Source organism: Punica granatum, chromosome 1 (assembly GCF_007655135.1).
Source record: "Punica granatum isolate Tunisia-2019 chromosome 1, ASM765513v2, whole genome shotgun sequence".
NCBI classification, from domain to species: Eukaryota; Viridiplantae; Streptophyta; class Magnoliopsida; order Myrtales; family Lythraceae; genus Punica; species Punica granatum.
This window is the reverse complement of record NC_045127.1, coordinates 46,106,530-46,175,556: the sequence shown is the minus strand read 5'-3', so window position 1 is coordinate 46,175,556 and position 69,027 is coordinate 46,106,530. Positions and strand designations below refer to the sequence as shown.

At 39.0% G+C, this 69,027-nt stretch overlaps 9 protein-coding genes and 1 pseudogene across 11 annotated transcripts; 7 read left to right on the top strand and 3 right to left on the bottom strand.

Annotated features, from left to right (window-relative positions):
* Window positions 1-4,482: 4,482 nt before the first annotated feature.
* Window positions 4,483-6,541, top strand: LOC116193017 (phospholipase A1-Ibeta2, chloroplastic). The gene has a single exon (XM_031521741.1). It carries the CDS (start codon window positions 4,705-4,707, stop codon window positions 6,307-6,309), a length of 1,605 nt encoding a protein of 534 aa, XP_031377601.1. The 5' UTR covers window positions 4,483-4,704; the 3' UTR covers window positions 6,310-6,541.
* A 14,472-nt stretch (window positions 6,542-21,013) lies between these two features.
* LOC116198077 lies at window positions 21,014-23,518 on the bottom strand (annotated as a pseudogene).
* A 3,032-nt stretch (window positions 23,519-26,550) lies between these two features.
* LOC116201348 (RGG repeats nuclear RNA binding protein A-like) lies at window positions 26,551-29,579 on the top strand. The gene is made up of 7 exons (XM_031532565.1): window positions 26,551-26,998; window positions 27,623-27,941; window positions 28,057-28,122; window positions 28,214-28,343; window positions 28,704-28,865; window positions 28,968-29,024; window positions 29,125-29,579. The coding sequence occupies exons 1-7, from the start codon at window positions 26,815-26,817 to the stop codon at window positions 29,305-29,307; spliced, it is 1,101 nt and encodes a 366-aa protein (XP_031388425.1). The 5' UTR covers window positions 26,551-26,814; the 3' UTR covers window positions 29,308-29,579.
* A 508-nt stretch (window positions 29,580-30,087) lies between these two features.
* LOC116201357 (ras-related protein RABD2c) lies at window positions 30,088-33,115 on the bottom strand. Its single transcript, XM_031532579.1, has 8 exons — window positions 32,904-33,115; window positions 32,112-32,184; window positions 31,735-31,782; window positions 31,595-31,642; window positions 31,187-31,258; window positions 30,930-31,085; window positions 30,734-30,837; window positions 30,088-30,444 (listed from the first exon to the last, which is right to left on the bottom strand). Exons 1-8 carry the CDS (start codon window positions 32,915-32,917, stop codon window positions 30,351-30,353), a joined length of 609 nt encoding a protein of 202 aa, XP_031388439.1. The 5' UTR covers window positions 32,918-33,115; the 3' UTR covers window positions 30,088-30,350.
* A 1,149-nt stretch (window positions 33,116-34,264) lies between these two features.
* On the bottom strand, window positions 34,265-36,851 carry LOC116210436 (monooxygenase 3). Of its 2 annotated transcripts, none has more exons than XM_031544338.1 (6): window positions 36,527-36,851; window positions 36,177-36,323; window positions 35,877-35,942; window positions 35,586-35,748; window positions 35,275-35,503; window positions 34,265-34,969 (listed from the first exon to the last, which is right to left on the bottom strand). In XM_031544338.1, the coding sequence occupies exons 1-6, from the start codon at window positions 36,724-36,726 to the stop codon at window positions 34,452-34,454; spliced, it is 1,323 nt and encodes a 440-aa protein (XP_031400198.1). In that variant the 5' UTR covers window positions 36,727-36,851; the 3' UTR covers window positions 34,265-34,451. The 2 variants fall into 2 exon arrangements, with proteins under 2 accessions (XP_031400198.1, XP_031400266.1); XM_031544406.1 differs by having other exon boundaries at window positions 35,877-35,950; window positions 36,527-36,845.
* Window positions 36,852-45,985: 9,134 nt separating this feature from the next.
* LOC116209267 (stemmadenine O-acetyltransferase) lies at window positions 45,986-48,003 on the top strand. Its single transcript, XM_031542866.1, has 3 exons — window positions 45,986-46,478; window positions 46,829-47,455; window positions 47,866-48,003. Exons 1-2 carry the CDS (start codon window positions 45,990-45,992, stop codon window positions 47,438-47,440), a joined length of 1,101 nt encoding a protein of 366 aa, XP_031398726.1. The 5' UTR covers window positions 45,986-45,989; the 3' UTR covers window positions 47,441-47,455; window positions 47,866-48,003.
* On the top strand, window positions 47,894-51,120 carry LOC116209277 (putative lysozyme-like protein). Of its 2 annotated transcripts, none has more exons than XM_031542874.1 (7): window positions 47,894-48,259; window positions 48,540-48,628; window positions 48,733-48,808; window positions 49,195-49,244; window positions 49,335-49,673; window positions 49,890-49,928; window positions 50,436-51,113. In XM_031542874.1, exons 1-7 carry the CDS (start codon window positions 48,043-48,045, stop codon window positions 50,610-50,612), a joined length of 987 nt encoding a protein of 328 aa, XP_031398734.1. In that variant the 5' UTR covers window positions 47,894-48,042; the 3' UTR covers window positions 50,613-51,113. The 2 variants fall into 2 exon arrangements, with proteins under 2 accessions (XP_031398734.1, XP_031398739.1); XM_031542879.1 differs by lacking the exon at window positions 47,894-48,259 and adding an exon at window positions 48,291-48,390 and having other exon boundaries at window positions 50,436-51,120.
* A 2,103-nt stretch (window positions 51,121-53,223) lies between these two features.
* LOC116209291 (glycine-rich protein 23-like) lies at window positions 53,224-54,095 on the top strand. Its single transcript, XM_031542890.1, has one exon. It carries the CDS (start codon window positions 53,632-53,634, stop codon window positions 53,959-53,961), a length of 330 nt encoding a protein of 109 aa, XP_031398750.1. The 5' UTR covers window positions 53,224-53,631; the 3' UTR covers window positions 53,962-54,095.
* A 1,249-nt stretch (window positions 54,096-55,344) lies between these two features.
* On the top strand, window positions 55,345-57,817 carry LOC116192977 (50S ribosomal protein L19-2, chloroplastic). Its single transcript, XM_031521691.1, has 5 exons — window positions 55,345-55,508; window positions 55,590-55,949; window positions 56,129-56,215; window positions 56,373-56,506; window positions 57,461-57,817. The coding sequence occupies exons 1-5, from the start codon at window positions 55,485-55,487 to the stop codon at window positions 57,567-57,569; spliced, it is 714 nt and encodes a 237-aa protein (XP_031377551.1). The 5' UTR covers window positions 55,345-55,484; the 3' UTR covers window positions 57,570-57,817.
* Window positions 57,818-58,819: 1,002 nt separating this feature from the next.
* On the top strand, window positions 58,820-62,036 carry LOC116192944 (vesicle-associated protein 2-1). Its single transcript, XM_031521654.1, has 7 exons — window positions 58,820-59,333; window positions 59,830-59,900; window positions 60,018-60,099; window positions 60,203-60,318; window positions 60,429-60,551; window positions 61,287-61,361; window positions 61,640-62,036. Exons 1-7 carry the CDS (start codon window positions 59,276-59,278, stop codon window positions 61,772-61,774), a joined length of 660 nt encoding a protein of 219 aa, XP_031377514.1. The 5' UTR covers window positions 58,820-59,275; the 3' UTR covers window positions 61,775-62,036.
* Window positions 62,037-69,027: the final 6,991 nt, after the last annotated feature.

Below are 69,027 nucleotides of genomic sequence, written 5' to 3'. Positions count from 1 at the left end.
CTGCTCCCATGCGGGCCGAATGAGTGTTGATAGAAATGGGTGTGCATGGGCAGTTACATCGAGCTGCTAGCTTAACTTACCTAAATCGCGATAAATATGACTGATCTCAACATGCCAATGCCATTCTAGAATAATTAGATGCGGGGCACAAGAACCATATGACAAGGCACCTAATTAATATAAGCCCGAGTGAACTTCCAAATGGTGCATCTAAAACCCGAGATTCCATGCTTGTTCTAAACCTGCAAGGACCCCCCATATTTCGGTAATGACTGCCAAGGCAACCCGGATATTCTGATCGAATCAAGTGCTACGCTTACAGCTATCGTTTCCAATTAGACCTCTTGGCCCATGCAATTCTAGGATTTCATATGCAAGATTGTCTATTTGTGTTCAATAAAATCTAGTCCTCCAACTCAAACTCTGTAGCTTTTCTCTCTGAGTACATGTTTGGTAAAATTTCATTAGTCTTCACCAACATTTTCTCCCGATAAAGTAAATCGAAGCTCGACACTCCAATAAAATTATTAATAAATGAATGAAGGCCAATTGCCAGGACCCAATTCAGCTCCTCATGACAATGATTTGGGAATATCAACCTTATCTTAGCAATGATTTGCCGCCATATAAAATTGGTAGGTCCAATATTCATAATTAGCAGGATATACAGTCAATATATCAAAGGAAATACACTTAAAGTAAGTTAGTGCCGATCCCCACTCGACAATTCATCATTGAGTAACAGAAAACTCTTGATAATCTTTACTCTTTCGACCTTATTGAAGATGATGAGATTTGTGATCAAGTGGAATGGGAGGCAGGAGAGTTCAAAGATTATATAAATAAAATTTGGATAAATCACATTACCCTCTTTTGAGATTTTTTAAAAATGATTTTTAGTCTCATTATGAGGAAAAATTGACATTTCCATCCTTGAGATTTTCTCAAACGACACTTAGCCCCATTTTTAGGAAAAAAATAACACTCCCTCTTTGACTATAGTGACTAGTACCATTAAAATATTCCATTAACTTATATAATTATTTCAAAATTATATAAAAAAAAAATAATGATGATGATGATGGTTACGATAATAAACAGATAAGACAAAGAAGTTGTGAACCTCACCCAAAGAGATGGTGGTCACCTGGTGAGCTCCCATTAACCACTCACAACCTTGCCTTGGGGGTTACGGCTACCGTGACTTCTTTATCTTTATTTATGCATTATTCTTGTTTTCATTGTTGATTCTATTTCAAATATTTGAAATTATTAAAAAAAGTTAACAAGAATATTTCACAGCATATCTAAGAGTGTTATACATTCTTGATCAAGGGTTGGCGCTAGTGACCTCATCACCTGCCTTAATTCATCCTATTTCATCAGATCCAAGATGTGATATGATTTCGAAGCATGACCTGGATATGGACAGTTTTGACAACCGTCCCCTCATAGTCATGATCGATATGCCTTCTCTATTTTTTATTTTTTATTTATTATTTTTATTCATTAAATTCTTGAAATTACTAAAAAACTAACTAGAATATTTTGAGATTGAGAATATTCTAACTCTGGCCAGTGGTCACAGAGGGCTTGGCGACGGCCACCGGCCTGCTTGCCAAAGCCCGCAGCTTTTCTATTTTTATTTATTTATTATTATTACTAATTTGATTTTTAAAAATAAAATAATCATAAAATCTAACCAAAATATTCTAACGGCTTTACTCAACATTTTTAAATTGGGGAGTACCAATTTTTCTAAGAATAGGTTTAAGTGTCACTTAAGAAAACCTCAAGGGACTAACATTGGTTAATTCAAATGATTCGACACTTATTCCCCTTAAACAAGATTCCAAGTTCGAATCTTGAATGTAAAAATCCATACTGTGAGATTTTTACTCTCTTAGTGGGCCAACCCGCTCGAACCGGATTAGTTAGAGCCTTTGGACTTCTGAATACTTAAGTGCACACCAAAAAAAAAAAAACCTCAAGGGAGAGGGGTATCAAATTTTTCTAAGAATAGGGATAAGTGTCATTTGAGGAAATCTAGGAAGTGTAATTTTTTTCGGTAGGCAAGGGAAGTGTAATTTACTCTTAAAAATTCTATAAATGACATGGCGGCCACGTGGATTTCTTTTCGTCTTTTTTTCTTCTCTTGTGATCACACAATCTTTTTAGTCTATTAATCTCGATATTCAAAGTATTTCCTCTAACCCTGCGAAAAAAACTCTCTCACTAGCATAAAGACGGTATAGCGCAATAACGTACAATCTCGCCTGGTAATCTAAAAGTTAAAGGTTCGATACTCAGTCGAACTACCCATATCCCTTTATTAAATATTAGGATTTCTATTTCATTTTACTCAGTGACGGAGCCATGAATTTTGGTCAGCGGGGGCGACATATCTATGTACATATATCACACTACCTATATATATACTACTTAATAAAATTAGATATCATTCGTAAATATTCCAATAAATTAAAAATTTATCCTTTTTTTTGGGTAAAGAAAATTTTATCTTTTTATATTTACTAGAATCTTGAATATTTTTCAAATCAACTTTCATATTATTTTTTCCCAAATTCTACAGTAGATAATTTTGATTTTTCCACACAGTATAAAACCAATATGAGCCCTTAAATACCCCTTATTTAATATGGACTGTCTATTTTATATATATATTTTTAAGTATTTTCATTCTTTATTTTCCTATTTTTATCTCATAAACCATTAATAGTGTTATAATTACAAATTAGTTCTCACGCATGGACCAATGAGGAAGTGTCACGTTATTGACCATAAACCACTCGTCGAATTGGCTGCATTAATTGAATCGTACCTCTAAATGAACCAGTTCACAAATTTGATTTAACTAAATTTTAATGAAGCCAGTAATTTTATGCCCTCTCAAAGTCTCTATCCAAAGTTGATTTTCTTTATTGCAACTTTCTCCCCCAAGTGCACATCATATGTTGAGCAAAAAACTCCGCAGTTCCCTTTGCCAATGACCTCCTCAATATATGCAATGGCTCCCTTGACCGTATTCAGTGAAGAAATCAATAACTATCGATGACTTCATGAACATCTAACCGTGAAGAAGCAGCCTTGTGGTTTGTTTCTGGACACAAATAAACGGCTTCCATTAGATCCCTTGCACGTGAGGCTTCCTCCTCAATGTAACACCATGCTTCTTTTCATGGCACGTGCGTCGGCCTTGTACTGCTTTCATTAGTCAGTTCTGAATAACCCAATTGCCTCCTCACCCAAAAAAAAAAGACTTTTTTTTTATACTATGAGGAGTATTTTTCTTTTAATTGTTGGAGATACTTTTACAATGAGAAAAAATAACATAATTATGACCGGATTTCACAATACCACACTTTCAACATGTATCTAGCCATAAATGATGTGTAAAATTTAGCTTGCGAGGAGGTGGTGATAAATAAACTCTCTTTTATGACTTTTTATCGTCATTGGTGAAGAATTTACACATGACCGTATCATACATATGGAACCTCTTAACTCGTATATATCAATGCAAGAATATATGATCCTGCCTAATATCTAAGAGATTTCGGATTCAATATTTGTGGTGGGACTATCTGTGTCATTTTATTAGATGTTAAGAATTTCTATTCATTATATTATATTCATGAAACACTAAAGAAAAAAAAAAAAGAAAGAATATATGATCCTGAGAATTCCTTTATTTGTTGTTATATTATTAGTAAGAAAATGTATTGCATATATTTCGTTTAGTATATGTTAGTCTTTATGTAACAATATAAGTAACATACTATTCATTAATTATCCTACAAAGTGCGGTAAATGGAAAGATACATTGCACGACCACTTCGTAATCTGTCAATAGTTATACATTGTAGAGCTTAAACCAAAGAACTTTGTAATTTTTTTATTTTTTATTTTTTTGCAATTCGTAAGAGTATCTTATAAAGATAGAACTGCCATTATCCCTTCTTCTCTTTTGGGTGTGGTATGGGGTCGGAGTGCGAATTTAAGTTAAATTGTGAAAGACAAAAATGTGAAACACGAAGATGAGACAGGAGATTCCCATAACATCTCCAAATAACAAAGGATTAAGAAAATATTGATTTATTTTAATTATTTTTTGTGATGGTTCAAAATTAAGTGCATTTATCAGAGATTAATTGTATAAAAACATTTCCTTTAGCCACCGGAAAACATTTCCTTTAATTATTGGGGTACGTCTATTCACTTTATGAATAACTCCAACATCATTGTTGGTACGTAGTGGCAACACACACACCAAACGATTTTGTCTGGACGTACGGCGGTTCGCGGAACCGTAGGAGGACGATTCCGTTTCTACGCTGTATGCACGCGCAGACTTGTCCCAGTCTGACGTGGGAAGCCGTGGCTAAATTCCAAGCTTCAAGCTTCAAAAGGCGGACCCCCCCCGCAACAGTCAAACCTTTAGCCTCCTCTCTCTCTCTTCCTAATCTTTGCCCCTCCCCTTGGCTCCCAATTTCAATTTTGACTTTTCCCTGAAACCTCTGGTCAAATTCCGTAATTTCGAGCACAGTCAAGGGCCAATGTTGACAGTACAAACTATATATATGGTGTCTGATTGAGTCAGCCTACTTGATTTTCCAGTTTTCTTCATCTCCAACTGCTCTCTTCTCTTATTGTTAAATCTCTCCCTTTTCTCAGAGTTTAACCATGGCGATGCGAACGGTTCTTCCGGGTAACAGTCTTTCGATGTTCCAGGCTCGGTCTGCTAGCTTCAAGTGCCGGAACATGTCCCCGCTGAACCCTTCAACCGCAAAATCTGCAGTGAAACCGATCACTGCCACGACCATTTCAACTAGGAAACATCTCTCCAACCTCGAGAAGCTCCTCCGGAACCAGCCCCTGCTGGCTGCTCAGGAGCCGCAGCCCGCCAATGATGAGGGCTCATCTGATGGTCTGGATGCAGCCCGGGCTGGAGGGATCCTGCACGGCTTGAACTTGGGTCGGATATGGCCTGAGATGAAGGCAGCCGAAGAGATGTCCCCTAGGAACTTTAACCGGCTCCAGCGGCTCCTTTCTATGACTCCCCAGTATTCCCCAAGGAACGACCTTGGAAGCCGGTGGCGGGAGTATCACGGGAGCCGGGACTGGGCCGGACTGTTGGACCCGCTCGATGAGAACCTTCGGCGGGAGGTGGTGAGGTACGGGGAGCTCATACAGGCAGCCTACCACGCGTTCCACTCAAACCCCGAGATGCCGACTGATTCTGCTCCGGGACCGCAGCATGTGGCGGTCCCGGATAAGTGCTATAAAGTGACTAAGAGCCTGTATGCAACATCATCCATCGGCCTGCCCAAATTGGTCAACGACGTGGCTCCGGGATGGATGACTCAGAAGTCTAGCTGGATAGGATACGTGGCAGTATGTGACGACAAGAGGGAGATCCAGCGGATGGGACGCAGGGACATCGTGATCGCCCTCCGCGGAACAGCTACGTGCCTTGAGTGGGCCGAGAACATGCGCGCCCAGCTCGTTCAAATCCCAGGAATTGATGATGAGAACAATCTTAAAACTAGTGACAATAGATCACAGCCTAAGGTGGAATGCGGGTTCCTGAGCTTACACAAGACCCAGGGGACCAACGTGCCGAGCCTGGCTGAGTCCGTGATAGAGGAGGTGCGGCGGCTGGTTGAAATGTATAAAGGGGAATCCCTCAGCATCACCGTCACAGGCCACAGCCTCGGTGCGGCATTGTCCGTGCTAGTTGCAGATGACCTAAGCGTGCGCATTCCCGATGCCCCGCCAATCGCGGTGTTCTCTTTCGGGGGCCCACGCGTTGGCAACAGGGATTTCGCAGACCGAGTCACCGCAAGGAACGTCAAGGTCATGAGGATCGTGAACGATCAAGACCTCATCACCCGAGTTCCGGGGGTATTCCTAGGCGAGGATCTGGAGCAGAAGCTCAAGGACACTGGGGTGATGAATGGCATCTTCGGGGACTACTGCCATGTCGGGACAGAGCTACGTGTGGACACAAGGATGTCCCCGTACCTGAAGCCAAGCGCCGACATGGCGTGCTGCCACGACTTGGAGGCGTACTTGCACCTGGTCGATGGCTTCTCAGCATCGAACTGTCCATTCAGGGCAAACGCAAAGAGGAGTCTGGTGAAACTGCTGAATGAACAGAGGTCCAACATGAAGAAACTCTATACGAGCAAGGCAAAGGCCTTGAGACCCTTGACTCTGAATCTCGAGACGGCGGAAGGACATTATCGACAGTACCCATTGCCTAGTTGTTTGCCTAGTCCATCTTAATAATAAGTATTCTCTGATGAATTTCAGTGAATATTGTCAATGATCATGTTCGCGCTGGTGTGACACTCAGCTTTTTATGTGGCTCATCGATGGAACTTTGTGTATAGCTTTCATATGGACAAAATCTATCACTATGGCATAACCTATCTTCTCCAAAGCGCAACTGACAATTTGTAAATGTGTTCCGGTATCAAGCACTAAACACGCAATGGAAAACAGATCAACCGTCCAATAATATGTAAATTTAGGCGGTTCAAAGGATATGAAATATTTATATACACCAGTTATTGAATCATATGGCCACTGACAAATCTGGTAATGTTATTCGTAGGTTATATAAATACCATCTATCCTAGTTCCGTAAGTTCGGTCAAATCATACGTTCATGGGAAGACAAATCGCCTAATGAAAGCTCCCATATAATATGTTGATTTCACATGACGAGGCAAAGCTGATTTTGTTTTGTTTTAAGATCATAATCTTAATATTAAATTCTCTAACATATATTTTTCTAATAATTTTTATAATTAATTTTCTAATAATAAATCACTCATATACTTTTATGCATATCAATTTTTAATAATAAATTTTTTATCTATTTTTAAATATATATATTTTTACACATCATATATTTATCGCCACTTACTATTATTGCATAAAGTAAAGTTTCAAATTGAAAACCAAACACAAGCTAATAGACAGAGAGGAAGCCCCATCCAAAGGTAGGACCTTAAACTAAAGTCACCGACACCTAAGGAGGGACAGCGTAGACTTTGTCCATATTCTTAACTAAACTCCTTTATAGGCTGCATGGAGACGAATTCAAGGGTACGGTGTTCGTAATTTTGACTTGACCTTCCATTTCCCGATTTTACACTGGGCACTCTCTTCTTGAAAAAATATATAAATAAATAAATACAAAGTCAAAGCTCTTTTTCCTTGAAAATTTAATCAACATAAATGGTGAAATATAGTGTGAGAAAAAAGTGTCACAATAATTTTTTTTATAAAACATTTGATGTTGAGAGTTATTGTCTCGCATCGAAATGTATATTGAAAATTCATGAATTTATAATAAATTAATCTATCAGTTCAATTATCAAAATTTTAAAGTGAGTGATTAAATAATGAAAAGAGTAAATTCCATGCACTCCCTATAATATTTTGAAATGCTATTAATACCCTTTCTTTTGAAACGAAACACGTAACATTCCTTGTTTTATTTTGACAATTCACTCAACAAAATGTGAACCCTTAACTACTGCCGCATTATCACTGTTCTAATCAAGGTTGTCGAAAACCTTGCAGGCCTTTGACGACCTTGTCTGGGATATGGTGGCCGGCAGGGAGCCCCAACAGGACCCACTGCCCCACTCTCCCTTATAAGGCCCGAGAGCTCTCTAGCCACCTAGATTTGAAGAGTGAGAAGGCGAAGGCGGCCTGAGGGGAGCCCCTAGCTGGATTTGCTGGCCCCACTCTCTCTCTTCCTCCGACCACCACCCCCCTTCTCTCTCCACCCAAACAAGGCTGCCAGAGACTTCTCAGGCTTCCGATGACCTTATCTAGCAGAGGGGGAGGGTGCTGTGGTGGTCAATAGCTGGCAATTACCCCACCAATCTTTCCCCCTTCGTTCCAATTCTTTTTATATTTTTTCAATTTTTCAAAGGAGTTTATGTAATTATTTTTACTTTAAAAGAAATGATCATATTAAAATCCATGTTAGTTGAAGGGTTCACATTGTACTAGATCTGCAATGTCAGCAAAAAAGGACTGCTAAGTGGTCCTATATATTTCAAGAAGAGGAGTTGTGGCTGGCATTTCGCGAAATTACATTAATTATGCGTACAATTTATTATAATAAAAAGTATTGTTCAGCAATACTTATTATGATATATCAATGTCATTTTTAATATCTCAAATTAAGAGAGAGAAAAGAAAGGAAAATTTCACAGAGGGCGACTTCCATCCTATCAAATTGACAAACCATAAAAGGTGAGGACTAACCCCCAGTTTGGTAGGATATTAATGGTAGTAGAAAAAGTCTTCGATATGATTAATATATCTCAATTCCATACAGATGAAATGGGACCCTATATAGCCACAATAATTAATCTCAAAAGTCAAAGGTTACCAAAGAAAACTAGTAATCCGATTGATATTGCAGGTGACTTGTCGCGGTGACCCTGCTGATATACGTATGTCAAATGCAACAATAAAGTCGACCATCAAGGGCCGGCGACCTAGTTGTAACGACTTAGGTTGATTGATCAAGCGTCTTATGTATATGTCAAGTCTCATCTCTGTACCTTCAAATTCTTCCAAAACCAGAAAATAATTCATGTGCATTGCCGGCTATGATTGTAAGACTACTCTGCTATGTCCTAATACATAATTTTATTATATTGGACAAAAAAATCTAAAATATAGCGAGACAATGTTAAGGTTACAAATATAGGTAGTAATAAAAATTGACGACCAATGAAATGGTTATGATATTTTTTTGATGTGTACTATAATATTCTAAAATTCAAGAGCCTCAACTGATAGATGGTTACAATATTTAAATATAACAAAACTTCTTTCGACTTTTTGAATATAAAAGACACTGAAGGATGACAATAGGGTTAAATTAGAGATTTAATATGATTTGATAAAAATGACTTTTCATTACTTGCGTATTTAATGTTGGTATTACGCGTTACGTTTACCTTAGTTTTTTATTCATTTTTTCATAATGTATGCTTACATAATATTTTGAAAAAGAAAACTAGTTTCAAAATTTGATATATTGAAATTATTATTATAAATAAAATAGAATAGATGAATACTGAAAAAAGGGGAGAGGGGAGATAAACCATGCTGGCAACGTCATTTATGAACTTCTATTGTATTGTATGTTACTCGAAAATAGATAAAATCGGACAAAGTCGGCCACGTCGGCCCAAACCCATCAGCAATCTCCCCCAGGGCGGCGGGCCCTGCATCGAGTCCCCACAACTCCAATAGAAAAGTTGATAAGGTAACGAATCAAATGTATAGTTTTTTCGTTAAAAAAAATGACATTTCTTCATTTGCATATTTGCACTCGATTGCTATTTTAGCAAACATTATTTTATTGGAAAAATTAATTTGGTGATACAAAACTTTTTAAGTTGTAATACAGACGGTACAAAATCTTTTTTTGTAACAATTTGATATAAAACGTATCAAGTTGTTTTCAAGTCCAATCCGTCAATTTCCGCCGACGCCATAAAAATTTTCTAACGCGGTACGTGACGTGGTAAGTCGTATCGTACGTGGCTGAAAACTTAAAAAAACACGTTCCTAAGGCGGGAAATAATCGAGGGGCTGAAAAAAAATCAAAGACAAAAAGCAAAACTTGAGAGAGAAGACAAGACAAAGGGTTGAGGGAAGACGATTACAATGATCGTTTTTCAGTTTTTCTCACATTCTACTTGTGATCAAACTAGGGTTTCGTTGCAAGCAGTGAGAGGAGTTAGAGCACATGCAAGGTTTTGGTTTGTCTACAATGCCTCACGATCTAAGCTCTTTGGACCATGCTCCTGTGTATGGTAAGTAATCTATTAGCTCACCGAGTTGATGATGTATGTGGTTTAGATTTTAGGTTTTGGGTGAAGTCGAAAGATGTGTAAGCTTGGATTATTTGGTGTTGCTGGTGATAAATTATTGTTGGTGACCATTGAGCTGGCCAACCGCAGTAGTGTTGAGTGAGTCTTTACTATGAGAGCCAAATTGCTGTCTTTGTGGCATATGGCATTTTCAAAATCTTCGAGAGAAAATGGCGACAAATGCAGCAGCCTGCTAAAAGAAGAACAAAAATCCCAAACCATTAAAAGATCCCCAACACAGTTCGAGGAAGCTTTGAAGTCCGTAGATGGACAAGGATGAGCGGTGAATGCTAGATCATTTGCTCTGGGCTTTACTAAGAGGTCCTCAATGGGATACTTAATGACCTCCACATCATCTTCTGCAAAACCAAAGAAAGCAAGTACAAGAAAAAAAAAAGTTTAGTAAATGACAGTTAGTTTTCAACCACTGGCACTTAAGACATTGAAGCAAAACAAGAACTATTCAAGATACCTCTATAATTCTTCCCCTCATTTCCTAGGTCCTCAAGTTTCTCCCCCACTACTTTCTTTTTCCTTTTATATACATGACATACTTCTTGCTTTTCCTATATTTTATTATCATGACCCATATTGTTAGCGCTCCACCACAAAGTAAACTTCTCTGGTCTATATTGAGTGGGATTGAGTGGTTAACTAGGATCACAATTGTTATATTTAGAAAGTCTAAGACTTTTTGCTTTTTTAGCCCTTGTTAAACATTAGTGATGATTGAGTTTTGGTTTTTGTCCATAGAGGAGGTTGTGGGAGATGCAAACAGAGATGTGCCTTCAGTTGATGTCCAAGAGGACTTTGAGTATGTAAACTTGCATTTGGATGATATGGGGTTTATGGAAGTTTTAGAGAGATAGAAGAGAGTACTCATGCTCCTGTTGTGGGAGCTCAATCAACATATGTGGAAGATATGCTAGTTGAAGATGCAAATGAGGATAAGGGTTCTGAATTGAATGATACTGATAATGACATGATAGATAATGTGGTTCTAGTGGATGTGAATGTTACATTGCAAGAAGGCATTCGACATAGGAAGAGAAGTTGCCACCCTTCTGAAACCAGAGAAGAACCACATGTCAATGTTACCAGTAAAGAAGGTGATTGGGAGCCAGGAGCTGGAGGTGATGAGTCTGATGGCTTTCAGAGCATAGACTCTGGCGATAAAGGTGGGAAAGCAAGTAGGTTGCCAAAATTCAAGCGAGAAAGAGGCTTGCAAGATCCAAAGTTTATAATTGGTGTGTTGTTTGGAACAACGAAGGAGTTAAAGGATGTTGGAAGTAATATGGTATCATGAACAAAGTCAACGTGGCATAGTGAGGAATGAAAAGGACAGAGTCAATGTAAAGTATAAGAATTGCGATGGATAAATGTTAAGGTCAGCATGGAATAAAATGAATAATGCATTGCAAATTAAGAAGTATAAAGACAAGCACACATGTGGGAAAGAGGTTCATGACAGATATATCTTATAAGTGGTTAGATGAGACTTATAAAGCTCATTTCCGGGCTGACCCAAACTGGTCTTCCAAGTCTTTTGCACATCAGCTTGACCATGACTTCAAGGCCAAATGCAACAGGATAAAGTTATGGAGGGTAAGAAATTATGCTATTACCTTATTAAGGAGTCCATACAAGACACAATATGCAAAATTATGAGACTATTTTGAAGAATTAAGAAAGACCAACTCGGTTCTTCTGTTTTAATAGGGACTGACCATCACATCTTCAAGATATATGTATGTATGTTTTGATGCCTGTAAGAGAGGTTTCCTAGCTGACTGCGGGCTATTAATTGGATTGGATGGGTGTTGGCTTAAGGGAAAATATAGTGGACAGCTCCTCGCAGCAGTGAGAATAAATGCAAACGAAGCTAGTTTCACGGGGCCTACATAAAGGTAGAAGGAGGAGAAATTCAAAATTTCATACCCGTGAAATTAGATTCCAAGACCTACTAATAGAATGGGAGTAGATAGAGTGTACCTGGATAATATCAATTCTCCAAGACCTACTAATAGAATGGGAGTAGATAGAGTGTACCTGGATAATATCAATTCATCGATCGAGCGCTCCACGCGTGACGCCTCTACCAGTATCCACACCGACTTCGTCGACGAGTGTTCGAGATCGACGGTGCTAGTAACCAACGCTTGACGAAAACACCGGTATAACACCTAGAATTATTAGACTAATCGAACCTAACGAGTTGAACAATTCAACTCGAATTCTCCAAAGCATACACGCACATACGTACATACACATATATGCATATATATCTCCTGAAAAGCTCAACATTTGAGCTCTTTATATATAAGCATATATGGGGCTTTTCTTTATCAATGGCCGGTGTGGGATTGCTTCAATTAAGCTTCCCAAATTGCCATTTTTCAGCTGATTTCATGGATGTAATGTGGCCATCAAATGGCCTTGCACGTGGCCATGCATGCTTGCCATTATATGGCCGGTCATGCAAAAGGCAAATGCTTTATTTCGTGCCGCCTTGTGTCTCTATTACGTGTACAAACCAAGTCCAATTAATTTAGTAAATCGGGTCTAATTAATCGGTAAGTTTAATCTTATTAAATATATGATTAATCGATTGCACCTTAACTCGTCTAATCTTCATTAGACAGTTTCGTTGTTTCAAAATTATACCGTCAATTTAGTAGTAGTGTGTGACCCTGTAAGTTCCCAATTACGTTGACAGTAATATCGAAATCTCTATTTCAATATTACAAATAGTGAGCGGGATCTAGCAATGCATCACTGCTACTCAAGTAATCAGAAAGTCAATTTCTCGACGAACCTTGTGACCTATGTTACCGTGCAGTATGATCCATTTGTCCTCTATATCTCAATTGAGCCCAATGAATGGTCGTTGTCATCCTTGTATGGCTCAATCTCTCTTTCTTGGTTTACCGAGTAAGTATATAAAAACAAATGAGCTCGATATCCCTATATCGACTCATTTGGGTATGCATACCCTTTTAGATTCTACCCACCAAGCGGCCGTGAGATATCGTTCCCATTACGTAGAAGGGACAAATCCTATCTTGGTCACTCACATTCCTCTCCATGCTCTGTAGCATACCCAATAACTGTCTTTATAACTAGCCTATTACGGTGGCATTTGACAGTATCAAAATATATGATATTACATGTAGAAAACCATCAAGTCAAAGGACCACTGTACCATAGTCACTATGAGACTTGCTAATGATAGTCACGTAATGACCCATGTAACAATCTCATGGCGGGTCAGTCCAGTACACATTACTCCTAATGTATACTTGCGGTGTGACTCGATGTCTTCACATTCATGACCTGTGAGACTTGGTCATCAATCAATACCCACACTAGTCTAACCGCATTATCATCGTCCTAATTAACAATAATACTTTGACTATGGAAATTTAGGAATAGTATTCAATAATTATATGATCTCACAATCAAGTCATACTTGATGCCTATTGAGCCTCCTATTCCAAGGACGTTATTGTGTAAAATTAATATTTAGCTCAACCCACGCAATAACAGAAATGCCTCATCTTATAATAAAATATATGTCACATTATAGAATTAATGACAGATTATCTCTAGGGTATACATCAATTCCCAACAAATGATTGCATCTTTCTTATAGCATTTGGGGTGGTGGAGAAAATCTCGTAAGAGACTTGAATATTGATGATTCTTCCCTCGAACTTTTATGGGAGATAAGGAAACGATATGGTGTTATTGAAAACCGATTAAGTTTACTTACATATTTGTGTTAATTTATTGGAATATACTTAAATGTCTATTTAATTGTGGGACTTGCTGACTGTGTTTTTTTTTATTGTGTTCTGTTATCAAGGGGTTAGTTCAATCCATTGATGAATTGTTTCCTCTTGCAGAGAAAATAATTTGCATTCGACATCTATGGAAAAACCTTTGCAGAGTAGACATTATCAAGAAGATGAAAGATTTAAAGACTTGTAATGGGCTGCTGCCAAAGCCATTTACCCAGTAGAATTTAGGAAGCACATGGAGTAAACCCCCATCATAGTGGTCAAAGTCCCATTTTAGGGAATATCCCAAGTCTGATATTCTGTTAACCAACCACTGTGAATGCTTCAGTAGGTACTCCACATACTTAGTAAGTACATTACTTCGAATTGAAAATTAATAATAATGTGTAATCTTTTTTATTGTGCTGATGGATTTTGGAAGAAATGGATAAGCTTATTATTACATTGTTTTAGAGTATTATAATGAAAAGGATGTCCGTGAAAAGGAAACTTACAGACAAGTATAATGGGAGGTTTTGTCCTAAGATTCTGAAGAAGCTTGAGAAGTACAATGAGTGGGCCTCAGGGTGGCAACTCTCAGGATCCCTTATCACCATGCAATTGCATGTGTACGACTAGAAAGGAGGAAGCCGAAAGATTTTATCCATCCTATCTATAGTTTCGCAAGCTTTAAAGCTTGCTATGAACCAGTCATCTATCCATTACGAGATCTAAATAATTATGGCTCAACTGGTTTGGAACCAGTAAAACCTCCTCCCTTGAAGCCAAAAAAGGTTAGGCCCCAAACTGTTAGGAGAAAGGGTCTTAATGAGCAAACTGTACGAGTTGTTAAAGATGGCACCGAGATTATTGGAAACAAATGCTACATGAAAATGAAATGCTCAATATGCAAAGAAGCTTATCATAATAAAAAGACATGTAAAAAGAGAGGAATGAGTGCTTCAGCAGGTCTTTCAAACACAGAGCAAGATCTGCCAAGTAGAAGTTCCAGCCAACAAAACATTGTGAGTTACTGCCAGACAAATATATATTCCTTATATTCATTCATTTCAACGATCTAATTCCTTGGTTTTCAAGCTAGTTATAGGAAAAGAGGAGAAGAACACATGACAATGGTCTCGAGCCCCCATATGCTGGTCCACATCTTTATAGATCGAAGTTCATCCAAAGCAATATTACCTAGGTATACATATCAAGCGCGCGCACATTTTCATGAAAATGTGAAACTTTTACAGTTATTGGTTGTTTGGATCCTCAGGCTTCTCCCCAGCCACATGCCTTACCTACTCATGCTCAATTTGAGTCTCAATTTATTAGGACGTCACAGCCACCACCAAATCCACCTACTACATATATATGCTTCAAGATCTTCGAGCCAAAGGAAAAATAAGAGAGGAATATGGCATTCTGTGTCTCTTAAAAGGAGAGGTAAGGGAAGCAAAAACACATGTGATGGATCTGCTCCAAATTCTCTCAGCTAAGAGCCACCAACAACATGGAGGAAGGCAAAGACATCAGGTTCTTTGCGCCAACCACCACATGTTGGCAATTAAGATTTAGAATGTCGTTTTTATGTTCATCTTTATGTGAGATTACAAATGCTGCACTTTTGATGCTCATGTTGAACTGATTAGGTATAACTGTTGGCCTTGTATTGTCCATTTTTATACTAGTAGAAAGAACATTGTCGACCTTTTTTGATGTTTTAGTGGTGGAAAGAGTACGGTCTCTCTTGTTATAGGTTTAAAGAGCAATATTTTTTTTTTATGTTCATCTTGTTGAGATTTGGAAAGAACAATATGCTCTTTTATTATTGCTATTGGTAACTCTTTGCCATTTAGTTATGAGAGTTCTTTACTAAATATGGTGAGAGACAAATATGGTATTTCATATTATGTTGTTGCTGAGTTTACATTGGTTGTTGCTGCTTTGAAAGGCAAAGCAATCCATATTGTGCTGCCAAAGTTGCTTTAAAGCAGGTTAACTTGCTTTGACATTGTCTCATTTGTTCCACTATTTGTATCAATTTGTTATATCATGCTAAAAGTTTTGTACCATTTCGTTATACCTTGACAAAAATTTTGTACCAATTTGTTACATATTAATAAAGTTTTGTACCTATTTGTTACATCATACTAAAAGTTTTGAACTTACGTTCAATACGACTTGTCCCGGCACGTACCACGTCAGAAAGTCTTCACGGCGTCGGCGAAAATTGACGAATTAGACTTGATTGAAACAATTTGATGCGTTTTGTACCAAATTGTTACAAAAAAAAGAGTAAATTATACTGATGGTCCAAAAAGTTTTATAAATGTTACAGGTTAGTCCAAAATATTTTTTTGATAACTTGTTGGTACATTAAGTTTTAAAACCGTTTCAATGTAATACATTCTGTCATCGCCGTTAGTTCGACGCTGACGTGACTCACTACGTGTCAGCACATTTCTAACGTGGCCGAAACAATAAACAGAAGGGCGCCAAAATGTTTTGCACAAGTTACCTGATGGTGCAAACTCTTTTGAAATTATAACTTAATAGTACAAAGTATTTTATAAAAGTTACATAATGGTACAAAAGTTACAAAATGTTTTCTCTTCCGTCCTACTCTCCCCCTCATTCTCTTATGCGTGCATTCTCATAACCTTCACGCCTTTCTTTCCCCCACGGCCGACCATGTATGTCAAAGCTCGGAGCGGTGCACCATAATGTAACTTCTATAAAACATTTTGTCACCCTTCTGTTTATTGTTTCGGCCACGTTAAAAAGGTGCTGACACGTAGTGAACCACATCAGCGTTGAACTAACGGCGTCAAGCACGAGATGACGGAATGTATTATATTGAAACAGTTCTGAAACTTAATGTACCAACAAATTAGCAAAAAAAAAGATTTTGGACAAACCTGTAACATTTATGAAACTTTTTGGACCACAAGTGCAATTAATCCAAAAAAAAGATTTTATATCGTTCATGTTACAATTTAAAAAGTTTTGTATTATCCAAGTAATTTTCCCTAATTTTGTTAAGTAATAACATAACTTTTATAGTAGATAATTCACTAAAAAAAAGTTTTTAGTAATAGCTTATACTAGTATTGGTGGCCTGTACATGCGCGGGCGGTGTTATTATTTATACACGTTATAGTACTCGCATATTTGCATGTTATTATATTTAGATTACACCGTTTTTCGGTGGAAACTCTAGTATTCGAAAGCCTAATTAGACCCCGACTAATCCAGTCGAACTGGATCAGCCTATTAAGGGGTAAAGTTTTCTCAGCATGGATTTTTTGCATTCACAATGACTCGAACCCGAGACCTTGCTTAAGTGGAATAAATGTCAAACCGCTTGAACTAACTCATGTTGGTAGATTACATCGTTTAATACAATGTATTAAGTACAATTTAACATGAAGAACTTATTCCAGAGGGACCCAAATGGCCAGCGGTTTGCTCTAGCATTTGATGAAATATGGCCTATGCGTAAGAGATAATATATTGCTTTATACGAACTGAGCCATATATATATATATATATATATATATATATTAATTTTTAACTGATACTTGGCCCGTAAATTGCTACTTGTAATAATTTATACCTCTTCAAACTTACATTTTGTGTTTAATTCAGTAATTGTGCTTGACTGAAAAAACACATGCTCTAATTATTTATTTTTTGTTAAATCACATTTTTATTGTATAATTAATTAGTTTGATCTAATAACCCAAAATTAATATTAGATGTAAAAAAAAAATTTCTTTAAAGATCAGAAAGTAATATATGTAAAAAGTAGTGATTATGTCCCAATAAATGACTCGTCGGAAAACTTTTTACGAAAATATTACCTTTTTTATGTATTAAATTTGAATAAGATATAATAATAATAATAATAATAATAATAATAATAATATCTTTTTTAATTCATGCCTAGTAAGACAAAGAGCAATAAGGGTAAAGTTTATTTTCATTCATAAAAAATATAATACGATATAATATAATAAAGTAAATCCACAAAAGAAAATAAAAAAATGTGCTAGAGTAACAATATATAACGTACTCTCTCTATATATGCTCAAAACTTTATAAGTTTACTGTTATTACATAGATATATAGTCAACAAATCTCCATGGTTCATGCTCTAGAATCTAAATCTACTTCTTCAATAATAGCATAAAATCCAAAATTTATGTTTTCTTGGATTCGATCAAATCTTCAAAAATTAAGTTAGAACTTTCATCTTGACTTAATGATTCGTTTCTACTAGCAACAACGTGGGACTGTCATACCTATTTTTTTACCAATCGAACTGTCTTACATAAAAGAGTTTTTTTTTGTTATCGCAAATTTAGGAACACTCCAAAGTTTGAGGGTGAAAACCATTTTTAGTCCTCAACCTTAAACTACTTTTTTCACTTTCATCATAAATATTTATTTTAGTTCAACTTCTTGTTCACTTTAGTCTACTATCTACTTTTCTATCAAAAAGGAATTTTCCATCCAAAAATATTATAAAAATAAATTTTACTAAAAAAATTTGGAAACAAAAAAAAAGTGTCTAGTAAATCAACAGAAAGAGGGAGGAGGCAAGGGAAATCTCACTGGCAATCACCCTTCTCCCTCTCAATCTAGGCTAGGATCCATCGATTTTACGGGAGCTAGGTGGCCTCGTCGGTGGCCATCCCTCCCCCTCCGAGGATGTTGGTGACCCCACAAGGTGCTGGCAACCTAGGAGGGGAAGGGCCCTCTCTAGCGGCCATCCCTTCCTCTCCCTTTCTTTCTCTGATTCTTTTCTTTTAGTTTTTGAAGTATTTTAAGTAAAATTAATTTTTAAAATTATTTTGGGCGGAAAACTCATATTTTGATGGAAATGTACATGGTAGGACTGAAAGTGAACAAAACGTGCAAGGTTAAGAATGAAGTTGAATAAAAGCATAGAGTTTAGGACAAAAGTGAAAAAATATATATATTGAAAGGTTGAGAACTAAAGATGACTTTTTCCCCAAATCTAGAGATATTATCATGGTATGATATTAATTAAATTTTTAAAAGGGGGAAAAAGAAAGTTGCTGGACCTGGGCTTCAATCCTCATTGGAACTTTGCGCCCTTTGAAGTTTGAACAAATCAATTAGAACTTTTTAAAACAAATGTCATCACATACCAAAAATACTATTCTCAATTCTCGGCGTGCAAAGAAAGAAACCCGATTATGAAAATTTGATTTGTTCACTATTTGTATATCAAATTTTCTGATAGTTTGTCATATAATTTAGTTTAGGATAAAGTGTACTAATCTCCCTTGAAATTTGGAGAAATGACACTTAACCTCATTTATTGAAAGAATAAGTACTTAGTCGCATTTGACTTACTTGACCAAGCTATTATTTTAGGAAAAATATCAATTGGGTTCATAACTTATTAATTTTTCTTTTGAAGACCATGCATTTAATTTTTCCTCAATATTTTTATAAGGCTTTTTTTTTTAGTTTTAGAAGTAAAAAATAAACTAGTCGAAGAGGGAGGAAAAAAGCCTAAAGTCATGTTTCCTGCGGCAGTGGTCATTAAATGAAACAAATTCAAATGACATTGAGTGTAATACTTGCCAAAACGGAAACTAACTTCAGATATAAATTCAAAGCCATGTAAAACAAATTTAGATATTTAGAAATCTTAAATTTATTTCGAAATTTAAAATTGGTTAGGATAAGCCCCTATGAGATTTTTTTAGAAACTCTAGGATAGAATTAAGGTATGAAATCATTTGAAATTGAACTTGGGCATTAATTTTTCGGATCAGATCGGGTCGAGTCTTGGTTTTCGCCTCTTCTTTCATCCCTAGTGCCCGACGATAGGCCAACTCCCTTCCCTCTTTTTATTTATCCTCTCTGATCGAAGCTTTTTTCAATTATTTTTATTTTTTACTTCTTAAGCAAAAATAAAATATAAAAATGATAAAGATCGTGTATGGAGATTTTATATAATGTGAACCTTATTTAGTAAAAAAATAAATGTATGGACTAAAAAAGAAAAAAATTAAGACGGGTACTGGGTATACCCGGAACCGGTCGGAAACTACCCGTTAGGGTAGGGTCCGAGTAACTCATATTGAAAATAGGGTAGATTCCGGGTATTAAAATCAGGAACCGGTGAAAATCGATTCCGGTTCCGGTTCCTACTTATAGGGTACCAGGAACCGGTTATTTATTTTTTAAAAAAAGATGAAATAGTAAAGTTACTGTCTCTTTTAATTAATCAAAGCAAAGGCACTTTGTTGTGGGGATCGTATTATGTATGTTTAATTTTGTCAATAGATTGATGAGACATATTATTTTTTGTTGTTGTTGATTAATCTAAATCTTTGTTGATATTCTATTTGGCGTGATTACTGATTATGTATGTGACATTTTTTATTTTATTTAGGCAGAGAAAAAAATTTATAGGTTCCAATAGGACACCCGGAATCTGTGGTATAATACATTTTTCGGGTAGGTTCCGATTCCAGGATTTAATAAGGTAGGGTCCGATTCCAAAATCTTGAAACATGTCCCTTACAAGGTAGGGTCCAAATATCGTAAAAAATACAGGATATTCGGAACCGATCATCCCTAGTTAAGACCCTAATAATTTGGATTAAAACCGTGATTTCAAAAACTCTCATCAAACACTAAATTTACTTGCAATTATAAGGAAAAATGATTATGGAACCTCTCACATCACTTTCAAACGAACTCTTAGTCCCATTTGACTTATTTGACCAAACTATTATTTTAGGAAAAAAATATCAATTGAGTTCATAACTTATTAATTTTTCTTTTCAAGACCATATATTTACTTTTTCCTGAATAAAGCCGGCACATTACGTAAAATATTTTTATAAGGTTTTTTAAATATATATTTTAATTCTAGAAATAAAATTTTTTTAAAAGTAAAAATAAAATAAAAATAAACTGGTCAAAGAGGGAGGAAAACGACTTCAATAATGTTTCACTACAAGAAAAACATCAATTTGAGAGGGAATAATCCCTTTTGATTTCCTCTCAAAATCATTTTTTCATTCGGATTTGAAAGGGATTTGCAAGGGATGACATCCATCGTGAAATTGTTGGTCGCACTTATTTTTGTTTTTTTTATTTGCGAGAGATTTGCGAGTCTATTTTTAGTTTTTTACGAGGGATTTGGGTCGGCATTTATCCCTAGCAATTTGCGAGGGATTTGTGGGGAAAAGATTCCCTTGCAAATTTAATTAAAAATTAAAATTCATTTCTCAAGCGAAATTTCATTAAAAACCTGAATTGCAATTCAACCAACATTCAACTACGAAAATAGTTACCAACATTCAACAATTGCGAAAATAGTTAACATTGTCTAGGTATCTTAAGCCTACTATTAGTAATATTATAGATAATAAAGATAAAAAAACATAAAGGTTCAAAGCATTAAGGTTGAAAAGCATGATAACGAGACACTAATATCACCTAATAACCGCCAATCGAATAGCCGTAGTCCTCGCCCTGTCCTTCCGGATATTCCTCGTCACCACCCTCTTCATGTTCTCCATGATGGTGTTCCTGCAGCTGACTGAATTGGGGCCGATACACATCTTCGGCCTGAACGAGCAATCAAAGTATACCTTCCAAGAGGAACCACGCAGGACCCTGTATCGTTCGGCAACTTTCTTCTGAAACTTGACTTGCTCGTGCCTCTCACCTCCATAGGCCCCTCTCTCTGCAGCTTTCTGAGAATGAATGTTTTCCAAATGACTACTCAGTTCCTTCATTATGCATTTTGAGGCAAAATTTAGAATAACATGTTGTTGGAGTCCCAAAGAAGAGACGAAGCATAAACAACCTCAGGTGCAATGTCAAGGTAAAGAACAAGATCCGGTGCCAACAGTCCAATCTCAGGTGCCTGGAAGAGTCATCATAATATAATCATAAGGATCGCAAATGGGGATCAGAGAATGTTTAAGTAAAAGAAAGTACTTTCTAGCTCCTATTTACCTTACACCATTCGATATTGAGTCCTTTAGCAGAAGAGAAAGCAACTCTCAAGTATAAATATTGATAAACAACAAGGGTGGTCCCACCTTTCAACTTTGCTTCCATCAGTGATCTGCAAATGTAATAAAATATAACAAGCGACAATGGACAGTGGTGAAAATGAAAGTTACACATGAGAATTATCACAGGGGAAAGGAAGAAAAGAGCTAAGTCCGAAATTTCTCTCAGCAGCAAAATTTCTGTAGGAAACCTTAGAGGTTACAGATAAGCATGGAATGGAATTGTTAAGTTATTTACAGTTCTAGCGAGCAGTATAACCGACACGAAAAATCTTAGAAGAACGTGGCGCTTAACTCTCGTAATTCTTGTTTTTCGTGAACAGTAACTTTACAATGTATTTGGAAGCAAACAAGGGTGAAATCAACATGGGACTTCGCCATCAAAATTCAGCTGCCAACATATCAATGTAGCTGGGCCTACTGCCATCCGCACATAAATGTAACGATTACTTAAACAGTGTGAACAGCTAACTTGCCACCAGAAAACAAAGAAACTAGTGATTAACTTAACATGTAAAAGCACAAACTAATGATGCAGTGTTCAAAATTCCCGGTTCGTTCACAAAGACCACCTATCTGGATCCGCAAAATCGAACAATGAAGCACAACTTAAGGGGGAAAATAAATGATCGGCTCGTCTAAGGATCAATCTTAACTAAGCTAAGGCTAGCAAAAGGGCACAAGCAATATCAAACTCAAACTTGTAACTCGAACCAAAAAACAAAAATTCTATAGCAAATTAAAAATAATGCATGAGTGGATATATGAGACCCACCTCTTCTCCCAATGATTCGGCAGAAGAGGAGATGCACTGTCCTGTCATCCAACTCCGACTTATTAGCCAGGTACAAGGATATCATTTGCCCGACACTCGTAGTTCTGTCGGGAACCTCCATAGCTCCGCGGAATGCCCCAAACCCTCCAAGCACGAAACCAGTCTGCTTGATTGCAAACTTTTCCGGTCCAATCCTTCCAAAACAATAAGAGCCCCTCTAGACTCGCCGCTAACACCGTCGAAGTAGCTATTTTGACACTTCCTCATTCTAATCTCTCTAACACAATACTCGCGGGGAAACTTCAACAAGAACTTCCTTGTGGTTGCAGGATCAAATGCACTACAAGAAGGCAAAAGCAACTATCAACAATATCACAAGGAACAATCTTTTCCCACTTTTCCTGTTCTTGACAAACAAAAAATGGCATTTTTGTCCAATAAGCTTCTCTAACTACGAGAGAAACAGAGGAACAACAACACAGACAGAGCACTGCAGCACATGAAAGAATCCATTTCAGCTGAAAAGAGACGGGGGAAGCATACATACGAGGAGCTTCGAATCTGTGAACCAATGGAAAGCATAGATCACGTCCTTGAAAACCCACAAGCTGGAAATCTCGGGAAGCACTTTTCACATTTGAATTTGACAGACATCTCTGCTTATGAACACCTTTCCCATGCTTTGAGCAGAGAGGAGAGAGAGAGAGAGAACCAGCCTGCTGTCACGTCACATTGGTGTAACCTCCCTAAGTGAGGCTGCTGGAATGCACCAAACAGGGCAGCAACACGAGCTGGAGGCCGGCGATCTGGGGGGCACTGAGAGAGGGCATCGACTTGAGAAGTTCCGAAGCTCGATTGGGAGACGGAGTGGTTTTTGGGAAGATCCCTCGCATAGCTTCGGATTTGCAGCGGAAATATCCTTGCAAGCCTCTTATGTATTTTTTTTAAATTTTTGCGAGGGATTGGGGTGGAATATTTCCATAGCAATTTTCAACCGTGGCAAATTCCTCGATATTCCCAAACAAATAATTTGCTACGAGTTTCCCTCGACTTTGGAAGGGATTTGCTAGGGAAAATTCCCTCGCAAATTGATGTTATTCTAATAGTGTTTCCTAGGGTGGTGGTCATTAAATGAAGCAAATTCAAATAACATTGAGGGTAATACTTGCCAAATCAGAAACTAACACCATATACAAATTCAAAATCACGTAAAACAAATTTAAATATTTAGAAATTTTAAATTTATTTTGAAATTTAAAATTGGTGAGGATCTGTCCCTATTGGATTTTTTTTTTCAGAAACCCTAGAACCGGATTAAGGTATGAAATCGTTCGAAATTGAAATTGGGTATTAGGTTTTCGAATCGGGTTTGGTCTCGGTTTTCGCCTCTTCTCTCATCCCCATTGCCCGACGACATGCTACCCCCTTCCCTCTCTTTATTATCCTCTCCGATCGAAGCCTTTTTTCCATTATTTTATTTTTTTAGTAAAAACAAAATATAAAAATGGTAAAGATTGTGTATGGACATTTTATATAATGCGAACCTTATTTAGTAAAAAAATAAAAGTATGGACTAAAAAAGACAAATATTGAGAGTTAAGACCCTAATAAGTATTCTCACAAAAATGATAATTTGGTCAATTGAGTTAACTATGACTGAGTGCATATTTTCCCAATAAATAAGATTAAATGCCATCTTTCTAAATCTCAAGGGGAGGTTATCCTTTATTGAAGGAGGACGACTTTGTTGTTTTCAGCGAAACTTTTTCATTCTGCTTTCCTGATTTTAGCGTGACAACTTTTTTTTCACAACAATAAAAATTAAAAAATAAAGAAGAAGGGTAAGATGATCAGTTTTTCCCAAGGATAAGATGTTATTGGGAACGGATAAAATGGGTGACAAAACTGATCTTTTATGATTAAAAAAAAATTTCTTTCGCATCTTTGGAGAATATTTACCATAATGTGTTTTTTTCACATTTTATAAATATTTTTTCAATTTTTTTTATATTCCTTGTATCTTAACTGATTAAAAAAAAGTACAATTTACTACTCATGAGCCTTTCACGTGGAAATACTTATAACAAAAAATTGAAAAAAAAAATGCAACTATAAGGGAAAAAAAAGGAACCACCACCACCCTTGCTTGCCAGTCGTGGTGAGTGGAATTTAGAATTAGATGGACACCGGATCTGCATGAACTATAGCAATGTTGAGAGGGCTAGCCCATTACGATTTGGCCTTCTCAAATCACAAAAAAAATAATAATAATAACAATAATAATAAAAGAGTTGTCTAGAAGAAAAATGATATAAAAAAGATTTAGAATCTTTCTGATAAATTAATGATTATTAATAACAGTAAAATGATACATACATCTAAAGTACATAACTAAGTTGACTTAATAGTATGAATTAAAAATAACAAATTGTGTTTGAGATTATCAACGTGGATTGGTTCTTAGGTTCAAGTATTGTGAGGGGTGAAAAATTTAGTTGGGAGAGTTTTATCTCGAGCCGATACAGTTGGAATTAAATTAGATGCATTGAGTTTTTGAATATCATGAGACACCTTTAAAGAAAAAAGAAGAAGAAGGTAGGTTTGAGATTATTAAGTTCACTTGCATTTATGGTTGATGCTCTCTTTATTTTTTTGGAAATAAGGTATTGATAATATTGAGAAAGAATTATGCATATGATCATATCTATTTTGGTAAGTGATTTTAAAGAAGGGGTTAATAATAATAAAAAAGTATAATTTTTTTACATTTTAACAATTTTAGTATGAATTTTTTTCTTAATCTAAAAATGAATAAATTTTTAATTTGATAATAATTCTAGCACGACGTCAAAATTTTCGTTAATTTGGATGGAATCGATGCCACACAGGATGCCGGCTACCCAATCGGAGTGGTGATGGTCGGGGTCATGGCTCCACCCGCCAAAATCGAGAAAATGCCCCATTTAAGGATTCTCTCGATTCCAGGGGTGAGAGCCTCAATTTCGGCCACCACCCCCCTCCGATAGGGGTTGCCGGCGCCCTCCCCTGATTGGGGTCTTCGGCGCCCTTTGTGGCCTCTATTCATTAATCGAAATTTTGTACATTTTTATATTAAGGAAAAAGTTCATGCTATAATTGTTAAAATGTAAAAAATTCGTGTGTGTGTGTGTTTTTTTTTTTTGTTATTAAGCCTTAAAGAAGTCCTTTTCTTAAATCCATCTATTTTGCTGCAAACCGGAACTTTATTGATGATGCCTTAACTCAATTGATTTATCATCGGTGAATTTATAAGAAAATACGCATAAAAATTCATCGGTTGAACCACGCTTTCTACTAGATTTTATGCAAATCTTAAAAGATAAATGCGACCTTAAATATTCATTTTTTTTCTTGGGCGTAAGAATCACACTCAGGCAAGATTTTCTTTTCATTCGTTCATTCTTTCGGTGGACCATAAGATATTATTTTCCTATTAATTAAGACTTCTTTTATTCAAATGTGGACTTATCCCGACGGTAAAATATTCTCAGCTTTTGAACGCTGCAATTTGACAATTGCATTACAAACTCTTTTCGGTAAATATATCGCATCACAACTTCGTGGCGTTTATACTTATATTCCTTATCCATAGAATTTGCAAAAAAAAAAATCGAGAAAAATAGAAAAAATATATATTTCTATGTTTGATTGTAAAGTTTAATAATACTCCACTTAACTCGATTCTACTCCAATTTACTTTTTTTTAATCTTATTTATCAATTTAATAATAAATTTTCATACATACTTTTTTAATTATTATTATAATCTCACTTGAATATTTATATACGTATTTGGAGTAGAGTGGAGTTCCGTTGCCAAACGCTATGTAAGAAGCTGGCATATTACATCTAACGTGTCCCGTCCACGAATAGGAGATGTCTGCGGAGAATCTTATGGTGAGCCTTACCGCAGGATATAACAGTCGCTAGGGTTTTTAAAGATTACGTTGTTCATTCGCCACTCCTTCGTTGCTCTCTGCCGCGTTGGCTAGGGTTTCGCAGTCTCTCTCTCAGCTCTCTTCTTCCCTCACTCTCTTCCCTCTCCCTCTCTATCTCTCAGCTGATAATAAAACCCTGATCGGCAGCTGCTGTTACCATTGGCATGGCTTTGAATAAGCTTTAGGGTTTACTGGTTGTTGTTCTCAGTTGGAAGGCCGTCGAATCTCGAGCTCCGCAGAGGGACCAGAGGCAGAGCGCCTTGAAATGGCCACCATGAACCCTTTTGATATCCTGGGCGACGCCGACAACGAGGACCCGAGCCAGCTCGTCGCTGCCGTGAGCATCGAGAAGTCCAAGAAGGCCCCGGTCCCCGCTGCCGCCGCCCCCACCCAGCAGGGCAAGCCGGCCGCCAAGCTTCCCTCGAAGCCCCTCCCTCCTGCTCAAGCCGGTGAGTTTTGATTGATTTCCGTTGAAGTCTCTATCGTCCACGTCCTCTAAAGCTTTATAGGGTTTGTTGTTTGATTCAGCTCAAGTGGTATATATGTTTCAACTGATTGTTGACTTCTCTGAATCTGAGGGAAGACTGCAAATCAGGAAAATTTTGGTCTTGTTTTGGTTGGAAACCAGGAAAGGGCTTTCATTCTATAAACAGAACATGATGAATTTTTCTTCCGACTAATAGGTTTTTTGTTGTTGTTTGGATTGATGTGTTTCACTGTCGGCTTCTTTGTCTGGCTTAGGATAATCTGAAGGAGCGATAAAACGATAACATTGGTCCCAGGTGGCTTTTGCTTGCTATGCAGTTCTATTGTATCCGAGTAAATGAGACAATGTGGAAGTTCGAGATTAATTGAAGTTTCGTGAAATTTTCTTTAATCGCGATAGACCCTTTCCTTAAGCATCGGTTGCTAATAACTTTATTGAGAGTTTCCAATTTTATTGACAGTTTGATGCGTGCTCTTTGCTAATTGGACAAACTTCCATTTTGGCATGATTTTATGTATAAGTTGCTGGCAGAAATGTACCGATTATGTTAAGTAAATAACTCTTTGCTTTCGTTTCTAATGAGTAGTGCGAGAAGGAAGGAGTGAAACTGGGCGTGGCCGTGGCAGAGGAGGAGGTGGACGTGGATTTGGCCAGGGACGTGGAGGTGGACGCCGGTATGACCAAGACTCGGGCACCAATGAGGGAAGTTTCGGTGGCAGCGATGGATTCTCTGGAGGTTATGGCAGACCATCTGAGGAGGGTGAATCTGGAAGGTCATTTGAAAGACGTGGTGGTGGGGGCCCTCGAGGTCGTGGAGGCCGTCGTGGTGGTTTCAGCAATGGAGAAGTTGGAGAAGGGGAGCGTCCTCGAAGGGTATATGATCGCCGCAGCGGCACCGGAAGAGGGTCAGTGCTCTCCAAGAGAATTGTCTTTTACCTCTATGAAAGCGTAGTGATTTCAGTTTTGGTAAATATCTTTTTCGGGATTTGCTTATTCTGATCTTACGGTCTTTGGCATTAGGACTGAGCTCAAACGCGAGGGATCTGGTCGCGGGAACTGGGGAACTCCCTCTGATGAAATTGCTCCGTGAGAAATGATTCCATCACTCTCAGGAATCTTAATTTTTCTGTAATTGCACTTTTAAAAGTTGTTATGATTTGTATTTTGCCAACTGCAGAGAGGCTGAGGAAGCTGCTGTTGAAGTTGAGAAAACTGTGAAGCAGTCAGGTGAAGAAGAGGGAGCAGATGCCAACAAGGAGAATGCTGTGAAAGAAGCAGAGGAGCCTGAGCCTGAGCCTGAAGAGAAGGTAGATATCTTTTCTGAGTTGTCTGATCTGCGGTCGACATATTTAATGATAACCAATGGTGTTATGCCTGACTGGGATTCTTAACTTCTAATTAATACGATTTTATTATTAGGTCATTAGTATGCACATGTATGTCTCAGTGCTTCTACTTAGTGCTATTTGTAGGGTATTTAATGAAAGACTTTTGGTAATGTGTGCTATTTGGGATTCCTAACTCCTAATTGATACGGTTTTATTATTACGTCACTAGTATGCACATGTATGTCTCAGTGCTTCTACTTAGTGCTATTTGTAGGGTACTTGATGAAAGACTTCTGGTGGCACTGGTTTTATCAGTATTCTTGATCATATTAATCATAGGAAATGACTTTGGAAGAGTACGAGAAAGTACTTGAGGAGAAAAGGAAGGCTTTACTTGCAGAGAAGACTGAAGCGAGGAAAGTGGAGTTGGACAAGGAACTGAAGTCCATGCAACAACTTGCAAACAAGAAGAAGAGCAACGATGATGTCTTCATCAAGCTGGTGAGACACTTATTTTCATTCACTGGTATTTATTCTACATGCTAAGATACAACATTATCTAAACGAAGAAGAAGATACTGATTTTTGGCGATTCATGTGCAGGGGTCTGAGAAGGACAAGCGCAAGGAGGCTGCTGAGAAAGAAGAAAAGGCAAAGAAGGTGGGCAAAGGATTTATTTCGCGATATCATGAACATCATAAATCTTGTCTTGAGCTCGATTCTTCTTCTACTAAAGTGAGCTCCACTTTGATGTATTCAGTCGGTTAGCATAAATGAGTTCCTGAAGCCCGCTGAGGGCGAGAAATACTACAACCCTGGGGGCCGCGGTCGTGGGCGTGGCCGAGGACCGAGGGTTGGCGGCTTTGGCGGTGGCTACACGAGCAGCGCTGCAGCGCCCTCAATCGAAGATCCTGGGCAGTTCCCCACTCTCGGTGGCAAGTGAAAGAGAGAGAGAGGAAGCCTACTACTGCATCATCAGTGTCCTGAGTATTTTACTTGTTGCGTGAGGGTCCTGTAATAGAAACCTTCCTTGGTGGTATTGTCCTGTTCCTCTTTCTTTTTTGAGTATTAATTTTAGATAATTCCCTCTTTTGGGGGGTTTTACTTGCTTCCTTCCCGCACCGCATCAGTTTTGATTGATATTAGATCCACGAATATGCCCCCTCAGCCAGTTTATTTAAAGTTTGCTCAGGTCATTCTCAAATTTTTGCTGAATTTGAGCTGTCATCGTCGGCATCTTGCACGTTGTACTCTTTCTGATCCTGAAGGGATGGCTTCAGATTCTGAGTTGCTTTGTTAGTATGTGGAAAGCAATCACACGAGTAGCAGAAGCTTTAGATATGCTGGTTAACACGAAGAATCGTATGTAGAATCATGGAAGCCGGAAGGGCTTCTACATCTATAATCCCAATAGATCCTCAAAAACAAAAATTGTCATCGACTCGACTTGTCAAAAGTATTTCTACAATCATAAGCTCGCAGTCACTCCTACTGAAACAAATGTTGGGTCACCACCCCTTTGAGGGCGGGTAAGAGAATGCCAGTAGCCTGCAGATGGTGGTCATTGTAAGTTCATGCAGAGAACCAATGAATCACCTTAGCCTCAAAAAGCAGAAAAAGAAAGCATCGAATTCTAAAGACACCTTCGAGTGCAGAGCATCAAAGAATCTAACTCTCGCCACAGCACATATCATCATACCAAAGAAAAGAGGGAAAAGGCAAATGAGGCCAATGAAGCAAACACTCCCTAATTTGTACAGAACGTTTAGAATCAAATACATTTTGAAAGAATATAAATTCTTGACGACCAACAAAAGTACTGAGAATATCGCACCGAAAAAGCATAACATAGTAGGTGACTAGTCTTCCATAATAAAAGAGATTCATCATTCAAAGCGGAACTAGTTTTTACATGCCACTGCCCAACATAACACATATAACAAACATTTCCAAGGTCCCATTATGCTGAGGCAGGCACTTGCAGCTTCAAGATGAACAGCAACCTGTCTTTTGGTTCACCGGCTGCCCTCGGATGTTCACCGTCGGAGGCCTGGTGTTGTTCGCTGGCTGACTCGCCATCCTGTACATGCAAAACAACAAAGTAAATCAATCACCAAGGGCAATACCAACTATATCCAAGCTAAGAATCAGCAAAGCAAAATAGAGACCCACGGACATAGATGGGGAAAAATATCGAATTGTTTTCAATCTCTGCATAATCCACACCACCAAAGACGGTAGATAGTGGTCCAATATTTTCCCAACATTGACACTCCATGAGCCCATAAGTCGGTAATTCGAAAACTAAAGATCTTGAATTACATGCCAATAACTAAAAATTACTGACATGATCGGACAAAATACATTACCTGTTCTTGATGGCTGCAGCCATGGCCATGAAAGCCTGCTCCACATTGGTGGAATCCTTAGCACTTGTCTCCATAAATGGGATACCAATCTCATCGGCAAATGCCTACATTGAAAGATGGATCAATTGTGAAATAGAATGCGGAGGTTGCAGGCAATTCCAGTAACTGCAGGACGACCATTGTGTTATATTCTTACCTTGGCTGTTTCATAAGAGACAACCTTCTGTGCTGTGAGATCACACTTGTTTCCAACTAGAAGCTTGTTCACATTCTCACTGGCGTAGCGGTCGATTTCGCTCAACCACTGCTTAACATTGTTGAAGCTCTCTTGGTCCGTGACATCGTAGACAACCTGCCAAAAAGTTCAATTTCAGATTATTACCATTTCGTGCAGCAGAAACTAAGAGAAGATAAGCACGAGACAAATGGCTTGGACGAGAGTGCTGATCATACAATAATGCCATGGGCACCACGATAGTAGCTGCTGGTTATAGTTCTGAAACGTTCCTGACCAGCAGTATCCCACTGCATGCCCATAAAACAGAAAATTAGATGATCAGCAAATAACATCCTTGGACAGGAGAGTAAGTATCAAGTATATATACTGTAATAACACTATCTAAAACATATCATTCAATATACAACTAAAACAAACTATCAGTTGTGTTACCTCAAATTTATTTCCACCAAACATCATAAGACCTATTGGCTTGTACAAAATGTTTAAAAATTATAGATTTTACACTATTTTTCATGCAATCTCAAAATTGTTGCGCAATTATATGCCAATAGCCCAGATGCAGCACAAAACAAGAAATAAGACCATGAAAACAATAAGCTCCAGAACAAAATGAAACCTACAATTTGAAGCTTAATTGTCTTTCCATCCTGTTCCACTGTGCGGATTTTCTGCACGAAAGAAAGTAATTAAAAGAATTAGGCAACAAGAGTACAGCAAAATTCAGCTACCAATATACGAGTTGCCAGATAAAATTGCTTACAAAATCTACACCAATCGTGCTGATATAGCTCTCAAGATAAGAGTCATCCTGCCTCAAAAACAAGAACACTCATTAGTGAAGTCCAGTGTAGCTTCAACCATATGCACTCAGAAATCATAAGACAAATGAGAAATGCAGACAACATATGCAAATTCTCAAGCTGGAATGGGAATATAAATGAGAACACAGGTGGATCTACATGCTTCAATCATTTCCTGCTTGCAGCTATCAAAAGTTCAAAGGGTACAACGGGTAAATCATTCCACAAGAAGAAACCACATGTTGTCTTCACAGGTTAAAGAGGCGACACAAACAGCAAAACGGGCCATTCAAAGAATATGACCAAAATAGAAGACCAAAGCATCAGCAGAACTTACCGCGAACCTCAAAAGTAGACATGACTTTCCAACACCAGAGTCTCCGATCAGCAGAAGCTTAAATAAATAGTCACTGGATTCAAGAATAGCAAAACTATTAAGATGTTGATGAGATGATAACAATCACATGCTTAACTACATAATTCCAAATCTTTTAACAAAGAGTATAGAAGATGCAAAATGCCAGTATCGAACAAGGTTAAGATCAATCCCCTACGCCAGACCAACCACAGGCAGACATATATTATCATGCAACCTAAACAGAATCCCAACATTCAATCGTCTGAAGAGATATTCCAGAAAGCCAGACGGATTCTTAATTACTTCAGAAAGGATATCACAACCAAAGCTCCACATTGAATCATCCAAATTACTCAATGATATTCGGCTATAAGCGCAACATGCAGAGCCAATATCTGAGACAAAACCTTTTCTTCATCAATCGATTCCAAAGACAGAAGAATCCATATGTCTGGACAAAATTCAACGCGGACACATCATAGCAAGCCCAATCCGAAAGTTCAACCGCCAAAGTCAATGGATCTGACAACAAAAAGGCAGGTGAATCTAGAAAAGGGCAAAGACGACCCTAAGAACCAGGAAACAGCCGGTGATCGAGACTAATCAGCAACGGACCCTAACTACACGCACGAACACGCAAAAAGAGCGCACATCGACCTCAGACAAGTTCTCGTCACCAAAATTTGCTTCAGATCTATACAAATTTACGCCGGAACCTGCAGAATCGAAACGCCTAGGGATTTGCTAGAGGAGACGGGACGTAGGGCTTACTATTCGGGATTCATGGCTGGCGGAGACGCCGAGATCGATCTGATCGCTGGAAGTAGAGAGCCGAGGATCGGGAGAACGTCTGCCTCTCTGGCGAGGATCAGGCCCTTACCGTGGGATCGTCGCCGGCGAGAGAGGACGAGAGAGAGAGAGGGGGGCGAAGGAGGAGAGTTTTAGTAATAAACGAAAGGTCAGGAATTTGCCTCTGCCTGCCTCCGGTTTTTAAAAAGAGCCCAATTTATCGGAATTACTGCTTTTATTTATTTATTTTAATATAAATTATTAATAAGCAATTATAAACAAATTATTATCAATTAGAATAGTTTTGGTTAATTAATATAATTATTGTTTTGATTAGTTATTTTTTATTTTTTCCATTGAATTGTGCCGATCGCCGTGGATGGGAGAGCAGACGAGGTGGGAGGTGACGTACAATGAATGACTGGACGTCGTTTTTCGGCCTTTTTACGCTGCGGACATGTTCGACATGGAATGCCCTCATCAATTATTTCATTTATTTAAAAATAACAACAACGATGATAATAATAATTAGCTCTTCATCTTACTTTGAAATTTGAAAGTTCAACGGTTCTAACTAATCCGATTCAAATCGAGTCGGTCTACTAAGGAGATGCGCTCCTAATATGAATTGTCTTCGTTCACAAAACAATCCAAACTCCAAATTTAATTTTTTTAAGTGAAACATGAGCCAAACAATTGAGATTAATTTGCATCCATACTCGACTTGATTGTGATTTTGAAGTATTTTCAATATTAAATTATTGAGTACGGAGATTTGATTTTTTCAGTTCAAGCTGAGTCGTTCTAATAAGGAGGTAAAACTCTCATATTCCACTCACAAGACAATCCAAACTTCAAATTAATTTTTTTTAGTGAAACGTCAGCCTAACAATTGATATTAATTCTCATCCATACTCGACTTGATCATGATCCTGAGGTATTTTCATTATTAAATTATTAACTTTAGGTCCGGAGACTGTAGATCACTATATCACATTTTCACAAAAATTACATTTCTATTTTCATAAAGATATATTAGCGATTTACTAAATTTTGAACGTTTGTAATATCACCAATAAATATGAGATAAGCAAACCACGTATGGTGCAACTGGACACTCGTGTAAGAGTTAGAAACAAGCAAGAAGCATTGGACTATGCCCGAGCCAATGTTAGGATATAATTAGCAGGCTTAGAATAATTCTTGGTCCGATAAAAAAAATTATTAGATAAGCAAATGTCAATGCCATATATTATCACCAGTCGATCAATAAGCCTATGGTCGAACTCGAACTGAATCCGAGGTTAGCACCAAAGTTCTCCAATGTCAGTGCCACAGAATAGTTTGCCTTTGGTAGACGAATATCATGTGTATTTACCTTGTACTTGCACAACATAATAAAGAGTTGTTCTATAGTATTCTGCACTCAACACCAATAAAGTAAACAAGCGAAGTTTCAATTTAATTTTGGCTTGACTTACAAGGAAAGCCAAATTCCTAGGCAACACGGCCCAAAGGGTTTTTTGGCTTCTACCCGGAATTCTGGAGGGGCTCGAACTCGAAGTTTGTGTGCTCCAGCATCGATCTCAGTCGAACCAACTTCAACAGCACGTTATCCCGGACCGAGCACACTATTGGGTTCTCCAACTGCAGCACAGCTCCAACCAGATTCGCTCTTATTGTAAGTGGGAAGATGCGGGACCACCTCTCCCTCTCGTATGATTTGAGAGCGTCTTCAAGGGACATAGCCCGAGGATTGTTGACTGCGCTTGCCAGCTTTTGGGCTAGGACAATGGAATCCTCAAGTGCACAGCAGGCGCCTTGTCCAAGGTTCGGTGTCATTGGGTGCCAGGCATCGCCAACCACAACCACCGAGCCAGAAGAGGCCGAGGGGCTGAGGGCTGGCCATAGCCACCGGTCCATAAGTGGTGTTTGGATTATCGTGTCATCTGCGGTGTGATAGATGATATCCTGTATATCCAAGGGCCAGTTCCATATTATTTGTCTTGACTGCTCCTTCAGGATCGAAGGGTTAGTGATTCGCGGACCTGCAATAGGCTAGTTAGTTCGAGATGGTTAAGAAATGACACATGCTAGCTCTGCTTGGTTGTGAGAAACAGTTTTCCGACTTCGCCTCCTTTAAATATACAGAATACTGAGCTGCTTACTATCCAATTTAACTTCAGAAGATGCATTTTCGATGAAATCATGAGAAGAGAACTTGTCTCAGTACCTTCATTTCGACTCATCAAAACCAACAGTCTGACAAATGCAACCTTTCACCCAAAGAGACCATTGATTTTTTCAATTTTTAACTATGAGCACTTAGTGTTTTTGGAGGTCGATATGGCACCTGGGGAAGGGCTGTTGAAGCACAGGAACCAGTAGACTTTTGTAGAAGAAACAGGAACATATCCCGCCCGCAACCCCTTCCCATACACATAGGTTACATTCGGTTCCAATGGATGACCATCAGGATAATATGCGAGCCCTCGAATAGCGCAATGCCCAACAAAATTGGGATCAGAGAAGCCCATCCATTTAGCTACCGGAGATCGAATTCCATCACAACCTATCACAATCTGCTCGAACTTGACAAAGTGAGTTAAAATGACTGAAAAAGGAATTGTGGGACTTGATAGAAAATGGTACTGATTGATCAACCTTTGCTGAGACTTGAGTCCCATCTGCAAGTTCCAATACCGTTTCTCCATCACTGCTCTTCTTAATACCGGTGAGCTTCGAAGAGAAACGGATTGTCTCGGGTGGGAGATGACTAGCGAAAGTCTCCAAGAGCACTCTCCTCTCCACCGGACGCACCTCTTGACTGGACTAACCCAAGTTCGCAACGTAGCAATTAAGAAGAGACATCAGCAAAGTGTTACAAGGCTATAGCTATGCGGAATTTTCATCTTGATAAGGTACTTTACAAGGAAAGGCAACGAGCTTTGGCACCTCTTGTCCTCATCTTTGAACCTAAAAGACCGGAGCTCCCTTCCATCATCGGACTTCACCATCATCCTGCACGGCTGATCCCAGGAATAAGGTCAGGGAGAATCCACTCTCAGCAGACTCAATTTCTCCGGAAATAATTGCACTTGCTTGTCAAAAACTTCCATAAACACCAACTCCACTCTCTTTAACCACTAGAATGAATTAAGACACAATGTAACGTCTACGGTTATTGACAGCGTCGAGAATGATCGATGTTTTGGAGGTCATTGAGCATAACAGAAACTGAAAAAGAACACATACCCTTGAATTTCGACAAAATGGGGCCGAAGATCATCCCCGACCCCCATCTCATCAAGGACCCGCCAACCGTTTTTGAACAGGGTGAGTGAGGTCCCGCCCGTCCGAAGCGAGTCGGCCTGCTCCAGCACCAGCGACTTCACTCCCAGCCTAATGATCCATTCATAAATTAAAACGGATCATTGCAATGCAATCTTGATGAATTGCAATATCATATTAGCAAACTATACAGGCTACAGATTATTGTTGTCGGGAAAAAGCTAACATTTGCATTGATCGTAACAGCATCTGACTTCTTATCTTTCATTGCGATTGTAACATTCAATCAAGGACTGCGGTACAAGCTACCGGACCTGTGGAGGGAAAGAGACGTGGCCAGGCCGGCGATACCGGCACCTACTACGACGATATCTTCTTTCAGAACATCGCCTCCAGCCCTTACAGTACAGAAGCGGATGAGTCGGTTCCGGTTCCCGACTCTACGAAGGCGAGTCCAACTCAGCGGGACTGCCCGACTCCAATGGTGGAGAGAGAAGGATGAGGCCGCGGCCATGGAGGCTCAACGCAGCAGCTCAGAAGTGCAGGCCCTGTGGGAGTCAGGAGATGAAATGATGGCTTACGGGTGGCCGTCTCTACTCTTGTGGGCGGCTGCTGCCGCGTTGGCGTGGGACTGGCCATGGAAACTAGTGGTGGAGAAGCGGAGATGACGACCGCGGTGATTTTGCTTTTAGCGGGAAGAGGATTGTTCGTTGAAGGCTTTGGGCTCGGCCCGGTTTGGCCCATCAGACCCGATCCGTCGGGGTTTCACTCAGGGATAGTCGGGCCAGGTTCGAGTAGATACTAGATACTGTCTCGGGTTCATCGGGTTTCCCCACACCAAAAATCCTCGGACTCGGCCTTTTCCGGTCGTCGGCCTCTGAATTGTGTACCTTGCCTACATCTTGAGTTCGGATATCACATATAACAATATTGGGTTATGTTTGACTGTCGGGATAAGGATTGGGATTATGATTTTGAAATCCTTATTCCGCATTTGGTGTCGATAGGATTGGGATAAGGATTGAGATAAGGTGAGATATAATTATTAAGAGACTAATCCATGTAGGGGGTGAGATAATGGTGGATTGGAATTAATATTTATGTCGAAAGAAATGCCTTGCCCTATCATTAAATTTCCCAAAATCGCCACTCAATTTTTTCTTTTTTTTTAATGGTTGAAGCCAAAAGATCAAGACGGGCGACGGTGGCCCGACGCCGGTACTGCCACCTAGGGGAGGTCGCCGGCAATCTTGCCTAGAATTTAAAGAAAAAATAGAAGAGAGAAAGAGAGATCGAGGCTGTGGTGGCCCAAAGCCGGCCACCACCACCCCAATCAAGGTCATCATTGCCCTCTGAGGTGGTCACTAGTGACCTCGATTAGGGCGGTGTTGGCCAACGTCGGGCCACTCCCCCTCCCCCCAGCCAATCTCTCTCTCTCTCTCTCTCTCTCTCCATTTTGCAAATTTTTTTTTCTAAATTTCGGGCAGCGGTGGTAAGTGAGGTCGTTGGCGACCTCGCCGGGGTCAGTAGTTGCCGGTGTCAGGTAGGCCACCTCCCCTTTTCCGATCAAGCCATGTTCTTCCATCTGTTTTTTTTTTTTTTTTTCAAGTTTCGATTTTTTATTTAAAATTATTAAATAAACTGTTGAGCATAGTTTGGAAAAAAGAAAAACTACTGGACATATAGGTAATTTTTTCTTTTTAACTTAATCTCAAACTATAGACTACGCCAAACACTAGTCTAGGATATTCAATATCCATGGGATTTAAAATCCCATGTCATCCTATCCCTATCTTTATTCCTAACCCGACGATCAAACGTAGCCGTAGTGTATAATGAGAACAAGATTCTCCTTACGTTTTCAAGATTGTATTAGACAGACCGTTATTTTCAAAGAAATTTTATGTTGCAATCGATAAAACTGGTTGCACCATACAATCACATAAATTATTAAATATGCGAGTAAAATTTAGCTATTATACTAAGAAGTTATGTAAATTTTTTCGAAATCCGCATATCTTATTTTAAATTTTATTTTCGGTGTGAACTCTGATATCTCGGAGCCCAATTGGGCCTCGATTAATCCAGTCGAGCCAACTTAGACCATTAAAGAGTAAAACTCTCCAACCATAGATTTTCTACATTTACAAAGACTCAAAACCGAGACTTTGTTTAAGTAGAATAAACGTCGAACCAATTGAACCTATTCATAGTGGTTTCTTATTTCAAAATTTATGTAAATTATTTCGAGATATGTGTAATGTTTTTCGGTGGAAATATATGTGTAAGTTACTTTGAAATCAGTGAAAAGTGACTTCTCTTGTTAGTAATTTACTTCCTTTATTAGTAATTTACTGCAGATTTGGGTAACTTATTTTGATTGCATGGTGCAATTGATTGTATGGTGCAATTGATTGCACTATAGACATTCCATTTGTTTTCGTAAGTGAGATGTTCAAGAAATCCATGAAATTAATAGCATATGCCTTATGAGCCATCGCGCACTTCTCACTCCGAAATGTTTTATTCCATCTTCCATCTGACAGCCACCAATGGCACCTGTGGATTTTGATGAGATCAAGTGTGCCATGAGAACATAATAGATTTCATAATCGATGGTATCCCCTTGCATCATTCTTTCACATTCATTCGACGGGATCATGCTATGTCCGTTTGCAATCAAATTAAGCTTCCGAAATTTCGGGACCTCTTCGTTTAAATCAACCCTGCCTATATCTATTCAACACCCACCATGCACGTGAATTTCTTGACAGAGACGTAAGTAGTTGGTTTTTGATAGATAACGTAGGTTGTTGTTTGCCCCAGAAAACTTTTCCCAACTGCCAAGTAATTTCTTCTCCGACAAGAGCAATGAGGTTCCGTTTCCGGAAAGAGTCGGCTGGCTCCCAAGTAAAACAATTTTCCAATGTTAGGTAACAACCATCCAAATTTAATCTTTGCGTTCAAAAACAACTACATAATAAAGGTAATAATTTTATTTTAGACCAACATAAAAGAAAACTGGAAATGTCCTCTAGGTCGAGCACGTGCTAAGTTTTACCACGAATAATTAATCTCGAAGCTCATATCGTACGTCACAAATTGACTAGATGCTACTTGGGCTAATTACTTGCTGAGAAATTAATCATACAGTAGGTACCAACTACGTATGTAGTCCAACTAGATCTGCTAAGATCTGCTTGAACTCTTCAAACATTCTTAATATGTATCTGACATTGAATTCATTTTTATGGGTCCTACCGCTCTTCGTGCATTCCATATGGGCATTGGCCACGAAAACCACTCCGGCCAATGTGGGATATGGACTAGTCCCGCCAGCTGTTTGCAACACAATAGAAACGTGTTCGTGAATGCTTAACTTGATGACTATCGCGCTGAATGTACGTATAACATGGGGCCCTGCACCGCTGCACGTCATAGCGATGCTAGTCCAATTACTAGGTGGGAGCAAGTAGTCCATCGACGTTGCATGTAGAAGCAATATGCATGGCCAAGTGAATGCTCCTGAAACAATAATTAATGCATATTTAAGGCACTGATAATTGTAACAGGAATTAGTTAGTGCGGACCGATTTGTTCGTTCGTGCTGGGCATAATGATCCAACACGCAACCATTATTGCAAAAAACTAATAAATAAATATTTGAGTCCACATATACGACATGTTCTGTAAATGCTAAATCATACTATATGATGAAACAAATTTATATGGACTATCCGGGTTGTTTGTTGTAACCTTTGGTGGAGATTGCGGAAAACTAACCAAAGTTGGTTAGTTCAAGCGGTTCGACGTTTATTCTCCTCAAGTAAGGTATCAAATGTCTTGCGAATAGAAAAAATTCACGTTAGAAAAACTTTATCTCTTAGTGGGTCGATCTTACTTGAACTGAATTAGTCGGGTCCGTTAGACTCCCGGATATTAGGATATTCACAGAAAAATCCATGGGACTAATTACATGTGCCGTTCGAGCGACAACTCCGTGCTCTGTACGAGATCTCATATTCCCTCTTCCATTCTAAGCGACAGAAGGCCTGCCAGTTTGATTTAAATGAGGGCTCAAACGAGCCGTGACAACCCAAGCCATGCTGCTATGTACGTACCGGATAATTAGATGATTCGCCGATAAGTTTTTGTGGGGAAAGTGCGCCGATAATTATAAGAAATTTAGATAGAGGGAAAAAAAAGTACAAGAACACTAAATATTTTCGTACTACAAAATTCGAACTTGTGAGATTCTTCTTCTTAAGGGAGCCGATGTTGCTTACTACGCTCGGTTTCCGTACGATAATATATCAATCATTGGTATTAGGACAATCTCATATTGTATGTGTCACAACCTGATCTGATATGTAGTACTTGAGCTAAGATCCCAAGAAATACGGAGATAACAATTTCGTAAAATAGTCCAACAATAATTGCATGGTCTCTTCAAAACCTTCTTAATATATATATCTCACATTGAATTCAATTTTTGGGTCCTACAGCCCTTACCCTATGTTCGTATTAAAGGAGAGAAAGGGAGGGGAGGAATTCCAAAATTTGAAAAGGAGGAAAATGAATGGCTTCAACTTCATTTTCGATGCCCCAGATTGGGAAGATTTGAAGGGTAAAGGAAAAATTAAATATTTAAAACTTGAAAAAATAATTTACCCACGTTTAGTGCACAATATTAAATTATAAATGGGGTTAATGCATAAGACATATTTTTTGAGTAAACTTTTCTTTCCCTCTCTTTTATCCTTTATCAATATATCCAAATAATGGAAATTAACTTTCTCCCTTCCCTTCTCCAATCCGCTCGCAAAGTGACGTTCAAACAAAGGATTAGTGCATCTCATGGGCATTGGCCGTGAAATAACTCCAACCAGTCACTTAAAAAAAAAGAGAACATATATCAATGGAAATTCATACCATTAGAAAATAGACTGTTCGAATAGATAGATCGATACTAATAGAATCATGAACCATTGGTATACATGTATACTTTACCAATGGCTTATATTAAAACATATAAATTGACGTCTGTTCGGATAGATTTTCAAGATTATACCAACAGTTAAAATCTATTGGAAAAGACTTTTATCAATGAGAAGTATATGTTAATATTTGTTGGAATAGATTTATAAGACTTATACCTTCGGTCAATACGCATCGGAAAAACTTTTCCAATAGATTTTGGTTGTTGGTATAGCCCCGAAAAATCTATCCAACAAAAATATATCGATGTATATAAAGCTCTCTATACAAACAATTGATCTTCTAACGGCACAAATTTCCGCTAGTATATGTCATTTTTTCTGTAGTGAATGTGGCATGTGAGCGAGCTACTTCTAGTGGTCCTTTGCAACATCATAAATTTTAGGGATAATGACACTTTTGATTCTCGACTTTTGACGCTTTTGCCATTTTAGTCCTACTGTCTATTTTTCTGTTAAAAAATACATTTTCCATTCAAAAAAATATATTTTTAAAATTAATTATTTTCAGTAATATTAAGAAAGTAATAATAATAATAATAATAAAAGATAAAAAAATTAATTGGGAGCAAAGAGAAAGGTGAGCCTCGGGGAGGGGGAGCATCGGGAGCCATGCCACCGACCCCGACTAGGGGCGTGGTGGTTACCGGCAAGACACCCCTGCCCCTTCTCCCTCAACCGGACCTACAAGTAGGTTTTTCCCCCCTCAAAATCCATAAAATTCAAGCAGGGACTATGTCCATGGCCACCTCCTCGTCGGGGTCGCCAATTATATATATATATATATATGTGTGTGTATGTATAGTATAGTATATAATTTTTTCTCATAATGAATGCATGATCGGTGGATTATCCCGTTCCCGACCGTATACCACAAAAGCCCGACGCCATCATATTAATGCTAGTTCAACTACTATAAGGCAGCCCAAGAAAAGGCAGCCTTTCAATGTCCGTGACAGCATATATATACTCCATGGCTTAGTGAAATCCTCCCTAAAGAAACAATATTCAATGCATGCTTAAACCACCCGCCTATATTTTTGTGAGTAAATGATGAATTTCGTCCATGACTTAAACATATTGCATCAATCGGATCTCTGAGAAAAATATTATATTAATTTGGTATCTGATCACATCAATTTCGTCCATGATCATATTAATTTAGTCCATCCATTTGGCCACATCAATTCAGTCCTTTCTTAATCATATCAATTTCGTCCTTAATTACATCAATTTAGTCCCTTCACTTGGTCACATTAATTCAGTCATTCTTTGATCATTTTGGTCCTTGTCAACATCTATTCTTTACTTAAAAAAGGTCCATATGATCTTCTTCTTCATTTTTACTACTTTTGTTTTCGAGCCGACTTTGGAACATTCATTCTCATTACTCGGACCTCTGATTCTCGTGTTCTTAGTGGCAATAGAAAGCTTATACATAGCACTACTACTTAGGATCAAGTTTCGAGCAAAAAAGCAAAGAAATAAGTTAGAAAATTCCTGTTGAAATTCGATTTACTACCACAATACAAAAATTTTGGAGAGCGATATTTCTCAAACTGTGCAACGAAATTACTAGCCGTCAAGTATTGTAACTTTCTTACAATATGAGGAATCTGTCTATGTAATTTTTTTTGGACCAATATTGACTCTATAAGAATTTGTTCCCATGTTTTAAGGAAGGAAAGCTTTATGGGTTATTAATGGCAAATTCTTATAAAGTCAATATCGATTAAAAAATTTATATATAAAGATTCCTCATATTGTAAGGAAGACACGGCATTAGACAGCTTGTAATTTCGTTGTATGAAACTTGAAAAATAAAAGGATTATGGTAGAGGAAAGAGAACGCATGAATTTTTTTTAACAATTAGCAAAGTTAAAAAAATAAGAATAATTGAAAAGAGAAGTAATCAAAAACAAAAAGAGAAAATAGAAAAGATATAAATGTAAATATGAAAGGGGAGAGAGGTACCGTGAGTGCTGAATGGAGAAGTTATTTCATATTTAATGCGTTCGTCAGAGTGAATCATTATGTGAAAGAACATGCTAGGTAGTTTTTATAGTGAAAAAAATATGAAATGGTGCCGTGAAATTAGAAAGGTTATGAGAAATAATACGTTAGTTTTTCTATCAAAACAAATAAAAGGATGCCATATTATTGAAAAGATGTAATGTTTAGTAGCATTTATATTATTTAAATAAAGGGATAAAATAGTATTATCAATTTACTAAGGGCAAAAAGGAAAAATAAAGTTGGAGAAATACGTTGGAAATGATCGTACTTTAGAAGAGATGTACAAAGTTTAACTCAACTGAGGCAATATATGTTAGAACATGTGAGACAACGAATGTTGAGAATGAGCAATGAATAGAGAGTCAAAAGTGTGTGAGGAAAAAATCATACTAATAGAGCACACAAAAAATGTGCGAGTAAAATTTATGAAAAGAAAAGTATAAATTCATGAAGAATACGAGTATTTTTTGGAACAAAAATTGAGAAAACGTAAAGTTTTGAAAATAATTACGTGATTCATGGCGATGAGATAAATAATGTATGAACCTGTTAGGATAATTAACATTGAAAACGAACATATGATGCAACAAAATTTCGAAACTATAAGTCGTTATGAAATAATAATAGAACAAACATATTTGTGATGAAAGGCTAACTTAGTTGAGAGAGATTCGATGCAACAAAACGTCGAAAATGAACAATGAATAAAAAGAGCCGGTGTACACATATATATAGTGGAAATGTATTACGAAAAATTACGAATCGAAAAGGTGTGAGGAAAAATTACAAGAATATAAAGGTGTTTTTAAAATATTAATAATTGGATAAACTTATCCTATTTTTATATTTATATATATTTATATATATATATATATATGACATGCGTGTTTCTGTAGATGGATAACGGCTCCACTGTGCATGTAAGGTCGAATTTATGAGACTTGGACCGAGTAAGCCCACTTGAGGTAGGTTCGTACGATATCGCTTTGTCGCATTAATTTTGAAAAGCGGTTGTGCAATAACACCCAGCACTTAGTATAGCGGGAGCTTATCCGATGCCGGTTTCAGTCATAGTCGATTGCAAAATTCAACATAATATAGCGGAATCAGTCCAGGATTTTCAAATATACATAGTCGATTGCATAATTCAACATAGTAGACTGCACATTGGCTTCAGCTAAATATATTTATTTTGCAGTCTACTATATTCATTTTGAATCTTATTGGACTGGTCCGTGCCCGGAAATGAATAAATTCCTATTGTAGCACAATTAATTCTGCTGATTGGACATATACACTTATTGGCTCGCAGAGGAAAAAGAGTATGCCATGGCTCCTTGCACTCGGCGTCGACCCTTGCCGTCTGTCCGATTCATGTTCGTAATTTTCCGAAATAGTGAAAACGAGACGCGCAATGGAATTATAGATTATAGTTTTTGCCCGTCTTCTTTTTCCAGGATGAATGGAGTGCTGTAAAGGTTTGGAACCCGAGCATCGACCAGAATCGTCTCTATAGCTCAAAAGCATATATTTGCCAATTGCAACCTATAAAATATCAATATTAGGTAATAAATAATTAAATCACATCGCATCTAATAAAATTAATTTTCGCGATTGATCTGTGGAGGATGGCACTAATCCCGTGCTTTGTTACGCATTTGGATTTCTGCTATTCTTGGGGACTATCAATCATTGTTGTGTTACGAGGAAGTAGTTGGCTCTTTTGCATGGAAGGGCCTATCTGTCATCGTCGTTTTTGTTGCCCTAAAGAAGCAAAGAGAAAAATTGACACAAAGCCAATGAGAATGGAAATATTAGATTCAAGTCTGATGACCAAATCCAATGGAAAGATACCGTACCCTTTCAAATTTTGAAAGGTTTATTATGTATGTTAGGTGCATTAGTATACCAGTTCTTGTACAAAATACAGTAACTTGACAGTTTTTATCCAAAACAAGAAAGAAGGTAGATTAATATATATATATATATATATATGGGAGGAGGAAAAAAAGTTAAATAAGAGGCAAAATAACTTTTAATGTTGGATCATTCAACATGAAATTATATGAATAATATCTTCCACAATTTTAATTAATCCACAATTTTATAAAAATTTTAGAAAACCCATATATCCAACGCACTTCTTCTAATCAGTCAGATCGTTGGACATGCCTACACTAAGGATTCAAAAATTTTCAACTAATTAATATTGATTGGTTTAAACGGTTTATTCGCTTTAAACAATGTTTCGAGTATTGTAAATGAAGAAATTCTATGTTGGGAAAGTTTTACTTACCTCCTTAGTAGGCCTACCCGATTCGAATTGGATTAATCGAAACTGTTGGACTTCTACATACTAGAGTAAAAAAAAAAATCAACTACGAAGTATGGTACTGTTAATGGCAAACTGCAGTAAATGATTGAAGTTTGTAGTATATGCAGTATAAGAGTCCGAAATCCTCTAAAAGCCCGGTGAATATATCGTGGTCATATCAAATCAATAACTTATTTGTATTTAATTTTTGATAAATCACGAGATGAAATGTCGATTACAAATTCCTATTTGTGGACGAAATTCATCTGTAGAGACTAGAGAGGAGTGTGAGATCAATAGACACACTTTGTGGTTAACAAGTAAAAGATGGATGCAGAAATTAATATGGGACATCATGTAAAAAAAAAAAAACTCAGACTTTACAAAAGTTACCACAAGAAGCAATGCCGGGTCTGTGTCTATAAAAACACGACCAGGGAGTGGCACAAATGCAAGAACTCGGACTTTTCCGACGAGGCTCGGTCAATTACCCAAAAATGGCAATTCTTCCCAAGCCTCATATCGAGGGCATCCAAAGTGTGACGACCTTCAAGGTGACCGAACCCCGGGTGACCCAACGGGTCGACCCGGGCCCGCTCAGCTCGTTCCAGAGGTGCTTCAACACGGTCCTCTACTTCAAGAGAGTGGAGGGGGATGATTTCTCCGGTTGGGATTTGGCGGGGTGGATCAAGGACTCGCTTGGCAAGGCCTTTGTGGAGGAGCCAACCATTTGTGGGCGGCTGCGGAGGCCCGAGGAGGGTAGTGAGTTCGAGATCGTGTCGAATGACAGTGGGGCACGGCTCATCGAGGCCAGGATTGGGATCGGCTTGGAGGAGTTTTTGGAGTCAGAAGGGAGGGAGGAGGCCGAGGCTGAGCTTGTGTATTGGAAAGACATCGATGAGCAAAATCCTCAGTTCTGTCCACTCTTCTACATTCAGGTACATGTTTGTGTATTGTCCTTCTATCTGTGTGATAAGCTTTCGGATGAGTGATCGCGCCGTATACAAGCCCGTGTAAATTCATGGTTTTCCACTTAATTCATCCGTGTGAAATTCTAACTCTCAAATCTCAGCAGATTGTAAATTTGTAAGCCATGATATATTGAAACTTCTAGTGAACTGAACAACGGATTTGGACTGGATTTGTTCTGCCGTGACAGTCAGAAGATGATCCTCGATATGTATAGGACGTGCATATTTCTTTGTAAACTCGAGCTTTTAAATGAGTTCGCCGAGTTGATGGCAAACCGAGCTGCTGAACTGAAACTTTGGTTGGTGGTGGTTCTCAGGTGACAAACTTCCAATGTGGTGGGTACTCAATTGGGATCAGCTGCAGCCTTCTATTGGCAGATCCTCCATTCATCAGCAGCTTCCTGAAGAAATGGGCAGCCATCCACAGCAGTCTGGTCTCCGAGATGGACCCACAGGTGAAGAAGCCCATCTTTTACCTCCACAGCGTCAGAAACATTAACCCCTCATCGCCGAGCCCTCTTGGGCCGAGCCCGTGCAAGAACTCGGCCCGAACCGTCATCTTCAAGTCAGTTGACCGGACCGTGAACTTGGACAAGAAGTCGCTTGCACTCCTCTGCGCTGAGGTTGCCGAGAAGGTGATGGATGCCAAGCTGGGATCGAAGGTATCACTGCTGGTGAGAGAGAAGTCGGGCGAAGTAAAGGTGGAAATTTTTTCCAGAAACAATGGGAGCCCTCAGCTCCGGTTAGGCCCAAAAGGGCAACCGAGTCCGGTGAGCTGGGAGAGCTTTGAGGCAGGTGAGGTCGCGTTTCGGAAAGGGAATTTCCCAGTTCTTGTTTCGCAATGGATCGGGACTTCGGACGGGTTTGTGATGATAACACCCTATGGCGGCGAGGATGAACATTGGGCCTATGTCTTGGTCACCCTGTGATCACAAGGAGTCGCGGTGAATATGTACTTTTCATGTACTTTCGTTCCATACTTTTAACTTCAACTGCACCAATGCGCGTAGTATCGCACGGAAAACTCCCTAACTATTAATCCAACTGGTAATCTTTCATAGGAGTCGCTTTGCATTATTAGTCCATCGGCTGGTAAAATTGATAATCCGCAATATGTGATCATGGAAACAACGCAAATATTTTGAATCTACTTCGCGAACTCTTGGATGGAAACTTCTTTTTCATTTGATCCCAGCCATAATCCTACATTAAAATTACTAATTAGATCTAATAATGATAAATAAATAAATTCCATCATCTTTATCTCTCTCTCTCTCTCTCTCAAAAAAAAAAAAAAACACTGGTCTTTGGTTTTCGCCGGGCATTGACGATTTGTTAGCAACGGACTTCTTAGGTAGCGCATCACTGTTCCAAAACCTACCCGTAAACCTCTCTCTCTCTCTCTCTCTCTGCTCATGTCTGCTAAGCCCATGGACAAACCCAGCTAGCATTTACCCGTGTGAGAGTGCGAGAGAGCTGAGCTCAAGAAGACAGGAACGGGGTATTGGAGGGGGAGGTTTCTGGGTGAAGGATGGACCAGAGCAGCGGTGGAAGTTCAAGCGATACCGCCGGCATCGGCGTCGGCGGCGGTGGGGGCGGCGGGGGCATTGTGGTGGGCAAACAGAGGAGGGCGGGGTTCCAGGGGATCAGGGTACAGAATCCGTTTACTTTCAAGGTGGGTCAAGTATTCACTGGCTTTGGCGTCGGCTGCGGTGTTGGTATCGGCGTCGGCCGCCCCATAAATATGGGTACTCCTCTCTCCTCTGTTCCGTCAATGAAAGGCATTAAAGCCCATCTCTTTACCAGTAAATCGTTGAGAAGATGGATTTGGGAGCTGTCTTGAAGTCTAGGATTGGTGGCAAGGAGCCCTGCAATCGGAGTAGTTCTCGTGTTATTTCTCTGTGTTTACCCTTTTTGCTTGCTGGTGTTTAGTACATGAAGTGGCAGTGTAGTCGTTGTTTTGCACTTTGATTGCTAGTCGATATCGTGGAGTTTATAATAATATCTTTGGTTGAATTGTTTGTTTAGGTGCGATTCCGGTTGTGAACCAAGTCATGAGCGCCACCAGAGGAGCCACTGATGCATTCTCGGGTGTTACGGCACATGTCAATAATGCTGTAAGCCGAAATAGCTTTGATTTTCCAATGGCACTTTCAATTTTGGTTGTTCAAACTTCTGCATATTGAACTGTTACGCTGCCCTTTTTTTGCTGACTGATCAGTTAAAGAAGGTTGGAGCAAAAAACATCGAAGCAGGCATTGGGTGTGGAGTTGGCTTTGGCCATGGTTTTGGTGTCGGTATGTTGCTCATGATACCTTCCCATATCAACAAAGCTGATCTAGCATTATATTTGGATTGCAATATTTTTCTCGACTAGCAATTATTTGTGAATGCAAGTTTTAACGTCAACATTCATGTTATAAATACTCATTGCAAAACAAGACCTTCTGGAACAAACTCCATTAATAGGGACCTTGAATTTGGGAAATCCTGTCTTTTGAGGTAGATAGTGTGATGTTGCTTGCTTGATACGAAGCTCACCCAGGGTTCAATTGGATGAACTAACATATTTGAGTAATATGCTGGAATTCTATGATGTGTATTTATTAAGTGCTTTACAAGTAGATAAGCTCCATGGTTCCGAGCATTTTGAAGCTAAAGGCTTCACATCTTCACCTGGCAGGACTTGCTTTGAAGCCTGGAGTGATGAACCAGATACAATCTAGTTTTATAGTATGTATCTCCATCTGCTACTTTTCTGCATATATTCCCAACAAAGGTGTACATTTATTTCTTAATAACATCAAAAATTCAACCTTGCAGCAATTGATGACGAAGATGATGTCCAAGTTTGGGATGGGGCCCAATTTACCCATCGGTCCAGGGGCTCTTCCCGGTTCTCTTCAGGGTGGCATGAGCATGATTAGTGGGCCTCTAAGCCAGAGTCCAATGGGAAATATGATGCAATTGGGCACAAAATCACTAGATAATACTTCACAAACGCTACCTGGATATGGAAATATGGGATTTAGTTCCTATCAGAGTATTGCATCTAGTAGCTCTCCTGATCTCTCCGTTGAGAGTCGTACTGAAAAGGTTCTCAGCAGCTTTCTACAGAATCCAGTTTTAAAACAGGAGGATGATACTAAATTAAATGATCTGGTATGTAGAGGTTATCGCTCATGCGTTTTGGTTTGAATTTCTTGTTTGTTTGGTTTGGTAATTAAATAATCTCATTCACTCCCTTTGAAGAAAATAATCCTCTTCATTCGGGGGTCTTGCTCCTTTTCTTTTAAATCTAGTTTCATTTCGTATAGTTTAACATCTATTTTCAATGGAAAGAAATTACTCATGAGGCTTGTGAATCTTCAACTACAGGTAGGAAGCTTGCGATCGGAAAATAACATGCTTCAAATGGTAATATTTCATATCTGATAGAAATGTGAATGTATATAATTTGATTCCTAAGTATTGTCAGCCAACTAGACTTTGAGTTGATGTTTGTTATAAAGATTTAGAAAAGGAATGGAATGGTATTGCCATATGGAGCTGTTCAATTTTGCTTCCATTCCTTTGTAATGCGTAGAATGAGTGGAAAGCAAATGAGCAGTTGCCATTACAAAACGATCCAGCTGTATATGGCGATTCCATTCCCAAACGCTTCCACTCCTGTGTAAGTGGTAAAGCACATTTGGTGTAAAGGAATGGAAAGGAAATTGAATGGACAAATGGAATCACAATGCAAAACTGTTTGTGTCAATTCCATTCTGAGATGCTTCCATTTCTTCATACCAAACATGGTCGAGTACTTGGACATACATTCTGAGGTATAGGTACACGAGTTTGCTGCTCATAAGTGAATCACTCTGAAACTTTACGACTCCCAATCTTATTTTCAAGTTCCCTTGTCATCTATTATTGAAGGTTCTAAAGCACCAGCGGATCATTGAGGAGCTCCAGGAGGAGAATGAAAAGCTTCGTCAGATACTCATAGAAGATCTAAAAGTCTCTCCTAGCAAGATCGATACCTCTTACTGGAGTAAACGGTGGTCTCCTTGTACTGATTGCTTTGAATGCCGAAGGAAACAAAGAAGAAAATGAGAACATAATACTTCATTCAAAGTCATAATAGGAAAAAGTCCTCATATGGGGGCCTCTGAGTCTGAGTTGAGTAAGCATCTACACCAGTTTACAGGTCACTCACTAGAAGTTATATGAAAAGAATGTTCCATTCACCACAGCACTATAATGTTGAGGAAGATGTGTACACAAGTTTGATCGGAGCTACTGACATAGGTTTTGCTTTTCGGTCCTTCTCATTACGGGATACCGCGGGTATGAGTGGGATGCATTTACCATTCTTCAAGTAACATGAGCAGCATTTTCCTGTAGAGGTAATTTAAGCTTCTACAATGAGGTCTCTTATTTTCTTTCTTCGATTTCGCAGACAAAGTTGAGCTTTCAATCTATCTGTATGATGTTACTCGCATTGCAATGTCATTGCTCTTTGATGTACATCTAGCCTCAAGCTCTGTATATTGTGATATTGCTATGGCAATATTTATAGTTTACGACTTAATTCATTGCTCTTGGTTGTTCTTCTTCGATAGACATCGTGAGAACTTTCATGTCATTTCCACATTCTTGGGCTGAGTTTCTGGAAGTGATTAATATACAAAGGTAATTCATTCTGAATGTAGCCAAAAGTGGTGGATATTTATATCAACTGAAAAACATGACCAACGGAGCAATGTTTACTTCTTATTACTTCTTGTGCAGAAGATCCCATGTGGTATGGGGAAAATCAATTAGTATCTGACCAACAAAAAGAAACTGGGAACCAGACATAGAGTAGAACTAAACTATGGCTTTCTTGGATTTAGAATAAAATGGCTTTCCTGGAGAGGAACTATTTACCATTCGGCTGGGAGAACTTATGCAGCCAAAGGATATCATTTGCCATGAGTTAGCGAAGTCTTGACTTGATTCTCGTATAATCACTTAAATCCTGTAAGCACTTCCTTGAGATAACTTGTAACCACGCACTAACCCCCCACATCTTGCTATTTTTCGGCTTGCTAACTGTCCAATGCTGGTCCCTAACAAGTTTGTCCGGGCAGCCTGCTAGTGACTTTGTCTGGGGTGTGACTAGGGTCAAACCACATCGACTCCCTTGAGCCTAACTGAAAGGAGCCTATATCTGACGAATTATATTTGCAAGATATACATGCATGTTTGGTCCTTTATGTTTTGGAGACTTATTAGAATTACCATAAACCTAGGCTATCGTTCGAAAATTTGCTTTGATGGAGTTGGGGTTGGAGGGACAAATTCTGGTTGGACATTGACAGCAGTACTTGAATGAACGTGTTTGTTTTCGGTTGTTTTATACAAATGGCAGTCTGGCTGAGATGGACATTTGTAGGTTTCCGTTGCAGTCAGCTTCATTACAGTTGCACATGACTCCAGCTCTCAAGAAAAAGACATTTATGCAAGGAGCACAAGACACAGTATTTCCTGCAGGACTTATGGTCTGCTTTTGTTTTGTGGAATTATGGTTCTGGGTTCTCAACCGTGCATTATGTTTCCGGTAGTTGCACGGGCCGTTCTCTTCAGGTTCTGTACAGACATGCTCACATGATGGCACAGTGTTCGAAACTTATTCTAAGAACCCGAGTCATTCTTTCTTCTCGTCATCCAGCTGAATTGGTGAAGTTTCCTATGGTAAAGGACGATGGTCGAGTTAGGAGATCTCAACAATCAAATGTTTGTGATTAGTTCGATATAAAAAGGGTAGGTTCTTGTAAACACCCGTCTTTTAAAGTTGGAATAATGATCTATTTCGGGAGAGGGACAACGAAAGTAACATATCCTTTCTTCTGTTTGCTGTATTATTAACATTTTCGAATGGAATCCTATGTTGGATGTCGAACTTTTCTACCTAAAAGCAAAGGCCTTTTATCTAAAAACTGCAGTTTCTTTTTGTCCATCACATGAATTAACTTGTAATGCTTTGCAGCTTCAAAGGTAACAAAAGGTCTTGCAAGCCATTATTTGTTTCTTTATGTAGTGGGCATCTGAGGATTCTTTATGTTCCATTACCATTGCAGGTTCCATCTCTCCAGCATTTTCAACAGATCTCGGGATGGACCAAATGGAAGTTCATACGGGGTTCGTTCATCCTGTCACTCGATTACTGTCATTAGATTTGCATTCTCTAGTTGGAACTCAGTCTGCAGGTCCTGATTCCGTCTTGATTATCTCCCTCGCTTCACGGACTCACATGTAAGCCCAGGGTACAACTGTGTGGGGATAACCCACCACCATGTGAACATCACTTTCATCCTCATATTCCTCTGTCTCTTCCTAGTCCCCACCATAACCATTCACTTCTCCTTCCCTGTCCTCTTCCACTAGGAGAAAGGTATCTAAAAGCCCGTTCCTCTTTAATCCTCTTAACCCCCAAAGAATGCCCCGGAGGGCACCTTCCCTTTACCAAAAAGAAGCTACCCTCCTCACGTCTCACCTCCTTTTCCTCCACACATTTCTCTTTTAACAGCTAGCAACCTAACTTTCCCATCCCAATTCCCTCATCTACCCTTCATAGATTAACAGGATCCGAAGAACAAAGCCGTTTTCTTTCGGTATAGTACTTATCTGAAACATTAGTTGGATGCTGCAAATAGATGTGGCTGAGCTTGGATCGCTTGTATGAACATGAGATGGCATTACCATGTGAGATTTTTATAGCTAACAATGTCGAACATGAACAACAATAGACAGAGTTCATCTTATTCAGCTAACAAGAGTTAAAATGCTAGAAGGGGATGTAACATCTGATGAGCATGCAGACTCTCCACAAGATGGGTGCTCAAGAATCAAGGGAAACACTAGAAAAAAGAGAAAGCCATCGACAATGGAGTTTAGAGAGAACAGAGCAAAGAATGACACAAACAAATGTCTCATGAATCTACATTGAAACTGGAGAGTACGGGGACTTCGTGTTCTTTAAGCTAGGAATGCGGCTGCTACCAAGAGTACTGCGAGGGTGAGGCCATTTCCACTGGCAAGAGCGCCGTTCCCTGGGGTTGATGGGACGGGGCCTGGTGACATCGGTGACATGGGCGGTGGCGCTGGTGGAGAGATGGGCATGGATGGGCCCATCGGAGGGGATGCCGGTGGCGGTGGCGAGCCGCCAGCTGTCGGCCCGGGGCTCATTGTCGGTGTCATGGGCGTCATTGGTGGAGGTGGAGGCATGGCCATCGGTGGAGTGGCCATTGGTGTAGGCGTGGCCATTGGTGTAGGCGTGGCCATTGGGGGAGGGGCCATGGTGGTAGACGGTGGGGCCGCCATCGACATGGGTGGGGCTGACATGGAGGTTGGCGGCATGGTTGGGGACATTGGGGCCGCCATCGGGGTGGAGGACGGAGCTTGGGCTAGTGAAGAGTAAGCCATGAGAGAGATGGAGAGGGTGAGGCAAAGCATGACACCAGAGAGAGCCATGCTTGGTCCTTCTTGGTTTGTATGGAGAAAGGAATTATGAGTTCAAGCGATGGGAATGAGATGGGCTTTTATGTAATGAAATGGGGGAGAAAGTGAGGGACAATGGTTTGCTATATGTAAGAGTTGAGGGTAAATGGAGTGAAAGGTGAAGTCACAACTAAGATCTAAGAATCAGATCTTCTGGTCCATCCACCACCATGGGATTGATGGAATTTTGGTGAAATGTGGTATAGCAAGTTGCCACATATTTAGGAGCGGGGACGACATTTTTACTCGGTGCAGATATTAAGAGCGGCAACGTATCGATTTCGCTTGAAAATTTTGAATTTACAGCCTCAAAGAATGTTTAAGAGGACTTAATAGGTGTAGTCAATTATTCAAAAACAAACTCTAATCTAGCGTAAATCTCCATAGATTTTTCATCATAAGTTGCAAGGAGGAGTAGCCGGTATTCAAAAATTCCCTCGTATAAGAGATCCAGTTAATATTAGAGAAAATATGTGATCTGATCTGCAGTATACAAATTTGAAATTCACTAAGACTTATGATTAGGAAAAAGTTGACAGTTATACGAGAATTATTCATTCGACTAATAGGTTCAAACTATTATCTTCCCAAAAAAAGAAAAAGAAAAACCGTATAATGGAAATATTATTTATTATTATTATTATTTTGGCCAAAATGGAATGCTAGGCTTGTGGTGGTGATTGTTGGGTGCGTTTTCTCCTCTTCCCAATTGACTTAAAAAGATTTATAGTCGCGGGCCCTTAATTCCCACGCGCGCACTGCATGTTATATTGCCTCTTAGTCTTAGGCATTCACCTTCATATTCACATGCTCTCCTTTCCCCCCACCAAACTTGAGAGTGTCATTCCTTTTGCCTATGAAGAATCTCTCGAACCAATAATAATAATCTACCTCGCAACGGCGTCACGAAAAAGAATCCATGAGATCCGAACTTATTCCTCACATACCGCACTAACTAGCCATCCCCTTGCCTACTGCATTTTAACCCGATTGCCCCTCACGCTACAGAGGAAAGGAAGGATTACCCGAGAATTTGTATTTGTCGGTGATGATACGTTTCTTTGTTCTTGTAAAAATGATAAAAAGGCCAAGTTGATATTGAATGATGGGCCCGAGAAAATACACTGAATGAGGACATTTAATGGGCTACGGCCCATTTCGATCTCCGAGTCCCTTTGCTGGGCCAACCCGAACCAGCCCATGATCCGGGAAAGTGGTGTAACGAAACCCGACCACGCGCCACTTAGCGCGTGGATTAACAACCGGATAGAAGCAGAAGAAGCAGGAGAAGAACCCGCCTTCTTCTTCCTCTTCTTCTTCAAGAGGAACAGATAAGGTGTTTGTCTCTCCACTCACAGTGACGCCAATCCATGGCGTTCTCTCTCTAACTTCCCCCTATCTCTCTCTCTCTTCCTTCCCAGAAAGTCCGCTGTCTCACCAACTATGGCGTCCCAGGTTCTTCCTCAGGTACACACCGTCTTTCTTCTCTCGCTCCTTCCTTGTACTCCTAGAATGGCAATTGAGGTTTTTGTTCTCGGGTTTCTGCAGGCATTGATTTCGATTACGAGGAGTTCGCAGCACGGCGTTCCTAAGAAGCTTGGTTTCTCCGCGCTTGCGTCAGTCCGCTCCTCTCATTTCGCCTCCGGCAGCGGGCTTACCCTTCCTAGGGTTTCTTCGAGGTCGATCAGCTCGCAAAGGAGTCCAATTTTCGCGGCAATTGGGAGGCCGAGTTTCGTCGTGAGAGCTGAGTCGGGCGGTGAAGCAGAACCTGCTCCGGAGGAGAGTGCTGAAGGGGAGGCTGAAGCAGGTCCTGAAGCGGAAGCTGAGACAGAGGCCGAGGCTGGGGAGAATGCTGAAGAAGCGAAGCCTCCGAGGACACCTCGGGTTAAGCTCGGAGATATAATGGGGGTACTTTAGCATTTTGTTCATATGCTGTTTCTCATTACATGGCGATGAGCATTCGTTGTGAATTGTGAATACTACTAGGAAGCTGTACAAATGTATTAACCTGAGAAATGGAAATTTTCTTGTCTCGTGGAACCTCTGCTATGTATCTTGTAAGGATACTGAAGTCTCTGATTTCGTAGATGCTAAATAAAAGAGCAATTGAAGCTTCGGAGCAGGTTAGGCCCGTGCCGGACTTGAGGACTGGAGATATTGTGGAGATTAAGCTGGTAATTCCTGCTTCCTCTTCAAAGTTTGGATGATGAATTTGGACTCAGTGGAGTATTCAGCTCTATGAAATCATTCTCCTTTTCTGTTGGGTTTGCGCTCATGGCTGTTCTTTGTTCGGTTTTATGCTTAATTTCGTCCATGTACTGGATTTTGCAGGAAGTTCCTGAGAACAGGCGGAGGTTATCTGTCTACAAAGGAATAATTATATCCAAACAGAATGCGGGTATCCACACGACTATCAGGATCAGGAGAATCATTGCCGGCATTGGAGTTGAAATTGTGTTCCCAGTGTAAGTCGATACATCTAATAGTTGCTTTACTTGACAACATATGACGCGTATATTTTTCCCTGCACTTGACAAGCGAGACTTGTATGATCAAAGGATAGAGATCTTGTAGAAATGGAAATTCAGAATTTGCATGACATTCAACCATGTGTAGTTTTAGGTCCTGAGCTGATAAAAAGACTTTTCAGCCCTTTATGTTTGCTATGAAACAATGATGCATATAGAAAAAAAACTGTGGTAGGGTTTGAAACTTGCAGATATCTGTTCGTTGCATAGACAGCGTTAACTTGTATTTGGAAATGAAGCTAGATTTTAAGAGAATTTGTAGCATGCTAATTATTTTTCTTTTCAATGGGGACTTCAATCCATGATCTTTGTCAGCTCCTTGATGAATCCTGCTGTCATAAGCATTGAAGAAGTCATGTTAGTGTGGTACCTCTTGATCTTGTTTTTTATTCTATAGAAATTATGTTACTCATGATGTATTGGCAATGGTCATCCACTCAAAAGTCGCCATGCTTTGGGCTCAGAGTAATCGGTGAAATTCTTCCTGGATAGTGAGTGTAGGCTGTTGAGTTCAGGCCATGGCTTGTTCTCTGTTGATTTGTTGCCGTCAAATATCCATGAGTAACAAGCTTATGTCATTAGATTTTTGCATCTGGGATTGAGCTTTACGGTTCACGATAGAGACCAATAGTCATATCTGTAATCTTCCCCTTTTTTCCCACATGCATATACAAGCTGATAGTTGGAGCATTATCTGATATGCGAAATGTTCTGAGCACCGTAACATTGAGGATTATAATTGAACTCTCTATGGTCGAGATTTAATGAAATGATTCTTGCTAGAATAGCTCTTTAATTCGGGATGACTATCCCATGATAAACATGGACGTTGACTTGCCGTTACCAGTATCCGCTGATGTTTGAATAATGCATGTCTCTGGGCGCTTGCAGGTACTCACCCAACATCAAGGAGATTAAAGTGGTCAACCACAGGAAGGTGAGGAGGGCAAGGTTGTACTACTTAAGGGACAAGCTTCCTCGGCTCTCCACTTTCAAGTAATGAAACAGCTAGCATCAGATGCTGCCCGCTGCTGTCCTTTTTCGGGATTAAGAGTTTCTGTAGTATCACTAGCTTATTCTTCGTACGTTATTACCTCTGATTTGCTTTCTTTACTTTAGATCATTGGGAAATAGTTGAGGTTGAATGGTAAGGTATAATTTGTAAAATTCAAGACCCGGAATGTTCTTTTCTTTTGTAATGTATCAATGAAATTCCAGTTTGTAGTCATGACCTGCACACTTTGAACATGCGGTATCGGCTCATCTTGGTACTTGTTCTTGGAAGCCATGCTCGGTTAACACTTTCATGAGGTCTTGGGGAATAGGAAATAAGCGAATGCTTGCATTTATAGCCGAGGCGAGACATTATCATTTGATTAAGAGTTAGAATTTTATAAGAGCAAGGTACGAAGTTGATGATGGCACAAGTAAGTATACATAGAATTTTATTTTCAAAGAATTAAAATTTTTGGAAATTCAAATACTATTTATTAGTTCATTTGGACTTAAGATTTCTAAATGATAAAATGTGAAAGCAATGGTTAACTTCACGCAATAAGTTGACGATAGTTTACCCAAAAAAAGAAAAATTAACATTCAGTCAAAGAGGATTTAGCACCGAATGGTCGCTTATGGTGATCAAGACCTTGCAAATTCAACATTGATTAAAAATAGTGATTACAAATTCAATAGTGATTAAAAATTGTTTGTAGTTGTTTCATTTTATTAGTTATTAGAATTTTTATTTCATTAAATACATGGTTTATGTAAATTTATTTTTTGTTAATTCGGGGTGTTCAGCCTTCGCCCGATTAATTCTCGGGGCTCCGTGAATCTCGGCGACGCACGGAACGGTTAATCACCCCAAAAGCGCTCCGATGGCCCCAAGAAATTTCGAACCCGGGATCGGGTGGATACTGCAGCTCCTCCTTAATTACTAGGTCAAATCCCTTAGAGTTCATCGTCCATGTAATTGAAAAAGGAAAAAAAATCTAAGTCTCACTTAAAAAAAAAATATATATATATATATATATATATATATTCCAATTCCAAGAAGAAATATGGAGGGCACCACCAAAATTAAATTGGACTAGACGGGTGAGATTGTGACACGTAAGAGATCGAACGGCATCAGCCGATCCTACCAGGCGCCGAACATTTATTTTCCCGCGAATAAAGTAATTGTCCTTTTATGGCTTTCACGAAACCGAGTCCGAGGGAGCGCCACGTGTCCGTCGTCTTCCCCCGCGTCGCCGTGGCGGAACCTGAAGAATGACGGTGATGACCAACTACCACTTCCACCCTTCCATGGAGGTCGGGTGGGTGGCAGAGGATCATCCCATACCCAAACCAGACCAAACCGTTGCCTCTCTCTCTCTCTCCGTTGACTGGAGAGCTAAATTCCGCTTGCGGGAAAGCTGATTAAGGCCAGTTTTTGAGGAGAGAGAGCCCGAAATCGGCGCCGAGCTGTTCGAACCATTTGGACCGAGCAATTCCTTCTTCTTCTCCTCCTCCTCCTCCTATCCTTTTCACCACACATCAATCACCTCTCCCGTCCCGTCCCCTTCTCTTCTCTCTCTCTTACTGTGCAGCGATTCGTGCGGTCTAGGGCAAATGACCTGCCTCGTCTCGGGGATTATGCAGCGTTGTTGTCCCAAATTGATTGCAGTTGATCACTGAATCGGATTTTAGTCTTCCCGCCTCACCATGTCCAACGCCGGCCAGCAATTGATCTCCGTTCATCCCGACGAGCTCAAGTTCATCTGTACGCTCTCTCCTCTCTCTCTGTCTCTCTACATGCGTGGACTGTGCCGCTGTGATTGAGCTGCCTTCCTTGATGTTTGATAGGCTTCAAAATCATGATAGGCATAATGGGGTTGTGAAATTTCCGTGAAGGGGAGTAGACGAATATATTCGGCAATTGCAGTGGTTTGATTTCATGTTAGTCAATGACTCGGGGATTTGTTAGCAGTGGCAGTGTGATATTCGGCAATTATTTGGATCAATGCGAGTTTGTGGCCGCCATATTGTTTAGATAATCATTGATTTGAAGCTCGGAGGCAAAGTTTATATACTGTGGGGCCTATGTCGTAATGGATCTCTGACTCAAATTGGAGCAACAGAGGAATTTTCTGAGAAAAATGATCACTACTTGATAAGTCTAATTTAATTGCGCCGTTGGTTTCTCTTATTCACGTGTCAGTTTGCTCAAACGAAATTAAGCTTTGGGATACTTATGGTGTTTAATTTGGCCTAAACAGTTGAGCTGGAAAAGCAAAGCTTTTGCGATCTTAAAGTTGTGAACAACACCGAACATCATGTCGCTTTTAAGGTACATTCCTTTCGTGCTGTTATGATTCAGGTTCTTCGCAGCTTTCCATTCACCTTTAGAATTATCCCATCATATGTGTGTCCCTTGTTACGGAATTGATCTCTTCCCTTCTGCTAGGTTAAAACTACTTCTCCTAAGAAGTACTTCGTCCGACCCAACACCAATGTTATTCAACCTTGGGATGCGTGTTTCATTAGAGGTACTGCTCATCATGAGATTTCGGTTTTCGGTCGGATAATCTCTTATCTACGAAGATCATAATCTTTCTAATTTGCAATGGTTTCTGATATCTGGAATTGAAGTCACTCTCCAAGCTCAACTTGAATGTCCGCCTGATATGCAATGCAAAGACAAATTCCTCCTCCAGAGTACGATAGTTCCTCCCCATTCAGATATTGATGATCTTTCTCCGGACACTGTAAGAACCTAATGATATTTTCCTCGATAATGTTTTTGCTTGATTGGCTAGAAGTAGATAATCTCGTTTTAATAAATATATCATGATGTTATCAGTCTTGATTTTTTCAGTTCAATAAGGATGGAGGAAAAGTAGTAGAGGAGTGCAAGCTCAAGGTTGTTTATGTTGCTCCTAACTCAGCATCCGCTGATGCAATAAGGAACACCTCCCGTGGAACTCCTGATAACTCCTCCGTGAGTTTTAAACCTTTTATTGCTTGTAAATCAGAGTTTTTATCTATTCTCATAAATGTGTAGAATTTTCCGTTACAGTGGGTTCGTTGTGTAGGGTAGTTACTAGGTAGCATGGCTAACATCATGCCAGCTTGACAGAGGGAGCTCAAATCTGTTTCCGCAGTTATGCTTAGTTCTAAGGATTAATAGTAAGAATTCAAGATTTACTGGTACAGGGTCTTCTGAATAATCAATGCATTTGGCTCTAAGCTGATTTGTTGGATGTGATAATCAGTAGAATTTAGCTATTTTATTTGGATGATGCATGTGATATGTTAAGAAAGAAGTGGAAAAAAATTGAGCAGTTTGAGATGTTGGAGAAAGACCATATGGTAAGATTGCAACAACGGAAACTAAGGTGATCTTAATACTAATATCAAATCTAACTACCGACTGAAAGTTGGTGAAACACATTTCTTGTAATTTTTACCCTGTTTATGTTGCTTTGCCGCAAAAAAAAATTAGGTGTAGAGTTTACTTAGGTGATTGATTTTAGAAGTTTTAGTGGGTGATTGATTGGGTCTGGTTGAGATTGACTTTGGACGATGGGTGGGTGATCTATGAAATTCTCACGAAAAGAAAAAATGGGAGAAGAAGATGAGCCGCTGCTTTATTATTATTATTTTTTTTATGGGGATTTCTTGGTTCTGTGGATCAGCAAAAGTCTTACGAGAATCTTACCTCTGGTCATTCTAGAATCAGGCAATTCAGCGTGCAAAAGAGGAGAGAGATGCAGCTATTCGACAGACACAACAGTTGCAGCAGGAGCTGGTAATTCTTTTCGCTGCTCTCTCCCACTTTTGTTCGTTTCATAATGAGCGAGAAAATGAGGTGCTGACTTGCAAGATTAAGATTGTTGCTTCAAGTACAACCATACTTAGTTGTGAGATTCTTTCCATTAGTAATCTTTAATTCCAATGACGGAGTTAACTAAAACTTGCTCGACTTTTAGTCTATGATGACAACTGATAATATTGGTAAATGAACTAAAACTTGTACAAATCGGCATGTTGAATTCCTAATATCTGTTTTTGATTCTAATCCTGAAGGATATGTTGAAGAGAAGAAGGCTGCAAAAGACTGACCCGGGCTTTTCCTTCAAATTTGCACTCTTTGTGGCTCTCATCGGACTTATGGTTGGATTCCTTTTGAACCTCTCGCTGTCTTCACCTTCATCGGAATGATTGGCCCTTCTACTATGGCTCCAGGAGAGTATTTTTGGCTGTTACTCCTGTAAAATTTTGCGGTTAACGTCGGAACCAAACCAAGGGTTTGTTTTGCTTATATTGTTCCTCTTCCTGCTGTAAATCTCTTCACGCCGTATTTGTGGTTTCACTGTGTCTGGTTTCTAGAAAGCCTGTGATACTATCAATATATCATCTTATTTTTCTAATCAGCATAGTAAAGTTGCATGCAATGAGGAATAAATCAATTGTTGCTGCCGGACGATCATGCTATTGTTGCCGTTGATGTTAAGGATTAATTCATTCTATTGCATGTTTTGATGTTGACTTAACTTCGGTACTCCCTAAGAAGATTGTGGCTACAATACTGCAGAAACAACCCAAAATCAAGAATCTCAAGTACGAGCGAGCCAAACAACAACTCAAAGCAACAGAGTAGAGTAGAGATGGAGGAGAATAAAGAGACTGAGTTTTACGTGGTTAAACTTGAAGCGGGAAACATCCAAGGTGTCAGAACACGGAGAAATCTATTAAAAGATCGGGAGATTAAAAGTGTACACACTCTTGATCACTCAAAGAATCCAAAAGTTCTAAATTGCAGGAATCCTAATACTCTCTTCCTCCTCTCTCTCTCATAGATACATAAATATGGTCTTTTTGTCGTTATGTTTACAAGAGAAAGCCAAAGAGATATACAGAGGTCCTAAACTGGGTCAAAGGAGGTTGACCCTAGTCAATTCAAGTGGAAAAACACAAAGAAAATCGAGTCGGGTCACGGGTCGAGCTCGCCCATATTTCAGCTTAGCTCTCAGACGATAATAAAACATACACTGTAATGCTGCGACCCTGACATAGAATCGAAAAATTTCCTTTAGGCAAGGCCGCGGCACGGTGCTGCACCATGGTTAGAGGATTACCTGAACCATTGATTAGCTCCTCCAATCCCTCTCCATCATTTTCGCCGATTTTTTTTGTTGTTGTTTGAGTCTACCAAGACTCACAAATCTCCAAGGTCGAATGCGAGGCACCTCGGTCAACAAAGATAGTGTGGACATTATCCGACAGTGACGTATCTTGTCATATTAGTTACTAAAGGACTAATTCATTTGGATGATAGAGTCGGACTCGAGTAGCTCATGCGGATTCTTCAAATAAAGAGTTATATGATTGACGAAATTCTGAAGATTATGACTGCGGAGTCGGTTGCCAGATTCACAATTGGCAAGAGGTACCAGCGATGACGAGCTGAACTTGTTTTCGTATTGCTTGGAGCTAGTCTCGAACTCGATGTATCATTCGACCTCTAATGATACTGAAAACTAATAGAAGTGAGAGTGCCATAAAGGAACTATTTTTAGAGGAAATATTGTCCAATTAAAAAAATTTAAAAATTTAAAAATAATTAAAGACATAAAAATTCCGAAAATATATAGAAAAAAAATTAAATAAAAGTTCAAAAGGATTTGAAAACAATTAAATAGGAGTAAATTTAACAGAAAATTTATTACAATTTTATGAATGGATAGAAAATCGATACAACTTCCTCCAAAAGACACTCATAAAATACTTTAGACAAAATATCTACCGAAAAAAAAAAACTTTAGACAAACTAGGTTAGGGAAGAATCTCAACTCCGACAAATTCCAACTTCTCCAAATTTGTGAGCTCAATCTAAGGCTTTCCTTTCAGGTAATTATTACAGAGGTTGAGCTGTCGTAAGTAGAATTATAGTTCAATGCCCGAATCAACTGCTTCAAGGGTGATTTTATCTCAGTTGAGGTTCTTAGTGCTGCCACGTCTGAAAAAGTGGGTCCAGATTAACGTTCATGAAGTTCATGTAGCAAATGGATGAAAAACATGAAAGGCGTTGGACAACATGATATTTCTGAGATAAAATGAGAATTTATATATATTTTGGCTCCTACGATGAGGAGCTTTTATTCGTGCGACAAGAATCTCCCCCGTGAGCATTTTGAGTATATTCTTAGTTCATTATCAGCCGATTCCTCAAAACTCTATAATTAATTAATATTTACATAGATTATTGGAAACATTCATAACTACTTTTAAATGGACAAAAGTACTTGATAATCCCAATAAAGTCATGAATAATATTATATATATAATATCATTTAATTTTTTGGCCAAATTTTTAAATATCATCATTGATTATAGTATTACTAGATACACTTTTAAGGTAGACTAAGTATTCTTCATTTTATCATAGAATATCTAATCATTAACGCGAGTTTCAAGACCAATATTCTCATCAATTTATATTTGATATATACACATGTTGTTATTTGATCCAAATTTTCAATTATATTAACGTTAAAAAGAACTTTCACGCAAAGATCCCTCCCAAAAGAAAAAAAAATAGAGAAAAGATAATTTCTAAAATAAAAAAAAATAGAGAGTAGCGTCTACAAGTACATTGAAAAAAATAAAAGAAAATAAGAATAACATATTTTAATAATGTAGCATCTTAGCATTCCTTTATCGTATTACCTTTCAAATTTGGATTTGGAAATATTACTCCATCCCTTACATACTTTTATATTTGTTTTCAAAGTATTGTTGGAAATTATGGCTAATGGGTGAATGAGAAAATTGCTCACGAGATAATGACTCTTAATTTTCTTGGTGGTTACAAGAAATGAATGAATTGCATTCATGAATAATCAAATACCATTAACACATATATTGAATATATGTGAGTTATTCCCCATAAAAGGAGAATAGGAAGAGTCATATAACGGATGGAACCCGTAGTCTATAAAAGGAGCACACGGCAAAAAGGAAAAGAACAAGAGTCTCATGCCATTTGCTTCCTGTAGCCGTTCTCAAAAGTGTTCACGCTTCTCTTCGAGTTCGCTGAAGCGTTACTGTTTGTGCTGCTGCTTCGCTTGTTGCCGTTTTACCCTGGGAAACGATTGTCCACGTGACCTCAAGCATCCAGGAGGGGACAATTCTGTTTCAAGGGGTTTGTGTCTAACACAGAACTCGGCTTTCTCGTATCTTTCGGTTTCGCCTTGTTTCGGTTTGAATTTCCAAGTTCTTACACTAGTGAAATTCATTTAATTTTATAGCATTTTATTTGTCCGAATTGCTATTTGAATTATCGTTCAATTTTGTGACTTATTAAGGCTAATTAAATTTACGTTTTACAATCTTGAAACAGAATTTGTTATTTGAACGATTCGAATGGCGTCGGGGAACGATGGAGATACGACCAACGGAAGCCAGACTACTGGCTCCGGCCCTGCTCCTATCTTGCCTAACCATTTGGTTAGCCAAAACGTGGCTGCTCCCTCGATGGTCCCTGTGAACCATGTCGAGAAGCCCGAGAAGTTCAATGGGTTGAACTTCAAGAGGTGGCAGCAAAAGATGCTATTCTACCTCACAACTCTGAACCTTGCAAGATTTTTGACTGAAAATGCTCCAACCCTATCTGTGGGGGAGTCAGATGTGCAGGCTCTCAGTGCGGTTGACGCTTGGAAGCACTCCGACTATCTCTGCCGGAATTATATCATGAATAGTCTTCATGATTCCCTGTATAGTGTCTATCAGGGGTTTAAGACGGCAAAGGAACTATGGGAATCCTTGGACCGTAAATATAAATCAGAGGATGCCGGTGCGAAGAAATTTCTCGTCGGACGATTCCTCGATTTTAAAATGGTGGATTCAAGGACCGTAATGAGTCAAGTGCAGGAATTGCAAGTGCTCTTACATGAGATTCAGGCTGAGGGAATGGCTCCAAGTGAATCCTTCCAAGTGGCTGTTGTCATTGAGAAGCTGCCTTCTGGTTGGAAGGATTTCAAGAATTATCTGAAGCATAAGCGAAAGGAGATGACAATGGAAGATCTTGTTGTCAAGCTTCGAATTGAAGAAGACAATAAAAACTCCGGAAAGGATCTCATCCTCCCTGCTGCTAAGGTAAATGTCATGGAGCAAGGGCAAAGCTCTAAGAACAAAAAAGGCAAGAAGAAGCTGGGTACGAATGGAGGAGTCTTCAAGCCCAAGTTTCAGGGGAAATGCTTCAACTGTGATAAGAAAGGTCACAGATCTGCTGACTGCAGGCTCCCAAAAAGGAAAAAGGACCATGAAGCAAACGTGGTTAATGAAATGGCTCGAGATGTGGCAGATATCAACCTATCTGCTGTGGTTTCAGAGGTGAACCTCATTGGGTCCAACCCAAAGGAATGATGGCTTGATACCGGTGCCACCAGACATGTGTGCTCAAACAGAGACCTATTCACAATGCTCGAACCAGTCACTGGGGAGAGGATCTATTTGGGAAACTCTGCCCATTCTGCTGTTGAAGGTCAAGGAAAGGTAGTCTTAAAGATGACTTCAGGAAAGGAGTTGACTCTGAACAATGTATTGTACGTACCTGAGATTCGGAAGAATTTGGTCTCCGGGTCATTGCTGAACAAACATGGGTTCAGGATGGTTTTTGAGTCGGACAAAGTTATTTTGTCCAAGTCTGGAATGTACGTAGGAAAGGGATATGTGTGTGACGGGCTTTTTAAGCTCAATGTAATGACCATAATCAATAAGAATTCTGGTTCTTCTGCGTATTTGATCGAGTCTCCTGATTTGTGGCATAGAAGACTAGGTCATGTTAATTATAATAATTTGCGTAGATTAATTAACTTGAATCACATACCTACATTCCAAATTGATTCACAGCACAAATGTGCAATTTGTGTTGAGGCAAAATTGACAAAGTCACCCTTTCAAACGATTGAAAGGAACACCGAGCCACTTGATCTAATTCATAGTGATGTATGCGATTTAAAGTTCGCAACAACAAGAGGAGGTAATAATTATTTTATTACCTTTATCGATGATAGTACAAAATACTGTTATGTATATTTGTTGAAAAGCAAAGATGAGGCCATAGAGAAATTTGTTCTCTATAAAAATGAAGTTGAGAATCAACTCAACAAGAAAATCAAGAGATTGAGGAGTGACAGAGGAGGCGAATACGTAACGCCTTTCGGGGAATTCTGTGCACAATACGGAATTATACACGAAGTGACTGCACCCTATTCACCTCAATCAAATGGTGTTGCTGAACGCAAAAATCGCACATTGAAAGACATGATGAATGCGATGATATTAAGTTCAGGATTACCTCAAAATGTGTGGGGTGAAGCAATATTGTCAAGCAATTACCTATTAAATAAGGTGCCTCGAAAGAAAAGGGAAAAGACACCTTATGAATTATTCAGAGGTAGGTGATCATCCTACGATCACTTGCGAGTGTGGGGGTGTTTGGCAAAAGTAGTCGTTCCGGCACCAAAGAAAGTAAAGATCGGTCCTAAGACGGTGGACTGCATCTTTATTGGCTATGCACATAACAGTAGTGCTTATCGATTTCTTGTGCATGAATCTAAGATTCCCGATATACACAAGAACACGATAATGGAATCAAGGAATGCATCGTTCTTTGAAGATGTATTTCCATGTAAATTGAATGAGGTATCGAGTTCATCGAAACGAACCTCGTGCACTATGAATGATGGACTTCATGACGTAGATCATGAAAGGCAGGGTTCGGATGAAGAGATTGAACCTAGACGCAGCAAAAGAGCTAGAATTGAAAAATCATTTGGGAATGATTTTCTGACATATTTGTTAGAAAATGAACCACAAAGCTATGCTGAAGCAGTGAATTCCTCTGAGGGACCTCTCTGGAAGGAGGCAATCAAAAGTGAAATTGATTCGATTCTGCAAAATCACACTTGGGAATTAGTGGATCTCCCCACTAGTTGTAAACCCTTAGGATCCAAATGGATCTTTAAAAGGAAAATGAAAGCAGATGGATCCATTGATAAGTACAAGGCCAGGCTTGTAATTAAGGGATACAAGCAAAAGGAAGGCTTGGACTATTTTGATACTTATTCTCCTGTGACAAGAATAAATTCCATTAGGATGATACTTGCAGTTGCAGCATTGCGTAATTTGGAAGTTCATCAAATGGATGTGAAAACAACTTTCCTAAATGGAGATTTAGATGAAGAAATCTATATGGAACAACCCGAGGGGTTCGTGGCTCCAGGAAAAGAAAGGAAAGTCTGTAAATTGGTCAAATCATTGTATGGGTTAAAACAAGCGCCAAAACAATGGCACGAAAAATTCGATAATGCAATGATTTCCAAAGGATTTAAGATCAATGAGTGTGATAAATGTGTACACATTAAAGAAACAGAAAATGGTTACGTCATTTTATGTCTCTACGTGGATGACATACTCATTGTTGGTAGTAATGACAGAATGATCAAATCTACGAAGAATATGTTGAATTCAAGATTTGATATGAGAGATATGGGACTCGCTGATGTGATTTTAGGAATTAAAATCATGAGAACATCAGATGAACTAATTTTGAGTCAGTCACACTACATAGATAAAATTTTGGAAAAATTTACCAAAAATGATTCTGGAATTTCAAAGACTCCAATAGACAATAATCTTCATCTATCAAAGAATAGAAAAGAGAGTATTTCTCAGTTAGAATACTCGCGGGTCATTGGAAGTCTAATGTATCTGATGAGTTGTACTAGGCCTGATATTGCATACTCGGTTAGTAGACTCAGTAGATATACGAGTAATCCAAGTGGAGACCATTGGAAGGCAATTGTCAGGATACTCAAATACCTTAGATACACTCGAGATTACGGGCTGCACTATACTAGATATCCAGCTGTCCTAGAGGGATACAGTGATGCGAATTGGATATCTGATATAACGGATTCAAAATCCACTAGTGGATATGTGTTCACACTAGCAGGTGCAGCAGTTTCATGGAAGTCCTCGAAACAAACTGTTATCGCTAGGTCCACAATGGAATCTGAGTTTATTGCTCTGGATAAATGTGGAGAAGAAGCTGAATGGCTACGCCATTTTCTAGAGGACATTCCTCAATGGGAAAAACCTGTGCCACCAATTTGTATCCACTGTGACAGTCAAACGGCAATTGGAAGGGCACAAAGTAATATGTATAATGGTAAGTCTAGACATATACGTCGTAGACACAACACCATTAGACAACTGATCTCAACTGGAATTATCTCTATTGACTACGTGCGGTCAAAGGATAATATAGCGGATCCGCTAACCAAAGGGTTAAGTAAAGAGCAGTTTGAGAAATTGTCAAAGGGAGTGGGTCTAAAGTCCATTAGAGGAAAGGTTTTATAGCGGACACCCAACCTAGCTGACTGGAGATCCCAAGATCTAGGTTCAAT

What these genes read in the sequence shown, in the direction of transcription:
- LOC116193017 (XM_031521741.1), top strand. Translation starts at nt 4,705, where the DNA reads ATGGCGATGCGAACGGTTCTTCCGGGTAACAGTCTTTCGATGTTCCAG.
- LOC116201348 (XM_031532565.1), top strand. Translation starts at nt 26,815, where the DNA reads ATGGCCACCATGAACCCTTTTGATATCCTGGGCGACGCCGACAACGAG. An exon ending in CGCAGCGGCACCGGAAGAGG is followed by an intron (nt 27,942 to 28,056) that starts GTCAGTGCTCTC and finishes CTTTGGCATTAG; the next exon opens with GACTGAGCTCAAACGCGAGG. An exon ending in ATGATGTCTTCATCAAGCTG is followed by an intron (nt 28,866 to 28,967) that starts GTGAGACACTTA and finishes ATTCATGTGCAG; the next exon opens with GGGTCTGAGAAGGACAAGCG.
- LOC116201357 (XM_031532579.1), bottom strand. An exon ending in GTCTACTTTTGAGGTTCGCG is followed by an intron (nt 31,783 to 32,111) that starts GTAAGTTCTGCT and finishes TTTTTGAGGCAG; the next exon opens with GATGACTCTTATCTTGAGAG. An exon ending in AGACAATTAAGCTTCAAATT is followed by an intron (nt 31,259 to 31,594) that starts GTAGGTTTCATT and finishes ATGGGCATGCAG; the next exon opens with TGGGATACTGCTGGTCAGGA.
- LOC116210436 (XM_031544338.1), bottom strand. Translation starts at nt 36,726, where the DNA reads ATGGCCGCGGCCTCATCCTTCTCTCTCCACCATTGGAGTCGGGCAGTC. An exon ending in ACGTCTCTTTCCCTCCACAG is followed by an intron (nt 36,324 to 36,526) that starts GTCCGGTAGCTT and finishes ATGGATCATTAG; the next exon opens with GCTGGGAGTGAAGTCGCTGG. An exon ending in CATTTTGTCGAAATTCAAGG is followed by an intron (nt 35,943 to 36,176) that starts GTATGTGTTCTT and finishes TCAGCCGTGCAG; the next exon opens with GATGATGGTGAAGTCCGATG.
- LOC116209267 (XM_031542866.1), top strand. Translation starts at nt 45,990, where the DNA reads ATGCAAGAACTCGGACTTTTCCGACGAGGCTCGGTCAATTACCCAAAA. An exon ending in GTCCACTCTTCTACATTCAG is followed by an intron (nt 46,479 to 46,828) that starts GTACATGTTTGT and finishes GGTGGTTCTCAG; the next exon opens with GTGACAAACTTCCAATGTGG.
- LOC116209277 (XM_031542874.1), top strand. Translation starts at nt 48,043, where the DNA reads ATGGACCAGAGCAGCGGTGGAAGTTCAAGCGATACCGCCGGCATCGGC. An exon ending in CGGCCGCCCCATAAATATGG is followed by an intron (nt 48,260 to 48,539) that starts GTACTCCTCTCT and finishes TTGTTTGTTTAG; the next exon opens with GTGCGATTCCGGTTGTGAAC. An exon ending in CGGCACATGTCAATAATGCT is followed by an intron (nt 48,629 to 48,732) that starts GTAAGCCGAAAT and finishes CTGACTGATCAG; the next exon opens with TTAAAGAAGGTTGGAGCAAA.
- LOC116209291 (XM_031542890.1), top strand. Translation starts at nt 53,632, where the DNA reads ATGGGCGGTGGCGCTGGTGGAGAGATGGGCATGGATGGGCCCATCGGA.
- LOC116192977 (XM_031521691.1), top strand. Translation starts at nt 55,485, where the DNA reads ATGGCGTCCCAGGTTCTTCCTCAG. An exon ending in AGCTCGGAGATATAATGGGG is followed by an intron (nt 55,950 to 56,128) that starts GTACTTTAGCAT and finishes CTGATTTCGTAG; the next exon opens with ATGCTAAATAAAAGAGCAAT. An exon ending in GTTGAAATTGTGTTCCCAGT is followed by an intron (nt 56,507 to 57,460) that starts GTAAGTCGATAC and finishes GGGCGCTTGCAG; the next exon opens with GTACTCACCCAACATCAAGG.
- LOC116192944 (XM_031521654.1), top strand. Translation starts at nt 59,276, where the DNA reads ATGTCCAACGCCGGCCAGCAATTGATCTCCGTTCATCCCGACGAGCTC. An exon ending in GGATGCGTGTTTCATTAGAG is followed by an intron (nt 60,100 to 60,202) that starts GTACTGCTCATC and finishes CTGGAATTGAAG; the next exon opens with TCACTCTCCAAGCTCAACTT. An exon ending in AACAGTTGCAGCAGGAGCTG is followed by an intron (nt 61,362 to 61,639) that starts GTAATTCTTTTC and finishes CTAATCCTGAAG; the next exon opens with GATATGTTGAAGAGAAGAAG.